The 69,166-nt window shown below is 47.3% G+C and overlaps 2 protein-coding genes and 1 non-coding gene across 6 annotated transcripts in view; 2 read left to right on the top strand and 1 right to left on the bottom strand.

Moving 5' to 3' along the window:
- Positions 1-6,423: 6,423 nt before the first annotated feature.
- On the top strand, positions 6,424-6,530 carry LOC129693226 (U6 spliceosomal RNA). Its single transcript, XR_008722849.1, has one exon. It is a non-coding gene; the product is annotated as a U6 spliceosomal RNA (small nuclear RNA).
- Positions 6,531-15,097: 8,567 nt separating this feature from the next.
- Esyt3 (extended synaptotagmin 3) lies at positions 15,098-58,710 on the top strand. Its single transcript, XM_055629737.1, has 23 exons — positions 15,098-15,568; positions 34,071-34,112; positions 36,140-36,274; positions 38,743-38,819; positions 39,781-39,847; positions 40,436-40,525; positions 41,393-41,448; positions 43,259-43,379; positions 45,935-46,105; positions 46,545-46,627; positions 48,185-48,233; positions 48,687-48,776; positions 49,266-49,328; positions 49,411-49,473; positions 49,949-50,017; positions 50,354-50,440; positions 51,088-51,237; positions 52,523-53,016; positions 53,626-53,724; positions 54,217-54,348; positions 55,730-55,835; positions 57,054-57,103; positions 57,414-58,710. The coding sequence occupies exons 1-23, from the start codon at positions 15,230-15,232 to the stop codon at positions 57,451-57,453; spliced, it is 2,673 nt and encodes an 890-aa protein (XP_055485712.1). The 5' UTR covers positions 15,098-15,229; the 3' UTR covers positions 57,454-58,710.
- A 9,879-nt stretch (positions 58,711-68,589) lies between these two features.
- Cep70 (centrosomal protein 70) overlaps positions 68,590-69,166 on the bottom strand; it is a 53,314-nt gene continuing 52,737 nt past the window's right edge. For all 4 annotated transcript variants that reach the window (XM_055629733.1, XM_055629734.1, XM_055629735.1 and 1 more), the window contains one exon: positions 68,590-69,166. This exon is cut by the window's right edge and continues 119 nt beyond it. The gene's annotated coding sequence lies outside the window, so the exon portion shown is untranslated.

The following is a 69,166-nucleotide window of genomic DNA, read 5'->3' as shown; positions in this document are numbered from 1 at the left end:
CACACACACACACACACACACACACACACACACACACACACACACACGTAGAAAACAAAATAATTGAAATATAATCTTTAAAAGCTCAGAAAATAATAGTAAAAGCTATATAAAAGCTCAGATACTAATAGTAGGATGCAGCGCCAACGAAGCTGGCGGTTTATAAGGATAAGAAGCTGCGGTGACGTAAAAAGTATTATGAGCAGCCTTTTCTCAGCGGAGACCCAATGGCAAGGTCGAGCACTCATCCCAAGAGAGACCCCGTTTCTCTGCCAGGCCACTGGAATTTCATGCCCCCATTTCAAGACCCTGGTAACATCTCTACCATCACAAACAACAAAGCGTGGTGCTGGGGTTCCCAGGCGTTGGGAGTCACGTGGCAGCACAGCACAAGACAGTGACACGCCCCGACACGGTCTTCCTGTCGCTGCCACAGGCGCCCCGCCATCACAGCCCCGCTGCTGGCACAGCCGCCCTCGTTCTCGGCTCCTCCGTCCTCCGCTATCTCCACGGCTGACCAGCTGGCTGGAGAAGGTGGCTGAATTGAATAACGTTCCTCCATATCCAGTAAATGTGGTGATGGCACAGTCGCCACGAAACAACTTGGCAGCTGTCGTGTGGTCACATGGTCAAAACCCAGCAGAGGCTGAATCGCAGGATATGATCTAGGAAGTAGATACTGATAAAGACGAACTTCTCAGCATTTCTTACGGTGATGGCTAGAACAGTGAAAGCTACGGAGAGAACGTCCTGGAGGCATATTCCGAGTTCCTGCCAGTGATGGAAATAGTTGTTTCCATGCAGCAGAACTGTTTCACATGGTGGTATGTGAGAGCAAAGATAATAAAATACGAAATCTTCAGAGACACAGATGGAGTTGATGGAGATGGCTGTCTACCATGAAGAGCTTACACAGGTGATGGTCATAAAGTGAAGATCAACGCATAAACAATGCCCCCTCCGTCCAGAAGGACGTAACTGAAGCCTTTTCGCCTCTATTGCATCAACAAGAAGGCTATGTATTCATTCTGCTTCAATTTAACAAAAGAGAATGTCAGAAGTGCCTTCTGCGAGTACTGGGGTTTAGTCCTGCTGTGGAAGACTAAGCCTTCTTGGATTTTATAATAGACACGCTTGTCCTCAGTGATAAAGGATTCTTAGTGGAATCCTTAAGATTCTATTTACGAATTCCAGCAAAACGGCTCAGTAGAGGAAAGCGCTTTTATTCAAGTCTAAGAGCCCACAGTGGAAGAAGAGAACTGACTCCCAAAGTTTGTCATTTCATTTCTTCTCGAGCACCGCACATGGCCCCACCACATCATTCACAAAGGGGGTGTGTGTGTGTGTGTGTGTGTGTGTGTGTGTGTGTGTGTTTTACAGTCCACTGCAACACAAAGGGTGTGTGTGTTGCAGGGTAATGCAGTCCACTGAAATCCAGGGAAAAACTGGAAATTATTTTGAAAATTTATACTCCAATAATTTGGAAAATCTGGTTGAGAGAAATATGTTTCCCGATGTGTATGATCTACCAAAATTGAATCAGGAGAGTGGAGAAAGCTTCAGTAGCTCAATAACAGGTTACGAGGCTAACGCAGTAATTAAAGGTCTCTCCCCAAGGAAAATCCTTGGATGGAAAGATTTACTGTTGAAATTTACTGGACCATTAAAGAAGAACTAATGCCCATGTGCCTCAAGCTTTCTATAAAATAGAAATGGAGTTGTTACTTCTAAACTTAGTCTGTGAAGCCAAGATCAACCTAATGCCAAAATGTGACAATAAAAGAAACTCTGACCAATGCACTTGATGAACATAGATGCAAAACTCTCCAACGAAATACAAACCAAGTTCAACAATACATTAGGAAGATCACAGTACACATATTAAACATTGTATTTTGTTAACATATCTATAAAACCTATTTTAGCATTTAAGAAAAACATCAAATATCAGGGCTGAAAGGATGATTCAACATATGTAAATCAATAAAAGTAAAACAGTGCACAATAAAAAACTCTACCTGGAGACTTGCGCACCACATCACAATGGATGGGCAAAATCTGAAAGCATTACGTTGAACATCAGGTTCTTTAAAGTCAGGACAAGACAGATGTCTGTGCCTCGTCACTAATATTCAGTCAGTACTTGAGATCTTAGTCACTGCAATAAAGCATGAGAAGGAAACAAAAGGGGTTGAAATAGGAAGGAAGAAATAAACATCTCTACTTAAGAGCTTTTTAGAAAACTCTAAAGATTCCACCAAAAGACTTTGAGACGCTATAAGGAAGTTTAGTAAACTAACAAAGGACAAAATTAACATACAAAAATCCAGTGGCCTTTAAACATGCCAATAACAAACCCACCGAGAACTAAGTTAGTAATACGATACCATTCAAAATAGCCTCACAAACAACAACAAAACAAACAAACAAAAAACAACCTGTAACCAATGTGGTGAAAGATTTCTATAATGAAAACTACAAAAATTGAAGAGGCTAGAAGAGACATAAGATGGAATGACATGAACCAACAGAATTAATCATGTGAAGTTGGCTATAAACTAAAAGTCATCTTAGCAGATTCGATGAAATGCCCATCAAAATCTCAATAGTTGGCAGAAGTAGGAAAACAATGTAAGATTTGCATGGAGGCACAAGGACCCCAAAGAGCCAAAGTAAATCTGAGCGAAAATAGCGATGCTGGAGGTATCGTAATGCCTGATTTCAAAGTACGCCACGCATGGCGCTGTAGTAGGAAAACCAGTGTCACATTGGCATATAGAAGGACACGGCACTGGTTAGTTGTTATTGTCAACTTGAAGCCACTGAAGAGTCACCTGGGAAGAGAGGATGTGAGCTGAAGCATTGCCTCAATTAGATTGCCCTGTGCTCATGTCCTTGAGGAATCGTGGCAATTCTTGTGACTGGTGATTTACGGTGGAGGGTCCACCGAGGGCGGCACCATCCCTGGCAGATAAACCCAAGCTGTATAAGAAATCTACCTGAGCAGGGCAGAGAGTGAGGCGGTGGGCAGCCTTCCTGCCTGGTTTCCCTCGGTGGTAGCTGGAGATGGACGTTAAAACAAACCCTTTCCTCCCCCAAGTCGCTTTTGGTTCAGGGTGTTTTATCATAGCAACAGAGAAACAAACAGAAACAGAAGCCGATGGAAAAGAACAGAGAACCCACAAGCAAATCCAATCATCTACCCGCGGTCGGCTGATTCTTAACAAAGCAGCTAAAACATATTAAAGAAAAGACAGCTTCTCTAAGAAATGGTGTTTGGAAAATTGAGTTCCCACATGTAAAAGACTGAATTGCGCCCATCTCACACTGTATAAAATCAACTCCAGGGGCTGGATACGGCGGCTCACTCCTGTAATTCCGACCCTCAGGAGGCTGAGTCAAAAAGACTACAAGCTTGAATCTGGCTTAGGTCAAATGGTATGACAAAGGCCAGCCTGAGCTATACGGGCTGACACCATTAAAAAAAAAAAAATCTATTCAAAATGGACCAAGGCCCGAAACCTGGAAACCACTGCAGGAACACTCAAGGGAAACACTTCAAAATATAGCCATAGGCAATGACTTCCTGAACAGGCCTTCAACAGCCGGGGAAATGATGGCAACCCGGCAGACGACATTGTGTGAACTTGAAAAAGGGTCTGCGTGGCACAGCAAAGGAAATAACAAACAGTGAAAGGAGAGCCTGTGGGGTGGGGGTGACCCTTGCCAGGGATTCTCACCAGGGCAGGTAAGGAATTTAAGAAGTGGGGACACCGAAGGGATAAGGGATCAAAGCAAGAAATGGGCAAAATGAACCAAGTAGACCTGGCTCATTTGTTTGTGGCAAGGTCTCTCCCCCGTAGCCTAGACTGATCTTTTTGCATTCTGATCCTCCTGCCTCGGCCTCCGGAGCGCTGAGGCGACAGACATGCATCATTATGCCATGAATGAACATGGTTTAAGGAAGGATATGCAAATGATAAGATGATGAATACAGGTCAACGTCTTTAAGGTTTTCATTATGTGTGTGTGTGGGGGGGGGGGGGGTATGAGTCCCTGTGAATGTCAGAGCACAACTTTCAACAGTGGTAATTTTCCCATTACCATTTGGGTCCCTGGGTTCAAATTCCAGTCAGCAGGTTTGGCAAAACGCACCTTTACCTACTCAGCCACTTTGCCAACCTGTGTTCAACATCTTCATATTTCTTACCAGGAAAATATCAACAACAACAAAATAAATCACAACCAGGGGCTGGCGAGATGGCCTAGTTAAGAGAACTGGCTGCTCTTCCAGAGGACCCAGATTCAATTCCCAGCACCCACACGGCAGCTCACAACTGTCTATTAACTCCAGTCCCAGGGGATCTGACACCCTCACACAGACATGCATACAGGCAAAACACCAATGTATCAGTGCACATGAGATAAAAATAAGTAATTTTTAAAAACCAAAACTATGTTGAGATTTCATCACACCCCAGTCAAAATGGCTATTGTTAGGAAGGCAAAACAGAACAAAAATGCTTTCAGATTGTGGAGGCAAAATGAGCCCTCAAACTCTGGTGGTGAGGATTTTAATTTGTCCAACCATTATGAAAATCAATTCGAGGAGTCCTTAAAATAAAAGTAGAACTACCATGTCACGCAGCTATACAACCAATGGTTTCCAAAGGAGTCAAAATCGGCCTATAATTTGACAGACCATGTTTATTGCAGCACCGTTTAGAGCCGCCGAGTTTTGGAGACACCTGAGCATCCATCAGCAGATGAATGAATGTGTACAAAATGGAGTATCGTTCAGCCATAAAGAAGGAAACTGCATTGCTTGCCAGTAAATGGAGGTCCTCATGTTAAGTGAAGTGAGTCTGAATCAGACAAATATTTCAAGTGTTCTTTCCTAGGAGGCACAAAAAGAAAGAAAAAAGGGATGAAATAAGAGGGGGATGGTTTTGGAAGAGGATCAAGGAATCAGGGGAAGAGATGGGCAGTGAATATTATCAAAGTACATCCTGTGCATCTAAGAAAGTGTCACAATGCAAATGATGATTTTGTGCAATTACTATGTATCTAAATAAGCACTACCAGAAACCAAGAGACTTCCTTCTGGAGAAGAAGAGAGGTCAGGAGGTCATTAGAAACTGTTGCCACCCACCACCTACTTCCAGCCTGACCCACTTCTCTTTCCTCTTCCAGTTAAGGAAGGAGGTCTTGAAGGGGCCTCTCAGGCAGAGGCCATAGGAAGCTGTCCTGACTGGAGAGGCTGCCTGGAGCCCCCTGGTGAACCAAGGAGTCACGATATTTGCATATTTCCTGTGGGCTGGAGGGGACCTCATAGAAGATAGGGGTATTTATGAGGGACTCCCCCGACCTTGGCAAGTAAAGCAGCAGGGAGGCAGAAAGCAAGCCTCTCCTGTGAATTGGAGAGGGCGTTGTCTGTAGGAGAGAGAGCCTGTTCTGGAGAGCCAGTGACCCCTGCTTGTAAGCACAATGCACCAATGGCACCGCAGCCCACCAAATCACCCTCCTCATCTCTGCTTTCTCCTCAGGGACCCTGCAGTGGTTCACTTGGGTAGCTTATAGGGTACGAAGACATTTGCCATAATTTTATGTCTGGGTATTTCTGTGAGGGGATTTGGGAAGGGATTAGACTGGGGTTGATGTGCTGACTAGAACAGATGTCCTTTGCCATGTGGGTGGCACCACCCAATCTGCTGATGTCCTGGACAGAACCAGCATTTGATGAAGGAGAACATGATCTTCCTTCACCACTGAGCTACAGTGTTTGGCTTCTATCCTCAGACTGAGAGTCACACACTCTAGCACCCAGGACATTAGACTCAAACTGAACTACACACCTGGCTTTCTTGGGTTCCTAGGTTGCAGACGGAAGATCAAAAGTCCTTTGGGTCTTTTGATCACACGGGCCAATTTCTGATCATGGATTTCTATACCCGATTGGTTCAGTTTCTCCAGAGAATCATGACTGATGCAGCCTCCAAAACAATACTTGGGAATGAGTTGAAGCCACTGTACCCATTGCATATTTCTGAGCTGATGGTAGTACAGGAGGAGAGAGAAAATTTAAATCAAATGGAAGTTATGAATTTTAAATTAGATTGAAAATAGGACTTCATTACTATCTTTATTATTGAAATGAAACTGTTCTTAAACCAGAAAAGTTTGTAGATCTCTGAAAGGTGGCCACAATTTCTTCCAGGGGAGAAGAGCACACACAGAGGTGGGCTTGAGGGGTAGTGGGGACAGTTGAGTTGCTCCCTGGTCCTCACTGGGAAGCCATCTGAGCCACAGATGGTTCTATAGGCATGCAAGTATGGCTTGCATTTTTTAAATCCTGGATTTATATACATAACGCTCAGGAGACTTATATTTAGGTATATGATGCTAACATAAAACCCTAGAAAAGTGCTCGCTTCGGCAGCACATATACTAAAATTGGAATGATACAGAGAAGATTAGCATGGCCCCTGCGCAAGGATGACTCGCAAATTCGTGAAGCGTCCCATATTTTTAAGAAGGGGAGTTAGTCTGATGAGGAAAGGATAGGAGCTCCACAAGGACCAAAGATATCTGGGCACAGGGTCTTTTCTGAGACTGACATGCAACCAAGGACCATGTATGAATGTAACCTAGAACCTCTGCTCAGATGTAGCCCGTGGTAGCTCAGTAACCAGTTGGTTTCCCATAGTGAGGGGAACAAGGACTGTTTCTAACAGGAACTCAATGACTGGCTCTTTGGCCTCCCCACCCCCCAAGGGAGGAGCAGTCCTGTTAGGCCACGGAGGAGGGCTTTGCAGCCAGTCCTGAAGATACCTGATAAAACAGGATCAGATGAATGGGGAGGAGGTCCCCCCTATTAGTGGACTTGGCAAGGGGCACGGTGGAGATGAGGGAGGGAGGGAGGGACTGGGAGGGAATGAGGGATCGGGACATGGCTGGGATACAGAGTTAATAAAATGTAACTGATAAGAAAAAAATAAAATTAAAAAAAATAATAAAAGCCATTATCTTTACAAAAATAAATAAATAAATAAAACCCTAGAAAAAAAAATAATAATAATAATAAAAAACCTGCTTACAAATTCAAAGACAAAGCTATCCCAAACCAACAATGTCACTTTTGTTTTTAAAATCCAGAGAAGCACAGAGAAGATGAAAAACTGATCATCTCTAACTGCTTAGATCAGTGCTTCTCAACCTTCCTTTAATACAGCTCCTCATGTTGCAGTGATTCCAACCAGAAAATTATTTTCACCGCTACTTCACAACTTTAATTTCATAGAGGAGTGGTGTCTCCGTTCCTAAGACAATCAGAGATACGTGTTTTCCAATGGTTGATAACTGCTGGCTAGATCGAAAACACCGGGATGGCTGACTGTTAAAGAACTATTATTCTGTATGTAATAAACACAGTTTTGTGACAATGTTTGTGAAACCTACACAAAAAAGATCTTGATACCATTAAAATTTGGCCCAAGAACATTTCAATTCAAACTAAAAAAAAAACCAAAACAGAATAAAAAAAAAAAAAAACAACAGAATTTGAAACGATAAACATCAGATGTAAGAATCAGTTGTTGAAAAGAGAGGACTGGAGAGATGGCTCAGTGGCTGCAAGCACTTGCTGCTCTCCCAGGGGACCTGTGTTCAGTTCCTAGCACCTACAAGGTGTCTCACGACTGTTTAACTCCACTTCTAGGAAGTCTGATTCCTTCTGAATTCTAAAGGCACAGGGCATGCATGTGTTGTACAGACACACATACTCATAAATTAACAGCTAGAAGGACAGAGACATATGCATGCATACACACGGTTTTAGTTAAATCTGCAACTATGTTCATTAGGAATATTGGTCTGTAGTATTCTCTTTTCCAGTAATATATTTATGTAGTCTTGACTTTAAGTTAATACTGCTCTTATGAAATGAGTTGGGAGTTGTTCTGAAAAAGCATATATGGGTTTTTCTTTTAAAAGACGCTCAGGAGTTAAGAGTGTAGGATGGACTCAGGTTTGATTCTCAGCACCCACATGGTGGCTCAGAACCACCTGTAACTCCAGTTCCAGGGCATCTAATGTCCTTCTCTGGTCTCCATGGGTACCAGGCACATATGTGATGCTCAGACATGCATGGAAGCTAACACTAATACATATAAAATAAAAACAAATTCTTAAAAAAAAATGTTTTGGAGACTACATGAATAAAACCTTCCAGGCCTACTGTTTCCTGTTTGAGAAGTTTCCAGTTACAAATTCAGTTTTTTTTTCTTTATTGTTCTCTTTTAATGTCAATATTAGTTTCAGCTTCTTTATATATCTGTGGAGGGAAGCAGTGGAGTCCAGGAAGTAAGCATGAGAAGAGCCCTCATGTAGTTGGAGAAGGGAGATAGTAAAATACACTTGATATGAAAGAAGGATGGAATATAGGGGGAGATTTAAAGTGGAATGGGGAAGGTGGATGGGGGAAGAGGGAATGGGAGGGAAGGGTAACTAAAGCCAAGGTTGTATGAGAACGTGGGAAAACTGCTTTATAGCTATACATACATGAGTGGAAGTACTCTATATAAATACATAATGCTGCTCCCAGAGGCCGAAAGTTAGTAACCTAAAATCCTCGTGCCATTTGTAAGATTTCTCTCTATGAGTCATTGCTCAAGAAGGGCTCAGAGGACCATAAGACAATGCAGGACGTTGGCACTGCTCTTTGTTGCCCACCAGGACCGGATGCTGAAGAAACCGCATGCTTTTGTAGCAGGGCACAGAGAAATCAAGCTGGGGCTGAACTGGAAATGTTCTCCCTAGTGACCAGCATTCACAGTTCCTGAAAGTGCTCTGCTGTTGTCAGGGGTGGAGGAAGTCACCTACATTCTTTACCCAACTGTGGACCCTGCGCTTTCCTTACCGGCCTGCTGGGAAAGCTGCCTCCATTGCTGCACACAAGGGCCACAACTGGGTGTGCTGTCACCCAGCATTTTCTGTTTGGAGTTGGGGGGGGCATTCATGCCCGGTGCAACCCCCTTACTGGTTTGCTCCGCTTGCTTTCTTATACAACCCAGGACCACCTGCCCGTGGGTGGCACCACCCACGGAGGGATGGATACTCCCATATCAACCAGCAATCAAGAGAATTCCCTCACAGGCATGCCCGCAGGCCGACCCGATGGAGTCAACTCGTCAAATGAAGTTCCCTCTTCCCAGGTGACTCTAGCTTGTATCAAGGGAATGAAACCCAGCAAAACCCCCACAGATATACATACATGCCAAACATGTCATAGTAATAATAAATACAATTTTAATTTTTTAAAAAGAATTCAGAAGAGTACTTACCTCTGAGCATGAGTTTTATGTGACTTGCTGAGTTGATTCATACGCCCTGTATCTAGATTTACATTTGGTGTGTGTATAGCTATTAAAACTGGTGAAAGTTCGAATCGGCAGCCTTCCTTCCTCACTCTCCTGTGCTGAGGCTTCCATCTGCCTTTACTCATCACTAATAAAGGCTTCACCACTGGAAAAAAAAACTGGTGAAAGTTGATCAGTGTATACTTTATTATTTGTGTATTTTATTATGAGCAAATTATATTTAATAATAGAATAAATAGGTAATAAATATACAGATAGAAAATGCTTATGTAACACTTCATACTTTTCTTTGATATAGGGTCCTCCTGCCTCGGCTCCCTGGGTACTGGGATTATGAGGATGGAATATAATACTGAGCTATACAATATAATATTAATAAATGTTGACAATATGTTGTGTTGGAATCTTGTAGGATGCAATTGTAGCTATGCTTAGCGGGAGATCTAGTGTTCTAAATGCAAATGTCTTAAGAGAAGATAGGTTAAAAATTATTTTAATTAGAAAAACACACACGGTATATACTCACTTATAAGTGGATATTAGACATATAATATAGGATAAACATCCTAAAATCTGTACACCTAAAGAAGGTAGGCAAGGAGGAGGGCCCTGGGTGAGATGATCAATCCTCACTCAGAAAGACAAAGAGGATGGACACTGGAAGAAGGAGACAACAGGAAACAGGACAGGAGCCTACCACAGAGGGTCTTTGAAAGACTCTACCTAGCAGGATATCAAAGCAGATGCTGACACTCATAACCAAACTTTGGGCAGAGTGCAGGGAATCTTATGAAAGAAGGTGGAGATAGTAAGACCTGGAGAGGACAGGAGCTACACAAGGAGAGCAACAGAACCAAAAAATCTGGGCACAGGGGTCTTTTCTGAGACTGATACTCCAACCTAGGACCATTCATGGATATAACCTAGAACCCCTGCACAGATGTAGCCCATGGCAGCTTAATCTCCAAGTGGGGTACCCTGGTAAGGGGAACAGGGTCTGTCTCTGACATGAACTCGGTGGCCGGCTCTTTGATCACCTCCCCCTGAAGGGGGAGCAGCCTTGCCAGGCCACAGAGGAGGACAATGCAGCCAGTCTCGAGGAGACCTGATAAGCTAGGGTCAGATGGAAGGGGAGGAGGACCTCCCCTATCAGTGAACTTGGAAAGGGGCATGGGAAGAGAGGAAGGAGGGAGGGAGGGTAAGATTGGAAGGGAATGAGGGAGGTGGCTACAGCTGGGATACAAAGTGAATAAACTGTAATTAATATAAAAAATAAAAATTTAATAAAAATTATTTTAATTTCTATCTCAACAACTAACAATGACACCTCAACCAGAGAAAGAAAATAAAATAGAAGCCAGTGTGATCAAACCATAAAGAGACATACAATGGGAAAGAGGAAACCAAAATTTTGTTACTTAACAGCCCTTAGTGAGCCTAATAAAGGAGACAAAGGAACAGATCACAATGAATCTACAACAAGACTGTAAAACAAATATTAGTACAGAGCCCACAGACCCGAAACAAGAACACTGTAACATCCATGCCAGCACAGGGTGAGACTCAGGCAGGTTTAAAACTTCCTTGAAAACAACTCCATAATTTATTTGGAAAGAATAACGAATTTTTTAAAAAAGAAAATCTTCACGTCCTATACATATCAAAACAGTTGAATGTGAGAGATAGGCTCAAATTCAAGTTGGATCCTGGGACCGGAAGTAGAACTTTCTGCCCATGTGGACATCTGCAGTGGGCACCTGCTAGCTGACAGGAGGGCAGCGAGAACAGAACTTCCCATTTCTTACCCCGCCCTTGTCCTGCAGAGGTGGTGTGCAGGTCTCCCAGTGCTAGCATTCAGAACTTGGTGATGGTAGAGACTGGGGCACCCAGGGAGAGAAGTTTCCGTGTCTGTGTGGATTACCTGAGGCCCAAAGGCCTTCCCCACTCGACGCAACTAATCCCGCTGCTGTCCACAGCCCTGGGAGGATCTATGGGACAGAACTGAGTATCCGAACAGCTATGCAGGGATCTGAGGAGCAATCTTCAGCTGTGTAGCAGGCTTCAACTGGCAAACACAAAGAAACCTAGACAGTGTGAAATGGAAAGACTCATCTCTGACACCCGTGTGTGAGAGGACCCCACACAAATTCGCCGCTGCTCACTGGGACTGCTGACTAAACTCTGGTTTGAGCCTAGCCACAGGAGAAACCTCAACAATTATTTTAGCCCCTGAATTGAAGAGACTAGAACAAATTTACATTCGCTAGGCACGTGGGGTGAGAAAGCTATAGTTAGTTTACTGAAACCATTAGCCTTCAGAAGGAAGGCCAGAACATAACAATAATAAGCCAAGAAGGGAGTGTAGTTGGGATTGCCTGGAGTCCCAGCTACTCTGGAAGCTGAGGTGGGAGGATGTCCTAAAGCCAGGAGTTTGAGGCCAGCCTGGGCTCTCTAGGCAAACCCGTCTCAGAACACAAAACAGGATATCAAGGATGTCTTAGCACGCAGTACTGTGTGAATGAACTCTGAGCTAGGCAGAGCAAGCCAGTCACAGAAGAGAGAGAGCCTTGCCTGGCTCCTCTTAGTACATGGCCCCTAGCCCAGTGAGAGGCCCAAAGACAGAAAGTAGTGTTACCCAGGAGCTGGGCAATGGGGTGGATGAGGATACGTTTTTGTAATGGGTATAAATTTTTAGGTTTGCAAGATAAAAACAGTTGTGGAGATTGGGTGCTGCTTATGATTATATCACAGCACACGTGTCTGGTACATCAGGTAAAGGCATTTAAAGGCTGAAGATGCAGGTCACAGGAAGGGCTAGGTTTGACCCCTACCCCTACCCCCTGGAGAGCACAGCATAAGCTCATTGCGGTGGTGCGCTCCTGTAATCCAGCCATCGGAGGCAGAAGCAGGAATTTGAGGTCATCTTTAGCCACAAGGAAAGTTCAAGGCCAGACAGAGCTTCAAGAGACTATCTCAAACAAAACAGATAAAAGTGGTTAAATTTTGTGCACTTTAACTCAATTTAAAAATTGTGAAAATTGTACACAAACCCGTTCCTGTTTTAAAAGTCAGACAATGCAGACAGAAGTACATTTTTCCCCTGCTGACATCCTCAGCTGGGCCAGTATGCCCAGTGTGCTTTAACATACAGTATGTCTTACTGTACACACACACACACACACACACACATACATACACCCTATGACTCAAGCATTATAATGATTTCCATCTTAAGGATGAGGAAGTAAAGCAGCTAAGAATCATGGGTCTTTTTCCATAATCCCAGAGTCCAGAAGTGCCTGAGATTTGATTTAACCCTTCGAGTGCAGGCTGCTCTTCTCCAGCCCGCTCCAGAGTCAAGCTGACACCCCAGTACTGAGACACAAAGGTGCGTCACTCACAGAGGCTGTCCTCAAGGAAGCCTGACAGTGAGGACACCACAAAGAAGCGGGCCCATGACACACGTAACAGTGGATGTTTTTCTTGTGTTCCAAAGGACAGACAATTTGACAAGGTACTGGGGGTTTTATAAATGGTGGAATCGTATATACACATTCACTTGTCTTTTGTTTTCAGTTCTGAACTCAAGGGCCAGCTCCAAGAGGAACCATTTTCAAGCCAAGCAGCCTGCTGCTGCTTCTCTATCTCACGCCATAGGCTTCGTTGTTCTTTTCCTTACTAACAGTTACTGTGTCCTCGGTGGAGACAGCATCTTCTCCATCCCGTCCATCCAGACTCTCTGGTGTGTGGGCCGGGCCTTTGCAGCTGGTAAGTGGCTGTGCACTTGGAAGAGGACAGTGCTGCAAAGTCACATGGTTTAGGCGCCTTAAATATTGTTTTAAGAACCTGGTAGCCTGAAACCAGAGTCTCCTTTGACTTATCTTATGCTGGCCTGCCACCACCCATTCCTTGGTTTGGAGCTGCATAACTCCATTTCCAACTTTAGTCTCCATGTGGCTTCCCTTTCATTATTTCCTCTGTGTCTGTATGAACAAATTTCCTTTGTGTGTGTGATGTGTTTAGTGTGTGGTATGTAGTTGTTTGTTTGTTTGTGTGTGTGTGTGTGTGTGCATGTGCTTGCCCATGCAGGTATGTGTCTGTATGCCTGTGAAAGCAAAATTTCCTTTTCAGTTGTCTTCCTTGATCATTTTGCACATTTATTTATTTGTTTGTTTATTTATTTATGTATTTTAGAGATAGGGTCTCACTATTTCTCCTTGCTGGTCTGGAACTCACTGTGTAAACCAGGCTGGCCTTGAACTCACAGACATTGGCCTGCTTCTGCCTCTGGAGGGCTGGGGTTAAAGGTATGTGCTACCTTTTCCTGCCCTCCCATCTTATTTTATTTTATTTCAGTGAGCCTGAAACTCAGGATTTCGGCTAGGCTGGCTGAGCTCCCAGAACCTACCTGTCTTGCCCAACCCCAGCTGTGCTGCTTGTGCCCAATTTTATACACAAAAGCTGAGACTCTAAACTCAGGCCCTCATGTCTGTGCAGTGGGCACTTCACAGACTGAATCTTTCCCCCAGCTCCAGATTCTTCTTTTATTAAGAGGGTACTGGTCATTGGACTTAGAGTTCATCATATTCTGGCCTGATGCTCATTTCTAAGAGAATTCTCCTTCCACAAGGGTTAGGACCTTAGCTCTCTGGAGGCTGCTCCTCAAATGTAACAGCAGCCAATCACCATTCAAGCTGTCATTTTCTGAGGAGCTGGTGTACGGCCTGATGAGCTCTCAAAGTGTAGGCACCAGGTCTGGAAGGCTTGGTTCTCCCTGTAGTGTGCTGTGATCAATTCCCAGAAAACCTTCATGGAACACTGTAACTAGATCCAAGTTAGATAATGTAATTACTCTGAACCAAGCCTTTATTGCCGTCAGCTGTCTCATCATCTGGTCATGGCCGTGAAATCTTGTATGAGCACCTACAATATATACGTGCTAGCCCCAGGGCGAGGCACTGTCTGAAGTTAGGGAGCTGCACTTCTCTCGGTCTGATTGTACAGCCAGCCAGGGTTACGGGGAAGCGGTGGGCTGCACCTCATGGCTTGCTTCCCCTTTCTTTTTTCCACTCACGGGTCACTTGCCCTCTCTGCGTGCACCAAGAGAGAGCAAATGACTTGTGAGTGAAGACAGCCAGGTTCCGGGAAGCTCCCAGTGTCATGGTGTGGGGAAGGGCGCTGACGGATCCCCCTGCAGAGAGGGTTTTGAAACTGGTGCTGAGGATGAGGAGTACAGAAGGGTTCCTAAGCTCAGCTCGGCTGTGCTAGAGGCTGGGTCCAGCCTTAACAGGTGGCTTAAGGGAGAACAGTATCGCACACTAAGGACCAGCTTGCGCTCCCAGGCTCAGGGTCGGGTGCACCCTGGTACTGGCCTGGTTTGTGATGGGCATGGAATTCCCTGGGAAAAGTCCAGGTAATACTGGAAGGAACAGGTTTTAGGTGATGTTTATCCAGGATAAGTCAGTTGGACCAAAGCGTAGAGCAGGGCATATCCCATCCCAATTGGCCACTGCATACCCGTCCTGCTGACAGCCGCGTCCGACACTGGGGTCTCAGGGTGCTCTCTAGGCAACGCCGAGCTGGCCCCGCCCCTTTTCACCTGGGCCCGCCCCTGGTGGCGGAGACTTCCGGATTTCCCTGCTTGCCAGAGCTCCACCCAGCTGGCCTTATTCCCAGTCTCCGAAGTCCAGGGCCGGGAGAACCCGAGCTCCAAGCGCCGAGAGGCTTGGTAGAACAGGAGCCGGCAGGCAGCGAAGTTCTCGTGCCCTGCAGACAGATGCGAGCAGGCATAGGGGGTGCTCCAACCTGAGCTGGGGTGAAGCTTCTGAAGAGGACAAGACGGCGACTGCGAGATGCAGGCGGAGGAGCCGCGCGCCCCGGGCGCGCCCCAGGATCCAGGCGCTCCGGAGAGAGGCCCGCGCCCCCGGTTCCCCGAGCCGCGCCTGTCGGGCCAGCTGCTGCCCGAACTCTACGGCTTCGTGGCGCGCGTGCTCTTCTACCTGGCGCCCGTCTACCTGGCGGGCTACCTGGGGCTCAGCATCACCTGGCTGCTGCTCGGCGCCCTGCTCTGGATGTGGTGGCGCCGGAACCGCCGCGGGAAGCTGGGGCGCCTGGAGGCCGCCTTCGAATTCCTGGAGCACGAGAGAGAGTTCATCAGCCGCGAGCTGCGGGGCCAGCACCTGCCGGCCTGGGTGAGCCGAGCCGGGCCGGGCCGGGCGGAGGGCTGTGGGCTTTTGATGGGGGAACTGGAGCGCACTCCCGGGCTTCGTGTAAGGGTCCGGCCTCAGAGAAAAGTCCGGGGCTGGACACACCGCGGAGAGAAACCGGGCGTCCTGGACTGCTCAGAGTTATTCCCGTGGGAAACAGAGGGCTCTTCTTCCACCCGCCTGTTGAGCTAGCGCAGGGAGCGAGCGACGCAGAGATGGATACACACAGCACTGACAGGAGCAGAGGGCTGGCAGGAATGCCCCGCCGGGCTGGAGGTGGCTGGTTGGGATGCTGCGTGGACAATTGTCCCCTCCCTCCTTACGCCACGGGGGATGCACAAATGCACACTCTCAGTCAAAGGACAAAAAAAAGCGTCCTGGTGGTGGCCGGCCTGGCTATGGTTTCTCTAATGCATCTGGTCCCGAGAACCCCACCTGGCTCACTTACAAGCAAGTTCTGTGTCCGTCCCTCCCCCCCCCCCCGCCCCAGCATAATTCCTCGGGTGGGGATCCAGGGACGCTGACAGTTCTTAGGATTGGACGTTTCACAAACATTGACCATTTCCGAGGGTTGGTGTATGACAGGCCTGCCCCTTCTGGTGCTGGGGGCTCCTGCTTCTCAGGGTCACGTGGGGAGATATGCAGAGGTGCCCAGACTCCTCATTTGCCCTGGCTTGCGTGTTTTGCATGTGGCCTGCTCTCTAAAACCCAGCTGCATTCAATGTATCACACCCGCCTGTGAGAGTAGCCTCTAAAGCGGGGTTTAAGAGAATGTTAGAATGGCCGATCGATCTTGCTTGGAAATGAAGTTTGCTGAGGCCACCACAGCAAAGTACCACATCCGTGGGGGCCTGAGTAACAGACACTTAGTGTCTCATAGTCTGTGGATGATGAGTTCAGGATCAAGGTATCTGTGGGTACATTTCTTCTGAGGCCACTGCGCTCTCTCTGCTTGCCTGTGGATGACTTCCTGCCTTCACGTGCTCCTCCATCTATGCGGCTGCGCCCAAGCGTTTCTTTTTCCCACAGGGACACCAGTTGCAGGGTTCAGGCCCATTCTAATGAGCTTGTTTTAACTTAATTAGATCTGTCAAGACTGCTTCTACATGCAGTCACGTGCTGAGGTCCTGGGAGATAGAACATGTGACTTTTGGGAGAGGAGGTTCAGCTTATCCCATAGCACTAAGGTGCTTGGTACAGAGGAGTACATGTCTTTGGGTGGATGGGGGAGCCGAATGCTTGCTGATAAGGGTACACGCTGTGAAACGTTAGTGAGTACATTCCTAGAGTAGAAGCGGTGGGAACAGGTGTGATCCGGCTGGCTGTGGACCACACTGAGAGGAAGGCGATGGTATCGCTCAGGGATGCCAGTCTCAAGAGGGAGATCGGTACACACAGGGGATTGTTATGGAGGTCTTGGAAAAGTTAGAAACAGGAAGTTGCATAGAGTCTAGTCAGGGGGTCAGAGGCCTACAACAGACACCTCACTGATTTTCACATTAGGTTGTCCCTAGACCACAGCCACCTGCCTTCTAGAGGGCTTGTGAATGCAGCCTAGAGGACTGGGCTGGGCGCCCTGAGGACCAGTGTGTGCTCGGCCTGTTGGACATGTGTGCGACAGAAGGCAGAAGGCAGGAGGCAGGCATGAAGGAGACGCAGCCAGACTCTGCAGGCTGTAGCCCTTGTGAGGTGCCAGTGCAAGATTTCAGAAGACACTGCAGAAAGAAAGGAAGGAAGGAAGGAAGGAATAAGCAGGGGGTAGAGAACGCATCTGGGGAAATTATTTGAACCTGGGCACAGCAGGCGGAGCTGAGAAGCATGAGGGAGAAAGGCTGTAGCTGCCTGTGGCCTCGAGAGGGAGGGTACTATCTGGGTGGTAATTACCACTCCTGGGGTCCCTGGGAAACAAGTTTAAAGAGGGTACGTTCCCATAAACACCTGGGAAGGATGCACAGCTTGGTGCAAACGTGGCCTTGTGCAGGACGAGGTAGGAAAGCTGGGGCCCTCGTGGTTGAATCTTCTGCCCTCTCTCTACCTCAGAATAGGAACACATGCTACTTAGAAGCCCAGTGACTGATGGAGCCCTGTCTGCAGTGTGGAGGATAACACGCAAACATTTAGAGAGACCTTGACACCATTGGCTTAACTCCCAAGAGCTCTTCTTCCATGTGCTGGTTGTAAAGAGGTGAATATTTGAAAACCCCAAGTTCAGAGCCAGGCACACCTATAAGACTCTGAAATAGAGGCCTCTAGAAGTAGAGGCAAGATGATCAGGAATTCAATTGCAAGTAGTAGTTGAGGCTAGCCTAGGACACTTTCTCAACAAAACAAAACAAAACAAAACAAAACAAAACGAAACGAAACGAAACGAAACGAAACGAAACAAAACGAAACAAAACAACCAAAGTACAGCACTTGCTGAGAGTCCAATAAAAGTTGTTGCTTTATGCTGCTCAGTCTTCTAAACCCCCTGAGGACCTTTTCCCTCGGTCAGGCTAATGAACAAGTCTCCCAGTAGCAAATGTGTCCTTTGGGAGCTGACTGGAGTGGAAGAAGTGGGAGGGTGCACAGAGAGCCTCCAGGGAAACCTCGTTCTGCCAGGCTCTTGCTGGGCCTGCTCTGTCGTTTCGGGCTTTCAGAGCTACAGTGAGTGTTCACCCACTGGCCTTCAGAGCTGGGCCGTCTTGCTCTGCGCTCAAGACTCTCCATGGGGTCAGCACGTGCTGCTTCCATGCCCCAGTCCCCTGTGTAGCACAGGAGTGGCCCTTCACTTCGACAACCCCTCTCCTCCCCAGGGCATTCACTGAGCCATTCATTGGCCTTATTTATCAGGTATTTACCTTGGCTCTGTCTTGTCAAAGAGTGAAGACTGGTGAACGCCTTCCCTGGCTCCAGTCTGATGGGTTGTGTGAGGGATGAGAGGCGGCTGGTTGGTAGGCAAACAGCCTGAGGCAGGGTAGAGAGTGGAAAGAATTGTGGGAAGTTTGTGGCAGTTTGTCCATCTCTGGTTTTGGGTCTAGCCCAGCTTGTTACTGCCAGCTGATAGCGATCAACCGATCAACCGATCAACCGGCAGCCTTTGTTGGGGACAGTTAAGCCTTGGGGAACTGCTGGCAGCTGATGCTGATGTGAAGAGGGAGAAGGTGTAGATGTGGGGGTCTCGGAGCGTTCACCAGGGCATAGCTGCCTCAGGACTTCCGAATCTCTCTGAAAACAATGGACTTGCAGGAGAGGCTCATTGGGAGAGTCCTTTCAGCCTTGAACCAACCCAAGTCAGCTTTTCTCTGGCTTCACACCTGCCACCCAGGATCTAGTCCCAAACCTTTCTTACCCTCCATGTGACTGGAGCCAGGGAAGGTGACCCACCCGCTCAAAGTGATAGACTCGTGGAGGCGGCAGCAGCAGCAGCAGCAGCAGCAGCAGCAGCAGCAGCAGCAACCCTGCCAGCCACTCAGGCAGCCGACTAGGGCCTGAGCACTGCCTTACCCTTCTAGAACCCATCACTCCCACTCTGTCCTCACTGACGGTTCTGTCAATTAGAGGAAGTTAATGCAGTGAGATTGGCCACCGTCAAATGAGCTCACACGTGGGACCAGGGAGAACTTCCTATCTTGAGGTGCCCATAGCTCTAAGACGTCATGAAACTCAGTTTAGAGTTGGACTCACCTCGGGAGAGAGGAGGAGGCATGGCAAAGTCATGTCCTTTGTATTCCTGTTCCATGTCTCGGTGATGTTTCATGGACTTACAGTGTGCTAGGCCAGGATTGGGCAATAAGTGTGTGTGACAGGGCGTGGGCGTCCTTTTCCTCCAAGCCCAGCACAGGGATTTTAGGCATCTGCGTGTTCATCCTCTGCCCAGTCACCAAACATTTACAGAGGGCTGGCAAGGTGTGCGGCACAGTTCTGTAGCATGAGCCACAGAGGTAGGTGTCTGTGGTCTCTGCCCTTGAGGAGACTTTGAGCAGAGTGGGGCCGTGGGCCCATGAGAACAGTCTATTCCAGGACACAGCAGACGCCCAGGATGTTTAGACAGGGAGGATATCTGAAGCAAGTGGGAACAGCCCAGGAAAGATTCCTGGAAGCAGAGCCTCTACAGCAGGTGGATGAGGACTGTGGTAAAGGACCAAAACCTCCCACAGGTTTGGTCACTTAAGATGCAGATTCTAGAGGCCGGAGAGTCGGCAGAGTGGGTTCAATTCCCAGCACCCACATGGAGGTTCACCATCTCCCAGGGCAACAGGCACACAATGTGGCATGTGGATGTACATTTGGACAAGAACATTCATGCACATGAAATTTAAAAAAAAAAAAAAATCTTAAAAAAGATGCAGACTCTAGGACAATATCTCACAAGATTCAAATTCACTTGAGATTGCCCATGGCTTCATTTAGAAATCCTGATTCCTGCTTGGACGGGAGTGTTCGGGACAAGCTCTGGTGCCCAAAGACTTGAGTGACCAGGAAGTCACTCGGGAAGTGGAGATTGGTCCCATGGGTGGGAACAGCCCCTGCCTTCCTGTGTCGCAGGCCTCTCCCCACTGGACAGAATGGAATGGAAGCCAATTGCCAGTTTCCTTTAGCACCTGTCACAGTACCTCAGAAGCAAGCAGGGGTAGCACTTCTGTGCGAATGTCCCAGTGACTTAGGGAGGTAGGAGTTCCCTCCTGAAGAATTCTGAGGGTCACAACATGAGGACGACAAACCAGCTGTATTGGTGAACGGGGGCTGGGGACCCTAGCCTGCCTTTCCGTGATAGTTTTATCGCTGCGACAAAAACCTTAAGAGAAACAATTATTAGACGAAGGCTTTATTTTGGCTCACTAACTCAGTGCTTTCTGGCCGAATCCATGGAATTCAGGCTAAAGGTTGGGGAGCACATCTTGGCAGTGGGAGCAAGTGCCCTAGGCTGCACAGTATACACCCTTTGGGCCTCCAGTCATCTGCTTCCTCCAGCCAGACCCCACCTCCTAATGGTTCCATCACCTTCCAGCAATGCTGTCCCTCTACCAGGGATTAATCCATTCAGGAGGTCAGAACCCTTAGGATCTAGTCACTTCCTCAAAGCTCCGCCTCTGAATGCTGCTGCAAGGGAGGCTGAGCCTTTCCAGGGACACTTCACATCCAGACTCTAGCATCCTCGTCTTCACCTTCTCCACGCACAGCAGCTTCTCTTGGCCACTGAGCCCCACGGTTCCCTAATCTCTGAGATAACAGGGTTTCAGTAGAGAGCTGCTCACAGGAACCCGAAGCGAGGATTAAGCTGTCCCATCTCCCAACCCCATGGAACCTATTACAGGGACAAAGCAATGTGGCTTGTTTGTTTGTTTGTTTTATGCACCCTGTACTCCAACTGAGGATATGAGGTTTGAACTCCTTGTCTCACAGGGACCCAGGGCCCAGGCCTCACACTTATCTCTGCAGCAAGTCAGGGCCAATCCTGTCCTACGTATACCTATGTGTCACGTGTCCTTGAAACCAAGGAACTCCTCTGGACCATTTCAGAATCCCATAATCGCCCACTCCATCCCTTTGCACATATATTTATTTTTAAGTAAAAAAAAAAAAAAAATCCCCTCTTCAAATTTTTACTTATTTTTCAAATTTTAAGGTTAGAATACATTGTGGCATTTTTATATATGGACGTCATGTACTTTATTCTCATCATTTCCCTTCCCCTCTGCCTTCCCGTGCCGTCCTTACTCCCGTCTCATTGGCTCATTACTTGTCCTGGCACCCCTGTCTTCATGTCATGTACACTCTATCAGCCATTCTTCCCCCCCCCCCCCCCCTTAAGACCTCTTCCTTCCCTCTCATGATCCCCTTTCTGGTTTCATGACCACATATACAAATATATACATTTACATATATCCCATGTCTAATTTTAAATCTAGGTTGCACATGCGAAAGGAGCTGTGGTGTTTGTCCGATTCTGGCTTATTTCACGTAACATCACGGTTCCCAATGCCGGCCTGCAAATACCTAGATTTTATCTCTCTATACGGCTGTATACACACATATGGACCACCTTTTCCTTCTCTGTTCTTCTTGCTGATTCCATTTTCCAGCTGTGGTGAGCAGTGTGCAAGGGTTTCTGTGATCTGCCAACTTAGAGTTCTTCCGGTATAGATCCGAGAGGTACAGCTGGCTCACAAGATAGTTGTTTTTGTTTGTTTTGTTTTTTTACCTAAGAAAGTTCCCTACTAATTCACAGAGTGGCTGCACGCGTCTACACTCCCACAGGCAGTGAATACGGTTCCTCTTTCCCCACGTCCTCACGTGCCAGCATTTGTCACTTGTTTTCTTGACGGTTGTCATTCTGAGTAACATAAAGTGGGACCCTGTAGTAGTTTTAATTCGCTTTTTCCAATGGCTAAAGGTGTCGAACGCTTTTTCAAGTATCCGCCCACCGTTTGTTATTCTTTTGTTATGAACTAGTTCAAAATCTGGCTTTCTGAGCTACAAAAGCAAATGTATTCGCCTTGTAAAACACATGGAAGGTACAAAAGACAAAACACACGGGTCCTTCACACATGGTTCTGCTTGTGCACACTTCTGCGCACGGACTGTATGTGAACGTTAAAAGCAGAATGAACTTCCACCTTCCCTTATTTTTTAAAATATTCTTTTAAAAGAAGATTTTGTTTTTACTTTAGTTTGCTTTTGTGTATGTGTGTGCACTGTGTAGGCCTGATGCCCTCGGAGACCAATGGGGTGTGTCCCCTGCAGCTGGAGTTGCAGTGGTTGTGAGCTGAGCTCAAGCCTAGCTTCTCTACAAGCACCACTATCTAGCATAGTCTCAGCCTATTATGAACATTCTCTAAGAGTACTGGAAATACTATGCTTTCCATGGTATGAATACACCATCAGCTCCTTAACCATTTCTTTAACGCTGATGCATTTTCACACAGATCCCCTCCCCTGTGTGGCCAGCATGAGTTTCCCCTTCTGATCTGAGTCTCCCACAACTTACCTCCAGCCCAGCTCGCTGCATCACCCTCCGGCTGGCTCCTTGGGCTGAGGCTCCCTCAACGCCCTCTTACCACTGTGGCTCACACTCTGGCTGGTACCTTCCAGTGTGTGTCTGACTCTCCTCCAGCCTGACTGCTCTCCTGAGGCAAGGCTGCTGCTCTTTCATTTCTGTTCCCTCAGCTCCTGGCTCAGGGCCCGGCCCACAGCAGCTCTCAGGTTTGCTGGGCTGGAGAGATGGCTCAGCGCTTAAGAGTACTGGCTGCTCTTTCACGGGACCTGGGTTCAATTCCCAGCATCCACATGGCGGCTCGCTCTTCTGAACTTTGAAGGCACCAGGCACTCATATGCTTGTGTGAAAAACACACATAAAAAATTTAAAAACTAGAAATAAAATTAGTAAATAAAAGTAAAAGCCCCTTGAGCTAATGATACCATAGGTACTTTATAGATCTTAGCAATTTTTCTAATTTCCTGGTATAGACTCACATCAAGGCTTATGAACACTTTAAACATATATTTTTATTTGCCTTTTTGAGAGTTTCATATCTATGTACAATATATTTTTATCATATACACGTCCCGCTTTTTCTTAACTCTTTCCAGACCAGATCCCCGAGCATGGACCCCTCCCAACTTGATGGGCCTTTTTCTTTCTAATCTGGGGATTTTATATATCACCACACCGTATTTGCCTCCCTTCCACCCGCTTCTCTTTTCCCTCCAGTTCCTCCCATGTCCTTCCCCCACCCCACCCCTCCTCTTGCATTCAGAACCTTTTTGTCTATACTTATTTTGCTACACACACATACAACCTACTGATTCCAGTTCTCGTTGTCCTCATTTGCACGTGTTTAAGGCTGGCACCTTAGGATTGGGGTCTCCTTGTTGAAAGAAGAAAAAAAAAAAGGAACAAACCCAACTGGCTCCCCTCCGTTGCCAGCCGTTGACTGCCGCTAGCCCTCTGTCTAGGTTTGCGGCTCTGTGAACTTTTCCCTTAGCCATGTTGGCTTATCGATTGGTGTGGCCTTTGCGGGTCTCGTGCGGGCAGCCGTATTTCTGAGAGGCGTGGGAGCGACACCCCTGTGCTGTCTGAAAGAAGCTGTCATGAGGCAGCCCTGGTCCCTGACTCTTACAGTCTTTCTGCCCCGCCCCCTTTACAATGTTCCCTGAGCCTTGGGTGTGGGGTTGTGTTACAGATGTCCCGTTTGAGCCTGGGCATCCCGTGATCACTTACCCTCTGCATCTTGACTAGCTGTGGGTCTCTCTTGTAGCCTCCGTCTGCTTCGAAAAGAAGGCTCTTTGATGAGGCGCACAGCCGTGGAACCCGGTTAGTGCCGCCTGTGTGCGCACGGTTGTAGGAGCATGGCACAGCATGGCCGTACCCCTGGAGAAAACTAACTCTGCCTATGCCAGCAGCTTGCAACTCCCTGTAGCTCCTCTGCTAGGGTTGGGATCTGTGACTCCCTTCCTCATCCACACGGGAGCTTGGACTGCCTTGGTCCTGTGCTGGCCTTATTCAGGTGGCCGCAGGCCCTGTCGCAGCAATTCTCCCCAGCTGCTGGCTCCGACAACCTTCCTGCCCCTTCTTCTGTGATGTTCTCCGAACCTTGGGGCTGAGGGGGTTTGCTATAGATGTCCGTCCCACTTATGGCTGAGCACCCCACCACCACTCCCTCTCAGCACTTGGACTGGTTGTGAGTCTGTGTTAACTGCTCTGTATTGCAGGACGTTTCTCTGATGAGGGCTGAGAGTTTTACTCACCTACGGGTACAAAGATAAACATGCAGAAGACAGATACTATGTCCACTTAAAGTTTATGAAGATTTTTAAAGAGACTTTTGCCCTCTTCACTGTTGTCTCATCAGCCTCAGTGACTATTATTTTAGCACCCTTTTTAGTCTGATGAGCAAGAAGATAATTTTTTCTTTTTTTAACCTCTAGGTATTGTCAATCACAGGTCTAGATCATTGACCTTTCTGGCAATTTACAGTATCACTGAGGCCTGGACTGCGTGCTCTGGGGCCCGGGAGATGGCTCAGTGGTTAAGAGTGCTTACTACTCTTGCGAAGGACCCTGGTTTAGTGACCAGCACACACATGGAGGCCGATAGCCATCTGTAACTCTAGTTCCAAGGAATTCAATGCCGCTTCTGTCCATTGGGGCCTGTATGCATACTTTGTACATGTATGCATTCAAGCACACACACACACACACACACACACACACACACACACACGTGCACATAAATTAAATACTAAAAATAATAAGTTTAAAAAGGCGAGGAAGACACCCAGTGTTGACCTCTGGTCCCCACACATATACACATATACCCGTGCGCACATGCATGCACAGACATAGCATGTACACATCACGTATGAGAAAGCCTACTTTGTGGACAGTTCTCAGTCCTTATTCTTAGCAGGCCGCTGGCCATCGGTCACTGATGGTCAGTATTGGGGTTCCAGCTGATTGGTCTTTCTGTTGCTGGGCCCAGCTGGTTTAGACCTGTTTGCTAGCTGGGTGTGTTATTAAGAGCTTGTGGATTGCAGGCTAGCGCCCGACAGGTTGGCAGAGCGATTATTTCCCTGAAAGCATGCTTCGCAGGGTAATTTAAAGCAGAAAGGGGGCAATTTAAAAGTCGTCGTCAGGCGGGCGTGTCACACACCTGTAATCTCTGGACTCAGGAGGGTGAGGCAGCAGGAGAGCAAGCTTGAGTCCAGCCTGGATTAGTCTCAAAACGGAAAGTAAAGATGGGAGTAGTTTTCATGGCTAAGTACTTGCCTCCTGACAACAAAAGGGTTCGGAAAGGCGGAAACTATGCTTCCTCGTGAGAAAAAAAAAAAAAAAAATGAGTGAAATCGAGGGGCTGCTTTCTTAGAAAAGCCACCGGATCAGCCCAGGCTGTATGGTCCAGACAGGGCAGCCTGAGGGCCACTGGCGAGCCTTTGCAGGGTCTCCCTGTATAGTATCCCTAAAATGTGTGGGTCTCGCCCCATCTGAGCATGAGATGTGGATAACAACATCAGTTTGGGCAGCAAGTATGAATGTGTGTGTGTGTGTGTGTGTGTGTGTGTGTGTGTGTGTGTGTGTGTCTGTGAGTGTGTGAGTCTGGGTGTGTCTGTGGGCCTTTCTCTCCCACCACCCCACATGTGTCGCTCATGTGCGCAAATGCCTGTATATACTGTTTCATAGGAAGAGTTACCGTGAGGAGGAGGATGCAGAATCTACCCAGAGACAGGAAGGCCCTGTAAGTGATGTCCTATCCAGCATCCTGCCTCCTGAGAGAGTTCAGTGGCCCAAAGCTTCATAGAGACATATACCCTCAAACCTAGACCCTTCACGATGGGATTTTACTGTCACTCTGGGCCCTGTTTCCCACTGCTTTGGAATCATTGTCCTTAAAGGCTTCATTAAGTAGGTTTCAGACATCTCTACCTAAACATGGAGATAGTGTCTAAGGTGGGCTCTGTCTGCTTGGGGATTTGACTTGAACCCGAGCTTGCTTTAGTTTCTCCCCTCCAGCTCTCATTACCGCTGGTCTCTGGCCAAAATGTCATCAGTAAAAATCATCAGCCTGTGGCCAGATGTATATTGCCAAGCTTGACGTAATGAGTTTGGTTCCCAGAACTCGTGTTGGAAGGGGAGAGCTAAGTTCCCCAAAGTGTCCTTTGACTTTCTGACTTCCACACTTACCCCGGCAGTGGTCCTGGTAGTTTGGGCCATGTGCCAGGCCAATTTTAGGGACACCTTCTTGCCTGCGATGCATCGTTTGAGATACTGTACAAGTTTCTTTGGGAGTGAAGCAGGCCAGGGCCCTAACCCGCTTAGAAATGGCTCACTTCCGGTGTCCCTAAATCATGTGTGTGGACGGAGCAGGAATCGTCAGCCTCACCCCCTAAGAAACCCGAGGCTGAAGATCAGGGCCGGAACCCTGCTCCTCTAGGTCCTTGGCTACACCTTCCATTGCCAAGGCAGTTCTGGGGGGAGGGGCAGCCCACCTTCCACAACATTAATCTCCAGGGTTTGCCTTCCAGCCCTTCCTGGACAAGCCCTGGTAAAAGAACCGAGGCCCAGAGGACAAGCGCTTAGTGACAGTAGGGTCACCCAGGAGAGCTGGAGATCCAGATGGTGAATTTGGAGTTGCAGGCAGAGGCAGAATAGGAGCTGCCTCCTATTCTGGGGTCTGAGCAGACTCCCCTCACAACCCCAATCAGGAGAACACCACCTTCTCATTCTTTTCCCGCCAGCCACCAAGATCAGAACCATGTCTGGGGACTCCTGATAAAGGTGCGGTGGCCAGAACCTCTGAGGGCCTAACAGAGATCCCCATAGGTTGAGATACCACCCAAGAAGTTTCCTGATTTGGTTTTATATCAATGTCTGAGAACCACTTCCAGAATGTTTCAAGAGCCTCAGCTTCCTGGGGCATGGGAACAGAAGCTCTGCGGCTGTGGGGCTCTGTCCTGTGTTCAGCTGCCATCTTTCTTTGCTGCCCTCTGTTCCTTGGTAAGGAAAGACAAGACAGAGGCTCTGATTGAGTTCCTTTGCCAGGCCTCACCTGGCACCTGCACTGGGCAGGGTCTTCTATGGCCCTTGAAGGCTCAGGCCCATCAGTGACTATGCATCTAGGGCACGGATGTTTCAGCCAATGGGCAGAGCCAGGAAAGCAGCCACCAACTTTGTCTCCTCCTCTGATAGAACTGTGTGCTTTCTCCTCTCTCCATCCTCTGTTCCCTTCTCAGTGGTGTTTCTCAAGGCAGAGGAAACAAGGAGATTCAGTTAGGTTCTGGGTGGGACAGGCAGGGACACACAATCCAGAAACTTTGTATGTACCAGAGATCAAAAGGGTCAGAGGGCTTTCATAAGTCCTGGTAACAGTTGCCACTTCTGGGGTACCTCTGGATCAGGAAGGGTCCTGAGTACCTTGTATGCACTGTCCCATTTCATCTACCTGGGACTCATGAAGGAGGCAGCATTGAACCCATATTGAAGATGAGAAAGTAGGGGCATAGGGAAGAAGAGTTATAGTTTTTACTGTTAGAAAACTAACTTAGGAACGTTACGTGACTATAATAGGAAGGCAATGTGTGCTACCATTTCTCTATGGTTTTAGAGATCTATGGGTACACACGCGTAGTCAGATAAGAACAAAAAAAAATAAAACACTGTGAGACCATCTCTTCAGAGCTCATCCTGGTGCTTCAGCAAGTTCAGGGAGATGCGAATGAAACGCTTGCTGTGAAAAGATGCTGGGAGAGATGTTTTCCTGTTGGGTTCTGCTGTCCCTAAACATGTCAAGAGCATGCTCAGTAGCTCTTGAGCTTGGCCTGTGGCTCCCTGTTCTCTGTTTCCATGGTGACCTAAGCACTCAGGCTGGTAGTGTTCCACTTCCTTACTAGCCTGCCTCCATCAGCTCTGTAGGCACCTTGGCATTGGATGCCTAGGAAAGCCAGCTTTCCAATGGCTCATCACAGCTGGGTTCAAAAGCTCATCCATTTCAGGAACTCTGATGCCTTTCCCCAGATTCTGGATAGTCCTGCTGACCCAGGCTTAGATCTCACTGTCCCATCTTTAGTCTAAAGTCTTCTTGGCAGGAGAGAGAGGGATGAGTCTGTCTCCTGGTGAAAGAACTCCACTTAGGAAAAACCAGATGGCCGTTAGCTCCAAGCACTGTCCTAAGCATGTACATGATGAAAACAAACATTCAGGCAACATACATGTAAAATAAAATGAATAAATCTAAAATTTATGAAAGAAAACATACACTGGGGAAAAAGGCAGTGTATTCAACAGGTGGTGTGAGGAAACTGAACAGCCACTCTGAGAAGAACGAACTTGGACGCACATCTCTCACTGTGCTCAAGAATCAACTGAGGACAGATCAGAGACTTTTTAAAAACCCCAAACTCTGAAGCTGCTTGAGGAAAACATAGGCAATACAAAGTTGTCGGTCTAGGCAAGAACTTTCTGAACGAGACTCCAACAGCACAGGAAAGTAGCCACAAGAATGAACAACTGGAACCACGTGAAGTTAAAATGTTTCTGCACAGCAAGAGAAAGTATCAGCAGGGGAAACCACCCACAGAATGGGTGAAATCTGTGCCTGCTCTACCCCAGACCAGTTTGATACCAATCATATGTAAAGAACTGCAAGACTTAAACAAAAAACACAAAACCGCTGATTAATGTGCAGGCTAATGAACAGACTAGTCTCGAACGAAGAAACACAAAAGGCCAATAGATATGTTCAGCATCCTTAGTCATGGGGGAAATGCAAATTAGAATCATTTTGAGATTCCATCTTACCCTAGTCAGAATGGCTATGATCATGGAAACAACAACAAATGCTGGCAAGCATGTGGGATATAGGCCCCCTTATCTGCTTACTGGCAGGTGTGTGCACTAGTGTAAGCACTATGAAATTAAAATTAAGAATAGAAGTACCATATGAACCAGCCATGCCACTCCTCGGCACAGACCCAAAGGACTCTGTGAACTACCGCAGAGATACTTGTACTTCCAGGTTGATTGCTACATTATTCATAATAGCAAAGAAATGGACCCAGCCTGGACATCTAGTTTATCAACAGCTGTTAAGAAAAAAAAATGGAATTATTAAAATTTCAGAAATGGATGGGACCAGAAGGTATTGAGGTGACCAAGTCTCAGAAAGACAAAACTCACATGTTCTCGCCTGAGTGGATGCCAATATTTAATGTTTGTATTTATGCAAATAAAGGCTGTGAGAATGGGTGTACACCATGGAACAGGAGACCATGAGAAGGAAACAGGAGAGTTAAGAAAGCGGAGTGTGCACAAAGGGCCCACATGGCATAAAGGTGGAAAGGAGGGTCCAGGGCTGGGAGCCCACGAGGGAAGGAAGGATGCGGAAGAACCAGGGGGAGAAACAGCAAAGACCATTTTTAAAACTGCCATGATGAGGGGCTGGAGAGATGGCTCAGTGGTTAAGAGCACTGGCTGCTCTTCCAGAGGACCCTGGCTCAACTCCTAGCACACACATGGCAGCTCACAACTAACCAGGGGATCTGACACCCTCACACAGACATACATGCTGGCAGAACACCAATGTACATAAAATACAAATAAAAAATTTAAATGCCATAATAAAAGCTAATTTTTAAAAGACTTTTAGTTATATTTTGATTTTATTGTCTTATTTTTGCTCTCTCTCTCTCTCTCTCACTGTGTGTGTGTAAATGTGTGGAGACAGTAGATAACTTGGGAGAGTTGGCTCTCTCCTCTATCCCCTAGTTTTAGGAATTGAATTCAGACCATCAGGCTTAGTGGCAGGTGTCTTTATTCATTGTCATCCCCAGCCAGCTCCAAACTTGATTTTTTTTTTTCAGATGCTCAAAACAGGAGAACTTAATTCCTCTGTTTTCCACAAAAATGTTGAGGGTAGGAGAGAGGGTTCCACAGTAGAGAAGTTACTGTTTATGCAAAGGCCCTGAGCGCAGTTCCCAGCATCCATGTTGGGTGGCCCGCAGCTGCCTGTAAGCCCAGCTCTCTTCTGGCCTCCTCAGACACTGCACTCGTGTACACATATTCCACACGCACACATATACATCTACACACATTCCACGTGCAAACGCACATACATGTATACACATTCCACATGTGCACCCACATACGTGTACACACATTCCACACATGTTCATGATTCAACATCTCTTTTTAAAATGTTGAAAATAATACAGAAAAACACAACTGAGCAATTTGGCAACAAAAGACTTGAATAGCAGTTGTCCTATTAGACAGAGCGGAGTTTAACGAGAGTCTGAAGGCAGGAAAGGACGAGGCATGCTCGGGAGGGCGCTAATTAGATGCATCACGGACAAATGGGTTTCGAAACACAAACCTGAAATGGAAGTTGGCCACTGACATGAGGAAGCAGATGGGCTTGGAAATCCCAGTCTACCCCTATCTGACAACATCTGATCAGGCAGAGAGTAAACGCAAGGCAAACGTGTTAGCCAGACATAACTAATAGGTCACCCTGGGAGCAGCCCCAGAAATTAATCGTGTACCAGCTCATAGAAGAATTATCAGTAGCTTCCATCTTGGTTCACACCATAGAGAAATAATAGAACACGGTAGTAGGGAGCCATCGAAATCTCAGGCCTATGTATTTAATTTTTACGAGGTTTATTCATTTGATTTCCCACGTGAATGTTTTGTCTACACATATCTATGTATACCATGTGTTGTGCTTGGCGCCCAGGGAAGTCAGAAGAGGGCATCAGGTTCCCTGGGACTGGAGTTAGGGATGGCTGTGAGCCACTGTCTGTTGGATATCCTAAATGCCCTTGCGTGATGAAAACACATCGATTAAGCCTTTCCCCAGACTCTGACATGTGCTGACCTGAGATCTACCATAGAGAGTGTTCTATAGAAAGACCGTAGGAGCTTCCCTTGAAGGCCAAACCCAGGCAGAGTCGCTGGCTCTCTCCCCTGCTGCTTATGCAGGCTCTGGCTGATAAGGCAGTGCACGGGAAATGAAGAGAAGGACAGCAAGGAAGAAAGATAAAGATTGTTACTTCACGGGAGAGAGCCTGCCCGGCTGTGTGTAACTGCTACAATGGCATGGAGGATGGAATTGGGAGGACTGATTACGTAGCAAGTCTGGGGCGTGAGGCCCTGTCTGAAAATAAGGCAAAAAATAAAAAACAATAAATAACCTAGCACAATCCAGTAACAATTAGAAATGGTTATGTCCAGCAAACTTTCTCACAAAGTAAAATACGTTTTTTTTTTTTTTTTTTTTTTTTTTCTTTTTTTTTTATTTTTTTTTTGTTTTTTTTTTTTTTTTTTTTTTTTTTTTTTTTTTTTTGTTTTTTTTTTTTGGTTTTTTTTTTTTTTTTTTTAATAACTACGAAACCCACAATGTTATCTGACAGGTGTTCTTACTGGAGAACAAATATCTGCTGCAGTGGATTGATCTGGAATCCCCTCCTCTCCCCTCCCCCCAAGCCCTGTGGCAAAGGCTTGGTCTCTATCAGGGTGCATTTGGAAGGTGATGGAGTCTGTTAAGGGTGGGGCTCAGCGGAGGGTGGGTGTCCTCAGGTGGGACACTGGGACTCCATGAGGTGAAACAAAGCTTTTTTGTTTTTTCTTATAAACTGATTGTCCCAGGCGTTTTATCACAGTAATGCAAAGCTGACTAACACATTACCACTATCTAAATAAGTTTGGGGAAGGGAGAATCACTCTGCCCCCGGGTCATTTTGAAAAGACGTAGTAACTGAGAGTGTCAACAGGCAAACAAACTAATGGGGTTGAAGATTGACTAGGAACAATTCAGATCACAGAGAAAGTGTGTGTTTGTGTGTGTCTATTAAAAAAAAAAAAATCCAGGCAGAGCTAAGATCTAAATACGGAAGCCACAGATAAAAACTTAGGACAGCCTTGAGAATTTGGCATGGGGAGAGGTTTCTTCAAAACATGAGAAAGACCAGTTATGATGGGGAAAGAGGCTGACTGGCCTTTCCACATCAGAGCTTGCTCGTGTCAGCCTTCTCTCTTCTGCTCACTGGGCACAGAGAATTGGTCCCTGTGTGCTGCTCACCAGCGTGAAAATAGGTGCTGAGATCTGGCTGAGGGAAGCCCCCCTAGGGAGCATGCGTCAAATTGGATGCCCTGGTGTTTTTGTTTGTTTGTTTGTTTTTTTCTTAGACGCACTTTCTGTCCTCAGCAAGGGATTCAAACCATCTGTGAGGAACCTCTTGGTAAAGAGCCTCCAAGGCAGGGCTGGTAAGCTGAGAGAGACCATGGCAACTTCAGGAACGTGGGCCTGATCGTTTTTTTGTCGCTCCCACGCTCTCTTGGGTCACCAGAACACAAGGCGTGGGCTGTTCATCGATACCTCACGGCCCGCCCTAACTGAGCTCTAGAGTCACGGCAGGAGCTTGTTAAAAATTGGTCAGAGGGCCCCACCCCAGTGCACTCTGATTCAGGCTGTGCCAGGCAGTTTAGAAATCGGCACCTGACTAGCTCCCGAGGGTGGCCAGCTTTGGACCTGCCGAGCTGGCTCGGCCTCCAGGGTCCAGAGGCAGAACAACTTGGTTCCCAAGGATGTAGAACTGCCCGGGCTGAGAATGTGGAAGGATCCACACCCGGACTGTTGCCAGAGCAGGAAGGACAGTGGCTTGGGATGGAGACTGAATGGTCCAGCAAAAAAGCAAGGGGCCTGACTGAAGCTGATCCCTCGTGGCCCCTTCGTGCGGTCTCTGTCCCGACCCCGTGCTCAGGTGGACTGTCCTCTACCTTTTTTCTTCAGCCTGAGCACGCCTTGAGAGCAAGACGCCTACCGTCATGCCAGCATGCATTTATTCAGTGTTCACCTGTGCACAGTGTTTGTTAGGACATTCCCGTGCTGGGGGCGGGCTGCCGCAGGGAGCTGCACCTTTCCAGGCTGGTGGGAGAGGGCTGTCAGAAAGTGTATCGAGTTCTGCAATGGAGAGCCATCAGACACCCCAGGGGAACATCTCTTCTCTACTTGGAAACCTGGAAGTATGGGATGGATAATGACAAATAACAACAGTTCCCGAGAACAGGGAGGGGTGGGGGACAGGGACTGTTTGACACCCCGGAAATCAGGATGTGCAGGACCTTGGGAGAGAGTTGAACTGAGAGGCCAGGGGCTATCAGAGGAGTTGAGGCAAATCATGTGGAGGTGAGCCCGCATCCTGGGATCCCCACTAGCCCTGCTGGTGGCCCCTTTTTGGCTCACCAGGGGCAGGAAGAGGGGTTGGGACATAGCAGAAGTTAAGTTGCTATGTGACAGGGCCTGAGGGTCCTGTGCTGGAGAAAGGGAGGCTTGGGTGGGACTCCTGAGAGTAAAGAAAGAAGAGAGGACAATAGGTACTTCATCTCTACACACACACACACACACACACACACACAGACACACACACACACACACACCTGTGCCAGTGGCTGTTGAAAATGGTACCCTAAGGTGGCTGTCACTGAGTGGTGACATTTCCTGATAAAATGATGAATTTCTTATTGCTTAGGCAAGTTTTGCCTTTGCTGGTATGTCTACAGTGTACCGCTTGCCTCCTCGGAATGGATAACCGCAATTTGTGAGGTGCAAATTTGCTTATTAACCTGAAGGTATCGGTGGTGTATAGAACTGGTGCAAAGTAGCAGCCTCAAGAGTCTTCCTGTACCCCTCAGCATAGCTGGACTGGTGAGCAAGGGAAGAGAGGAACTGTGGGGAGCCTTCCTCAGGCCACCACACAGGCCTCGAAGGCACTGTGGGGCCGGCTTCTCCCGTGAAATCAAAGCAGGCCTAGGAGAGCAAACTGGCCCTGAGTCGACAGAGCGAGGAGTCAAGGGCACCCCCGTCACCTAATGCAGAGGCAGGAGCCCAGACACAGGCAAGGGGTGCGGATTCTGCGAGCCGTCTCCAGGGAGCAGGACCAAGGTTCCCAGGACTCCTGCTGGGGGCGGGTGGCTCTTGCCTAAATTCCCCCTTTGGGTTTCTCTTTTCTAGATTCACTTCCCGGATGTGGAACGTGTGGAGTGGGCCAATAAGGTAAGGAGTGGGCGGGGCATTGGTGGTCAGGGCAGGCTGCATCCATTGCAGGCCTGGGCATCTCTGCTCCTTCCCGTAACCAAGGGAACTCTACTCACCGCTGGAGTCCCTGAGCAACCCCGATGAGAGCGTTGTGCAGACCCAAACCTCAGACTGTACTTCCCCTGCTAAGGAGGGCAGAGAGGCCCCTCCAACGCCAAGCTTGAGTGACAGGCTCCCCGGCTGGTTCATTCACAAAAGGGCTTTCTTCCCTTCAAGTTTTTTTTTTCCCCCTTTAGATAAGTTTTAAATTAATATCTGGGCCAAGGAGAAAAGTTAAAAAAAAAAACAAAAAACACAGAAAATTTATAGAGAAAAGTGCAACCCTTATTTCCTTCCTCTCAAGATCATTATGTAAGTCAAGGAACACACTAATTAGACACCACATCTGGATTCCTTATGGCTTCCAACCCAGCTACAAAGCCACTGCTGTGCAGCCTTGGGCAATTTGCCCAGCATCTCTGAGCTGGTTTCCTTATCTGTGCAATGGGACTGAATATGATCCGGGCCCAGGCCCATGGTGAGTACGGGTTCTCTGACACCAGGGGAGGAAAGTAGTTATGACTGGAGGAAGGTCACCTAGCGGAATGCCCCTCGTGCTGGCTAGCTGCTCCATGTCCTGCCTTCTGACCCGTCTGCATCAGGAACCCCGACTTTCCAGATGAGAAGCCTGAGTGCCCCACCCCCAGCCTGGAGACTCCTGATTCTCAGACTCTCCTTAAGCCTGGGACGAGGCTTGGTCTATAGCAGCACTCCTGGGTCCCATTCCTTCAGGCTCTGCTGTGGCTACTGGAAGGAGCAGAGTGGAAGGAGGGCTGCCTTCATAGGATAGACCGAAGCCCAGGGCCTCGACTACTTCTGCCCTCCAACCTGTCACTTTACACCTGCTACAATAGCAAATGCTCACTAGTGGTGAAAGGGAAACTGAACTAGTCTGTGGGTCAGTTAAGGATGTTGTGCCTTGCCAGAGCGATAGCCTAGCAGGTAAGGATGTTCCGTTCCCATGACGTACATGGTAGGGAAGAACACAGTCCTATGAGTTGTCCCCTGACCTCCACGTGCGTGCTATGGTGCAAAGTGTATACACACACAGACACACACACATATATTCACACTCGCTCACTAAATATGCGTGCGCGCGCGCGTGTGTGTGTGTGTGTGTGTGTGTGTGTGTGTGTATAATTTTGGAAATTTTTGATCGTTGTATAGCTGCATCTGCATGACATCAATTTTTATCAACAATGAACCAAAATACCATTGTGGTCCCATGGATTATGATGGAGCTGAGCACTTCCTGCCTACTGTTTCTCTCAGCCATGTCTTTTCTGGGCTTGGCTCTGTTTACAAACACTGCCCACTGTGTCATAGCTGCCTGCAACATTCATTCATCACAAAAACTTGCTGGGCAGGTTCACAGCCTAGGAGCCGTAAGCTGTACCAACCAGCTGGGTGTGTAGTAGGCTAGACCGTCTGGGTTTGTGTAAGGACTCAATATTTACGTAAGGAGAGAGCATGGGTACATGAGGTCCCAGTATCTGAAGGAACTGGGTCCCATCCTTGGCTTTCAGACCAGCCCTGTGACTCATCCTAGGGCAGAAATGGGCCAAAGGCTGCCTCTTCTGGCTTCTAGAAATTATACCCACAGGAAACAGTTCATCACTGTTTTTTCCTTAACCTGTTAGCACCTGTTACCCTGCATATAAGCTGCAATACAGAACGAGCATGTGTTTCGCAGAGACCTAATGGCTTTGTATGACTAAACATACAAGTGTGTATGACTAAACAGAAGTGTGTTTCCATGGTACCCTGCACAATGCACCCAAACCTCTTGGTGGCAGTGGGACCTGCTGCTGTCCTTGCGTATTTGCAGGATGGATTGATTGATAGGTGGGGGACAGCATGAGGACTGTGGGCTCCACCCATGGAGCCAGGCTGCAGAGGACTGGGGCACAGACCCGACCTCCAAGGGCCTCTGTCCCTATTTGCAGATCATCACGCAGATCTGGCCCTACCTAAGTATGATCATGGAGAACAAGGTTCGGGAGAAGCTGGAGCCCAAGATCCGGGAGAAGAGTGCCCACCTCAGGACCTTCACCTTCACCAAGCTCTACTTTGGACAGAAGGTTGGTGCTCCTCCATGAGGTCAGCCTGGATCTGCTGGGCAGTCTTTTCCCTGTCTTCTCTTCTTAGTTCCCCTCACCACCGTCAGTCACCTGATGATGAAGATCCCGCTGGGCCCCAGAGGGCCACAGCCCCTGCTGTGTTTCCCAGCATGTCAGGCTCAGTGCACAGGCCTCACCTCCTGTCCTCCTGCCCAGCTTTTCAGGTTCCAAGAAACCAAGGCCAGAGAACAGAAAGAAACTGAGGGAAATAGTTCCTTCTATTCTTAGAGAGTTTAGAAACATGCATGAAGGGAGCCAGATCCATACAAAGATGGACAGGTTGAGCTGGGCATGGTGGTGCACACCTGTAATCCCAGCACTCGGGGAGGCAGAGGCAGGTGGATCATTGGGAGTTCAAGGCCAGCCTGGCCTGCAAAGTGAGCCTACAAAGTGAAAGTGAGTCCAGGGCAGCCAAGGTTGCATAGAGAAACCCTATCTCGGGAAGAAGAAGAAAAGATGGACAGATTGTAACTGCTGACCTCAGGACCCAGCCGTGACCACCTGTCTGGTGGTTTGTGACAGTCCCACAAAGCAGTTCAGAGTATTAGGAGCTCACAGTAGCTCTGTGAAGACTACAGACACCCCAAAAGAAGTGCTGTCCGAGTTGCTTTTGAAGAACTCGGAAGGCAGAGCCACGAGGACTGTGGAGCTTAGAGCAGGGCCTGGCTTCCAGGCCACTCCTTTGGCAACCCAAGGAGGTTGATCAGATGTTCTAGCCCTGCAAGTGAATGGCCAGACTCTCCCTCCTGCCTTTTCAAGGCCTTCTGTTCCTGGCCTTGACCATCTCCTCTTTGTCCCTCATCCTCCCATTTTCCCTCCCTCCATTGACTGAGTAGAGTTCTCCCAGGACACAAGCTCTCCCCTGTGCATTTGTCCTATCTCCTTCTTTTACATCTGCCATTGTTTCTAGCATTCTCTGGGCTAGAGTGACCTTGGGCCACTTTACCTACCCTCCATAAGGGCCAGCAGCCTAACATATAAAAGGAATAGCCTGTTTCTAAGGCCTGCTCTGAGGCATGTGCAGGCCTGGCCTCAGGAGGCCTCTGCAGCTGTGTAAGCAACGTCCCACATGTTCTGGACTGCTGCCCTTGTCCAGCTGTGCGCATGGACCAGGACTAGCCTGCCTGGCATAGAGTGGGTCCCTAATATCTGTCACTGAGGTGAGGTATGAGGTAGCTGACCATTATTAGATTCCAGGCGGCCCTCTACTCCCAGCAGGTCCTGAGGTGACTGAGCACAGTGCCCTTCCCCGAGCCCACACTTCCAATGAGGCCAGGGCAGAGCCAGGCTCTCTGTGCCCTTTGCGCTTTTGCAATTTCGGGGACCCTCCCCCCCCCAAAAAAAATATAAAACTGAAAGTTGCCTAACATGGAAGAAGGTCTTGGATTCAATTTCAGATACCACAGAAAGTCTCAAATTAAAAATACCAGATAAATTGTAAATAGATGTAAGAAAACTAACCACAGTCGCAGAAAAACAACCACGACCACCACAAAACCGTTGTGTTCTTAATGAACTCCTGAACGTGTCCCTGTCATATTTATGCTCCATACTTTGATAACCTATTTAAAGGTTACTACATTTTCAGATTTTATTGTGTGTGCCTGAGCGAGTTTATATGTGCCACATGCATGCCAGAGGCTCTCAGGAGAGGGGAGGGCGAGAAGAAGGAAAGGGCAGCCACTGTGTAGGTTCTGGAAACCAAACCCTGGTCTCTCCAGCTCCGATAATCCATTTTAAAATGATACTTTCTGTGGCGTGAATAGAAATGTAATGGAATCCTTCCTCCTTGTGAAACTGGTTGAACTTTCCCCCAATAATTTACCGTGAAAAATTTCAAACATAAAATTTTTAATGAAGTAACCAGTGAACAGACTCACCATCATACAGATTAAGCTGGATTTATTATATTTCCGTGCCTCTGTCTCTTATACTCATCTCTCTCTAAAACGTACTGTAAACTGAATAGACGCAGGTCAGTGAACCTTTCCCCTCAGTGCTTTGACGTGCATGTTGCTGATTCAGGTACAAATGAAATTTAGGTTTTACTCTTGATTAGTCTTAGCCAGAGTACCCAAGAGAACAGTGAGCAGAGGGGGAGATGGAAACAGAAGGGATTGGATCTTCTGTTCCCCTGTGGGGCCAGCTTCTTCCCATCTGCCACACTCAGGCTAAACCTCAGGAGATGCTGCAACCCTCTCCCTAAGTCCCCTGGGGTAGTGGGGTACAGAGAGGCTTTTCCTTATTTGACTCTTCCCAGTCCACGGTCTCTGGGGCTGGGCTGGGACCATATGAAGCCAAGCTAGAACCCCACTGCCCCTTGGCTTCTGCAGGCCAAAGCTTCATAGCATGGATACTGGCAAGTAGCTGGCTGTGGCAGGAAGGAAAAGCGTGAAGGGGACCCATTGCCTTACTCTCATCTTTTCCAGTGCCCCAAGGTGAACGGTGTCAAGGCACACATTGACAAAAGCAACCGGAGGAAAGTGACCCTGGACCTGCAGATCTGGTGAGTCCTGGTGTCTGGGGAACAGGCCAGGTAGCTCTAGACAGTAGCTTGAAGATAGAGCAGATTGCATGAACATGAACTTGGGGTCTAAAAGCCTTCCTAGGACCACAGCCACCTCTGGGCTGGTGCCCAGGTTCTTTGTAAAAGGCAGAGTACAGAAGAGCGACTGTCCCCAAATAGCCAACCCTGGTTTACTCCGCAGCTTGAGCCTGGCTTCTTGGAACCCCCAGCAGCTCTGCACGACAGAGCCAGGCAGCAGAGCTTTCTTGCAAGCCACAGTTGGGCTACCTGGATAGTCGGAGCAGCCTCTTAGGAGCTGGTCTCCATTGTGCTCGGGTGGTGGCCCTGGCCCCAGGCGCTCTGCCATGAGATCCTCATATGAGTGGTTCAGCCTCCCAGGTGGTGCTTGGCACCGCTGCCACCCTGTTCTGCCTGACCCCGCTCACCGAGCATTCCTGTGGTCTGTGCCCATGTGTGCCAGTGTGTGACTGCCCACCTCCTCCCTCCCCTTAGTCTCCTTCAGGCCTTAACCAGTCTCTTGACCTTTGCCCTCAAAGGCACCCATCCTGGGCTCCTCAGGGCCCATCCCCTGATGGTCACCCGCGTGCCCTGTCTCCACCTCCAGCAATAACTAGTAGTGATGGCAGGATGAACCCGGGGACACTGCATCTGTGCCCTCTTGGTCAGGAACCCAGATGTGGCAGAAGGACCACGTGCTTACAAGTCCCTCCTTTTCCTCTCTGGATGCCGTGGGGCTAGGTAGTACCACAAGGCACTGCTTTCATAGACAGACGGGGTGCAGGAGTCGGGGAGGGGCCGAGAGAGGCTGAGGCCGTGGTATGAGTGACACTTTGAGTGACAACTGACCCTTGGTGGCCGGCAAGAAGGGCCAAAGCTGTGTGCTACCGGACGGGTTTCCTGCTTGCTCTTTCCTCTCCTCCCTTCACTCTCCCTGTTTTAGCTACATCGGGGACTGTGAGATCAGTGTGGAGCTTCAGAAGATCCGAGCAGGCGTCAATGGCATCCAGGTGAGTGTAGACACAATGACTGTTGCCCCATTCCCTGCAGTGGGCTCGGGGAAGTGGAAGCAGCTCACACTGGAACAGGCTATGAAAGACTTGATGTCACCATGGGCTGGTGACATCATGGGAGCAGCCATGAAGTCACACAGTCAGCAAGTGGTCCTGGGCTTCCCTAACCCTGCTTGGCCTTGGGGCTCTGGAGCCACTGGTGTGTCAAGTCTCCAGAGGCTTTGGCTGCGTAGGGAAGGGAGGGAGAGCCTTACCTTAAGACCCAGGTAGGCTGGGAGGCACAAATGCCCCTTGTCAGAAGCTGTATCCAGATGTGGGAATCTGGGTACCCCGGCCACCCCAGCTGCCCACAGTGTAGATAGTCCATGGCCTTTGTAGTTAGTTGGTGGCCAGCAGTGGGGTCACAGCCATGTACAGGCCCCAGAACATAAAGTATGGTCCCTTCAGTGAGAGCTGGAGGCCTAGTCAGGTCGTCTCGACAGTGGGGGCGGCATGCGTGATAATGAGGCCCCGAAGGGACTGAGCTGAGTGGCGGGTATGAGGAGAAAGGAGGTTCGGCCCCTCACGACTCTCTGTGCCCACCAGTTGCAGGGCACCCTACGTATCATTCTAGAGCCCCTGCTGGTGGACAAGCCCTTCGTGGGAGCCGTGACCGTGTTCTTCCTGCAGAAGCCGGTGAGCTCGAAGCCTAGGGACAGGCCTAGTGCTCCCCGTGAGCAGATATTTGGACCTCCCATATTGGCATCTAGCCTGAAAACAGATGTCGCCTCAACCCACCACAGCTGGACAGCTCTGCCCCAAAGCTAATTTGGTCCATAAGGCAATTTCAAGGAGTTAGAGTCGGCTCTGCCCGTGATAGGGAAGCTAAGCTCCAAAGTGGAGCTGAGACAAACATGGGCCGGCCTGGCTGGGTAGCACAGCCGGCTCCTTTCAGTGGTGGGCCTGGCATGAGCATCAGGCCTGACTGGCCTCAACGAAGGCCTGGAGTCCTGTAGTTTCTCTCTGCTATGCTGTTCAAACACCAATCAGAAGCAGCTTAGGAGAGAAATGGGTTAATCCCAGCATTCAGTTCCTCATTGAGGGAAGTCGGAGCAGGAATTCAAGCAGATGCTTAAAGCAGAAACCACAGAGGAAAACTGCTTGCTCGCTTTCTTATTCAGCCTAAGACCATCTCCTGCTCAGGGAATAGTGTCACCCACGGTGGGCCGGGCCCTTCTATGTCAATTAACAATCAAGACACACCCCTACCGCCTCACCCATAGGCTAGTATGATCTGGGCAACCCCTCAAATGAGGCTTCTCCACTGGCTCTTTGTTGTGTCCAGGTGACAACTAAAGCTAGCTAGGACACTCCTCCATATCGCAGGAGAGGTTTGGCAGGCTGAGACCTCTTCCCTACCTCACTCCTGCACAGGGTGCACCTCAGCATGTGGGGTTCTCCCTTGAGGGGGTGTGAGGAGTTGGGGAGAAGTTATGAGGCGTATGAGGAGTTAGTCCTGGGCTCCCAGATCCTTGAGCCTAACAGCCTCCCTTTGCCCTGCAGCACCTGCAGATCAACTGGACAGGCTTGACCAACCTGCTGGACATGCCGGGTATCAAGTGAGTGCCTGGGGTGCAGGGGGCTGTCTGGAATCCTAACAGTGCGTGCGATGAGCTGAAGAGGCTGGATCCTCCCCACACTCCGCATGAGAAGTGGGGAAAGGGGCAAGCACAGGGCACGTGTGTGTGCGTGCATGCATGCGCTCATGTGTGGTTAGAGGAGGCTAACCTGTGGACGAGTGCAAACAGTCCCGTAAGAGCTTTGCTCAGTGCTAGAATGAGGGGCCAGGTTTTTCCATCGCGAAGTCCCCAGACCGAGCCCATGCACACGCGTGTGGTGGAATCACACCGTGGTTATGTGTGTCATTGCTCTTCTTCACCCTTTCCTACCCCCAGTGTACTGGGAGGCCCGGTGGCCTCTGTAACCACGGGTAACATGCACAGAGGTGGGAAGGCACCTTTTCCCAGCAGAGGCCGGACAGATGGGGCAGGACTCGGAGACCTCCTCAGGCCAGGCGCAGGCGGCCTCTGACACCAGGCATCCTTCAAGGAGCAGAGGGGATGGGGTGTCAGCGTCATTGGAGCCGCCTCCCCAGGAGGCAGGGTCAGCTGGGCTGGGCAGGACGGCCCCAGAGAGGGACACCCAGATGCTCACTGGGGATGTCCCTCCTGATCTCACTGTTCCAAATGGAGAGAATCCAGCCAGGCACCTTTTCTCCCACTCTCTGAATATTTCATCCATGCATGCAATGAAATCTATCCATCATCTACTGCCCCGACTCTCCCCAGTCCCCCAATACATCCTCTTCCCAACTTCATCTCTTTCTATTTTTATTTGCAATAACCCATGGAGGCCAATTAATGGTGCGTATATGTGCATGAGTGTGGGCCCATCCACGGAAACCTACCTCTGCCCACACCCTCAGCAAAGAGCCTCCCTCTACCAGCAGCTGTCCACTGCCAATAGATCATCAGTTATCAGTGAGGCCTTGAGAGCGTCTCCCTACTTATGCTGGAATTCTGGCTGGTTTGTCCTGTGTGGGTATAGCTGCACTGAGTTCATGAGTGTGATGGCCATGTCATGTCTAGACGTTGACATTCAACTTCTTCCTATCCTCTGGCTATTGCATTCTTCCCACCTCCCCCTCCGCCATGATGGTGCCTGAACTTTGGCAATGGGTCTGATAAAGATGGCTAATTTAAGCAGCTATGTACTGTTATTGGAAAAAGACTTTTTTTTTTTGAGCACCTACCATGTGCCAGCCCTACTCCGGGTACTGCTCCCCCTGTTGGGGAAGGTGAGCCAAGGAGTAGAGAATGTCACCAGGGTCAAGGAAGAAAATGGCTTTGGTGGCCAGCTCTTAGGTCATGTTTTCTGTGGCCTCAGGGCTATCCTAGGTGATGTACCCACCATTTCCTTCAGGTCTAGTCATGGCACAGCCATTAGCAGCCCTGTGTTAGGTCACTGAGGTCAAGGGAGTAGGGACATCCATAGAGTCAGGGCAGCTAGGGAATATGAATGGGAATCTTGACCCAGGTCCTAAGACCTGTTCTTAAGGTGCTCTGTGTTGCCTGGAAATAAAGCAGGGCCGTGTGTGTGTGTGTGTGTGTGTGTGTGTGTGTGTGTGTGTGTGTGTGTGTGTTGTTTGGGGGGTATCGCAAGCAGCATGCTGCTCTTTGGGTCAGTATGTCTAGGTATCAGAAAGTATATCCACTTCACACCCAGCATCTGGGCAGGGGGAGTTCAGTGTTGCCTCTGGTGGAGCATTCTGCCAAGCCAGAGTCTCTGTGCCAAGCGCTGAGGATGGGTAGAGGGGCAGGTGGTATGGGGAGGCAATGCCACCCCTCCACAGCTTCATGGCTGTTTCAGTGACATATCAGACAGCCTGCTGGAGGACCTCATCGCTGCCCACCTGGTGCTGCCCAACCGTGTGACTGTGCCCGTGAAGAAGGGGATGGATGTAACCAACCTGCGCTTCCCTATGCCCTGTGTGAGTACCGGGAGCTGGCTCAGAGCATTGGGCCAGTGAGGATGGATGCTGGCCAGCTCGTTTTTTTTTTTTTTAGGACACAGCAACCCATTTCACAGGGTGCCACTGAACTAGGATGGGTATGTAACTTTCCCAAAGTCACCATCTGGGAAGGTATGTCCCCAGTATGGCTGGCAGTTGGTAGTACATGACACCTGAGGTCCCCTTCCTCCCTAGGAAGGCTCCTTTGGCTGTTCAGTGGAGGAAAGGACCTTTGCATCTACAGAGAAGGAAGGTTCTTGGAATTCTTTGGGTTCTGAGCCCATTTCACCAACTTGCTGGGGCCCGCTCATGAGGCCCCTGGAGGTTTCCCTGTGGCTGCCCTACAAAAAGTAGCAAAAAGTAACTCACTGCAGTTAGGGGCTCTGGAAGAGAAAAAACATACTCGTGTCACCGTCTGCCAGGAGAAAAGCGTTAGGCTTCCCGCTAATGCTCAGCCCGATACATACCACAGTGCACACACCAAGTTCAGAGCTGACTAGGCAGGGAGCATGGATGTCCAAGTCTTCCCACGGTCGCTTCGTGGCTTCAGCCACATGACATACGCAGCAGGACCATAACAACCTAAACATCGTCTTGCCCATGGGAGAATTCCTAAAAACATTTTATCCTCTGAGCATGCTCCATCGGGAACATACTGATGACTTGGCACACTTAAACCTCTTTGGGGGTAGCTTCTGTGTGAATATTCACATTGATTTCCTTCTGTCCGCTATCTTCAAGTTTTACTGTTTATTCTTTTTTGTACAATTACATAAAGGCCAATGCCAGAACTTTATCTTAAGGAGCTTCACTACCTCTTGCTCCTTTTTCTCAATCCCTGCCCCCCACCCTAAGGAACATTTTTTCCATTGTGTTGGAGCGTTAGTAAAGGGAACACATGCACATGGCCATATGTGTACCTCTCTGTTTATAGTCATAGTCCCCATTTCTTTTTATTTTTAGGTTTTTGATTAGTTCTTTGAGAATTCCATGCAGTGTATTTTGGAGAGGGGAGATGGACACAAAGGCCATGAAGGTCCACTTCTAGCTGAGAAGCTACTGGGAGCTGATCCCTGCTAGGAGAAGAATGAACTCACCGGGGTTTTAACCTTAAAGGGAACTGACGTTCCCCCTCCCTGGAATTTTGTCTGGCCTGAGCTTGCACGGGCCTTGTGTGTGCTGTCACAACTACCGGGTTCATCTACGCAGCTTGTATCCTTGTAGTCACCCACCCCCTCCGACTCTCGCAGCTTCCCGCTTCCCCTTCCACAACCATCCCTGAGGTTTGGGAGGAGGGCCTGTGACGTAGATAACCCACTTAGGGCTGAACAGGCTAGCCTCTCATCGTCTGCACCCCGCCAGGTTGTGGGTCTCCGTGTTAATCACCATCTGCTGCAAAAAGCTGCTTCTCTGGTGAGGGCTGAGAGATGCACTGACGTGGGTATAACAAAAAGTCATTGGGAGTCAGTTTAATACTATATTAGCAAGATGGTGGTATATTCTCCCCCGGGGTCACGGCCTGTCCAGCTATAGATTCTTGAAGCCTGTAATTTGGGCGGGGGGGGGGGCGCGGTCTGTGAGGCCAACGATTGCAATAGAGGTAACCCATTCCTGGCACTTGGATTTTTGTTAGCCTGTGAAGTCTAGCAGGAGCATTGCCATCCTTCTGTTGTAAGGTAATTTCATCACACACACAATCGGTGTGTTTTTGGAAGCCTCTACAGTAGAAAAGGCCTTAAGTGTTACTTAGCACAGATGTTAGCGTATTATTTCCCTTCCTTGCTCTTCTTGCTAACTTTGTCACAGAACCGTGCTGCCACAGTACAGATAGAGCCTTCCACATTCCTGCTGATGGCTGCAGAGTGTTGCACTGTGGAAGGTACTGTCACTGCCCCGCCAGCTCTGTTGATGGATAGTGACGTTGTGTCTGGACTTTTGCTGCTACAAGCAATAGTGCAAGGAGCAGCCCATGGGAAAGTCTTTTTTATCTTTTTGCCACTGTGCCATGGATAGATTCCCCAAAGTCATTTCGTAGATCAAAGGAAATGTGTATGCATTTACTGATATTTGAAAAAGCAATGCTCTAGGAAAGAGGCATACCCTAAGACCAATGAATTGTGACTTTCCAAGTTCAGGAGTGTGTGGGGAAAGGGTCTTCCCCGCGGTGAGTGATACAGAAGGAGGCATTTATGCATACAGGGTCCTACTGTCAATCAGGCCCACAGCATGCTGCCTGGAGAATCTCTAGCACTCAGTTGATGTACAAGTTGCACAGCGGTGCTGTGGCAAGGATAAGAAACATCCTCAGCTGACCCAGCTGTAACTCTCAGGTCTGGGGAAGAGTGTGTGGGAAGGCCAGGGCACTGGGCCCTCCCACCAGGCGCTGTGTGGCCCTGGCCAGGTCACTGGCTGCCATCTCTCTCCAGACCACATGGAAGGGGCAGCAGTGATCCCTGGTGCCTTCGGCCCTGGAATCCTGGACTTAAGGCATATCAAGAAGGCAGGTGTGACCTGGGGCCTGGGTTGTTTCTCAGGGTGTGATCAGAGTCCATTTGCTGGAGGCTGAGAAGCTGGTGCAGAAGGACAATTTCCTAGGGCTCGGAGGCAAGTCAGACCCCTACGCCAAAGTGAGCATTGGCCTGCAGCACTGCCGGAGCAGGACCATCTACAAGAACCTGAACCCCATCTGGAATGAAGTGTTTGAGGTGAGGTTCACTGCATAGGCAGTTACGCCCACAGCTTCAGCCTTCCCAGTTGCCGGGGGGTAGGGGTGGGACCCACAGCCTACCAGTCACATGTTTCAGGGCCACTTGCTTGCGGCCCCCTTCCTTAGAACATCATCTACACGCTTTGTTACATCTGGTCCCAGGCAATGAAAGCAGGCGAGGAAAGGGCAGCTTAGTTTCCTGGTGTCCCACAGCCCCCAGGTGAGGAGAATGTGACAGCCCAAGGCAGGGCAGATAGCAACCAGCGTCCTCTGGGCACCGTGCTATGGAGTGCTTGTGTTGTCTCTGGTTACCCACAGGGGAGGGGTATTGCTTCCTTATAGACAGGGCCCTCAGCTGGGCTTTGGCAGTCTGTGGGTTGCAGGGTCTGATTCAGCAGTCAAGACCTGCTGGGCAAGATGCTTCTCTGTCCTTGCAGTTCATGGTGTATGAAGTGCCTGGGCAGGACCTGGAGGTGGACCTGTATGACGAGGACACTGACAAGGATGACTTCCTGGGCAGGTGAGGAGTGGGGATGCGGGCTTTGGAGCATCTTCTCTGCTTGGGCTACAAGGCTGGGCCTTGGAGCATTTACAAGGCACAGGCCCTCACTGCTTAGTGACCTTCAGCCCCCTATGGCCACTGTGACAGAAGTGATGGTACCAGGCCATCTGCCCCGGCATTCTATAGTCCTGTTAGAAACCTCCCCAGGGCTCTCTAGCCCTGGCATGGGACCTGGAGGAGATCGGAAGTACAGAGAGGACCCAGGGCTCATGTCCCCACTGAGAATCTACCCAGAGTCCCATTTAGAACCGGGAGCAAAGTGACATGATGAGTAGGTACTCATCTCCAAGGAACCTTGTTCATTTCCCCATGTGCTAAAACCCAGAACTCAAGGCTATAGATGGATTGACGTGACCCCTGTGGGGCTGGTCAGCACAATCTCAAGACTTAAATAGTCTAGACAAGCCCCGCCTCCAGGAACTACCTATAAAGACACTAGCCCCTATGCTTACTGCCAAAGTCTCTGTGGCCTCATAACACCCTCCCACGGAAGGTACTAGCTGAACATTTGAAAAATCTACCTTTCTGTACAAAAACTTCGATGCAGAGCTTATGTAAGTGACTGGGGACATCACCGTGTTCTAGCAAGGAGGGGAGGAGAGCCACAGTGCAGCTGGATCCAGCCCCCCAGAAGAGGACGGAGGGTGCATTTGTGCCTGTGAGCAGAGGGGTGACATGGAGCAGGAGACAGGAGGAACAGCTTTCACGCTGTATGGCCCTGCAGTGTGCAGCTCGTTTCCCTGACTGTGGAGTTGTAACAAGCACAAACATGACCACGTAAATGGAAGACAGAGCGCAGTGCCAGGTGCCACCGCCGCCGCCGCTCATTTCTAGTTTCTCGGTGGTGAGGTTTGTGGTACTTGCCTTCCAGGGCTGAGCTCAGGTACATGCAGGAGGCATGCACACTTCTGAGTCACACGGGAACTGCACCCTCCCTCCCGCTGGCAGGACCTGCGGGTTGGGGTTTGGCTTGTGATAGGCTAGGGGGACACTGTGACGTGGGACCTCCCGGCTTTCTCACGTGCGTCATCTGTTGTTGTCACCTACATGACACTGGCACCAGTTACTGCTGCCTACCGGGCACTGGTACCAGTTTTCAAGTCACAGGGGCATCTGACTGTTAAAGTGCCTCTGACATTTAGAGGGCACAGGTCCAGCCAGGAAGCCAAATTCCTGTGATGCATGAGCAATTTTGCACAATGAAGAATTACCCCACTAAAAGCCAACAGCAGCATTGTTGAAAAAGCCCAGAGGTGATGTACCCAGACCTCCGCTTGCCCTCTCTGGGGCCAGGAGCCACGTCCTCCCCACAGCATAGGTCTGATGGAGCGATCCTGGAGGTTAGTCAGCCCTTCCTTCTCTTGAGCTGCAGTTGGTCTCCCACAGTTTACCACTGTCCCAGTGGCCTCATTCAGTCATTTGAGAACACAGTCCAGTGTGGGCCCCAGAGCCGCCTCTGCCACCGTTGTGCTCACTCTCTCTCTCTCTCTCTCTCTCTCTCTCTCTGTCTTCCAGCCTGCAGATCTGCCTCGGCGATGTCATGACGAACAGAGTGGTGGATGAGGTAGATGTGGCACACCCAGACCCCGGGGGTTTCTAGCGACACCCCTTTCGGTGCACGGCTCTAGCAGGTCACTTCAGCCATCTGGTCCTTTGCAACGGGTCTCCTCTGTGCTGGGCTGGCCACATGCCCATTCTCAGGGACAAGAGTTGGATGAGGCCCACATGGCTCTAGGGAGCCCACTATGGTTGGAGTTAGGAATTCCCTTGGAGAAATATCCAGCAAATAGGGAAACTCGGCAATGGAGTCACATTATAGAGGAACATAGGCTGGATCTGGGTTTTACTGTCCCGAAGTGTAGGACTTTTCTCCCCACATCTGCCAGTCCCACTGAGTCTGTGCTGTGCCCTCTTTGGGTTGGCTAACCTTTCCCCTAGTCTCAAGACTAAGCAGCCCCCAAATCGTCGGTAGCACACCTCTGCCCCTGAGCTTTCCCTTCCTTCTCTGGACCCACAGTGGTTTGTCCTGAATGACACAACCAGCGGGAGGCTGCACCTGCGGCTGGAGTGGCTTTCCCTGCTCACTGACCAGGAAGCGCTGATGGAGGTGAGAGGGAGGATTGTTGGGGTGAGGGTGGGGGACACTGGTTTCTACCTAATGTGTGCAAGTGGAGGAGAAGAGGAAGAGAGTCCATTTCTGCGTAATGGTTCAAATAAAGACAGGAAAGGAGATAACCCCACTCCTACCTGCTGTGTTCACGCAGAGGCACAGAAGGGGGAAGCCGCCATTTGCTGCGCTGTCTCCCAGAGAACATGTCACTCAGGCACTTCTCTCCACCGGGGCAGCTCATCTCAGTAAACAGCCTCCGAACTTCAGTCATTTTCAGGAGAGATGGGGTCCTTAGAGCTCTGAGTTTGGACCTGTCACCAAGTTTCATAGGGACACCTACCTTTGTCTAACTCGAACCTATCCTGCTGTGGATTTTCTCAGCCAATGTAAAGTTAGGTTGTTAGCATGAGGGCAGCCTGGCTTCCTTCTGCCCTGAGCAGATGTCTGATTCCGGGAGTGTCCAGTGAGGGCTGTGTCTGTTTGCAGGACCACAGTGGCCTCTCCACCGCCATCCTCGTGGTCTACTTAGAAAATGCCTGCAACCTGCCGGTGAGTCACGGTGCACCTCTGCCTTGCGCTCAGCACTGCCAAATGCCCATGTGTTGCTTTAACCCCAGTTCTTGTGCTGCAGAGAAACCCTTTTGACTACCTGAATGGTGAATATCGAGCCAAAAAACTCTCCAGGTTTGCCAAGGTTAGTGACCGTAGCTTGAGACCCTGACTCCTTTTCCCTGAAGCAACTACAGCCTGGGCCTGCCTGTCACACAGCCTGAGATCACTGGGTGTAGAGAGCCAGATACTAGGCTTAGCAATTTATTTTCAGCCACTGTCCTGGAGTCCTGGAGTGATATAGTCCAGGTTTTCTTACTATTTGGGGTGGGAGTGTTGCCATTCTATAAAAAGGATCCAGAAGGTGTAGGGCCTGTACATAGTGGAACAGAATTTGTTTCCAGTTTGGCCTCTGGTCTGCAGCTTGGGGTTCCACCCCAGGGGTAGTCCTGCACAGTGCTCATGCCATAGTGCCGCCTTGGACACCAGGCAGCTTTTTCCCCAACAGGAGGCACTGGCTACTCTACAACCCACTGATATATCTGGGGGAGGTACAAGAATGGGGAGGAGTGGTAGGCTGTCTTGGACCCACCCTGAAAATAGTACTTTCAACATTACAGAATAAGGCCAGCAGAGACCCTTCTTCATATGTGAAGCTATCTGTAGGCAAGAAGACCTTTACAAGTAAGGTAAGACAGTTAAGTGTGGGCCCGAAATAAGGAAATGGAGCTCCTACCCCTTTTAAGGAGAGACGGTGAAAGGAGCTCTCTCATGCTGATCACTTAGAAAGCCTTTGGAATCCCTTCCCTACGTGGCTTTATCATTCAAGACCTCAAAACTGTGGTGGTAAAGGGACTCCATCAAGAACTGGCCAGTAGAGTTAGGGTTTACCTTGGAGCACGGTCTGAAGCCATGCCTTTTCTGCCACGCTGACCGTCCCCAGCCTCCTCACAGCAGCTGGGGCCACACTGAGCAGAGCATGTCCAAGCTGACCTTCAGACCATCTCTCCCTTTTCTGTTCTCAGACCTGTCCCCACAGCAAGGACCCTGTGTGGAGCCAGGTGTTCCCCTTCTTCGTGCACAGTGTGGCAGCTGAGCAGCTCTGCCTGAAGGTTTGTTTGCTTGAAGCTGGGCCCTGGGGACAACTGGGAGAGAGTTTTCTGTGTAGCCCAGGCAGTTCCAGCAGTCAGCCTCCTTGGGTGTGGGAGCGAATGAGGCCCCACAAACCCTCAGCCCCTTAAGGCCGGTGCCCGAGGCCACCACATAGGAGACTGTGGGAAGACAAACCATTAAGTCCTTCAGACCCTACAGTCTTACAATTGATCTTTACAATTACACAAGGGTCCTGTGCTCGAGGCTAACCTTTACAAAAGCCCTGCAGACATACCACCTTTTCACATGAGCAAATAGAGGCCAAAGCAGCCATCTGCCCAAGAGCTCATAGTCAACAGGTGGTTAAGCTCGGTAAGATCTTTTTGGAGTCGGTAACTAAGCCTAAACGTCCTATCCTACAGTAGCACAATAGACCCACTGGCCCTGGGTGTATGCCAGCCTGGCCTCGCGCAGACCACAATCACCTCTACTCTCAGTCACTTTCTTCCCTAGGTTCTAGGCAGGCACAAGGTCTGGCCTGTTCCCATTCCCACTAGATGCTAACCGTTGCATACTTGTTGAGTAAGCCCACTCACCAGGACCAGAAGGCAGTGGTAGCATTGTGGGCCCAGCTCTCCCCTCATTCTGTGGCTGACCCACTTCCCAGGTGCTGGATGACGACCTGGAGTGTGCTCTGGGGGTGCTGGAGTTTCCCCTGTGCCAGATCCTCCCCTGTGCTGACCTCACCCTTGAGCAGCGCTTCCAGCTGGATCACTCAGGCCTGGACAGCCTCATCTCCATGAAGCTGGTGCTTCGGGTAAATACCTCCTGTCTCAGTGGGTGGGGCTGGGGTGCCCAGCACTGAGCACCTGCTGAATGTAAAAGCCAGGAGAGAGGCTTATGTCGTCATCTACTCATTGGGTCAATGTATCAAAGATAACCTCAGAGAGTTCCTTCCTTGATGTTGTATTAAGGAGTGAAAGCTTAAACAGGCTAAGTACACAGTAGGATAGCAGGTTAAGTACAGTCTTAAATGATCTCAAGGGATATTAACTTTGCTGTGAGGTCTGCCAAAAATTCAGTCTCTTTGGGGCCAAGAGATGTTTCCACAAAATTGTACCAGCCATCAACTCTTTGCTGGTCCAAACGCTGCCTCTCCCATTTGTTTAATCCTTCCTTCTAGAATTTCTATGCTAGCCTTTTTTTCTATCCTTGACCCATGCCAACACACTATCCCCTGGCTCTTTCATGCACCAGCTCCAGACCTTACCTTCAATTCCCAGCTAACCTCCTCAGAATCATCTTCCTAATCACTGCCTTTTTACTGTTTTTCAGTATGGTTTTTATTTCAATAGTGATTTTTTTTTTCATCTTTAATTTCATCCCTTCCAAATCCATGTGGTCTTTTTCATGTCTACATTACCATTCCATCTTTAGTCATTTGAAATGTTTACATTGTAATCTGTTAACTCTGTTCTGAAGATCTTGAGGGTTTAGGAGTAAATTTGTTTTTCCACATTAGATGTTGGGATATCATACAAAGCTTGAGGGAAGAGACATTTTACACCCGTGAGACACCCAGTCTTCACACTATGAGTCACAAGCAGCCCCTGGGAGTGAATTTTGCTGTTTAGCTTGTGTTTTCAGGGTGACTCTTCTGTGATTGTTGTAAATGTGTTCAGTGTTCCTTGATGGTACAGATCAAGGCTGCTCTCTGCTGGGGAGGTTTAGTTTTGCTCCAGTAGAGTACCACATGGCATTACAAACCTGGATCCATTGTCACATTAATTTTAACAGTTTTTAAAATCCATAGTAAGTCTGAGTATGAACCAGAAAGTCTTGAGGACAGGTCTCTCAGATGGCATGTTTCAGAAAGACTTTCCCCCAAACTAAACACAAGCTGAAAGACACGTTTCGTTGTTTTTGCTGCTTGGTGTAAGTTTTATTCTAGATTACTTTTATTACTAAAGAGATTTCAGTCCCGTGTTTAATTCTGGGAATGAATTCCCTAGGAAGGGGCTTATTGATTGACAACTGAGGAAAAAGGGGGAGGAGAGAGGTGGTAAGTCCGGGTTGTAAACAACCCTGTCATCTGCTTCCAGTTCTTACGAGTGGAGGAACGAGAGCTGGGAAGCCCATACACTGGACCCGAAGCTCTAAAGAAAGGGCCTCTGTTCATCAAGAAGGTGGCCACCAGCCAAGGTCACAAAGCTCCACCCCAGGAAAAAGGCCCTGAAGATGTGACCTGCGCCTCAGACCCTGCCTCTGACATCAAGGGAGCCTCCAAGGGCACTGATGCCGCCATTGTTGCCACCCCAGCCCCTGAGCCTCAGCCCCAAGAGACAGGCTTGGAGCCCAAAGGCAAGGACAGTGCCAAAGAGCCCTGTGAGCCCACGGGGAAGAAGAGGAGCTCAACTACCATCTTTCTGACTGTCCCAGGCCCCCACTCTCCAGGGCCTATCAAGTCACCCAGACCCATGAGCCGCCCTGCCCTCCCATTCGTATGGCCACCCACGAGGGTGGCTCCCAGCATGTCATCACTCAACTCCCTGGCCTCTTCCTGCTTTGACCTGGCAGATGTCAGCCTCGACATTGAGTATGCATCTCTCTGCTTGATCTTTTCTAAAATAACTTGCATGAAAAGTAGGTCCTTGCATGGAGAAGTAGATAGGAATTTGCCAACCTGATCAAGTTTAGGTTTCTCAGAAAATGTCTTTGCAAGAGGCAGCTTGGACCAATAGGAAGAATACAGAATACGGGGGATGAGAGGAGCCCTACTGTTGGCTTAAAACTCTGGCTACATACACTTCAGTTGCTAAGGTCCTTCCATAAAAACAGTTCCTGGATTCTTAGTGTGATAAATGAAAAGTTTAGAATGTGGATTTACATAAATGGCCACCATGTATTAAGTGCTTCCTATGGACTTAGCATGTCATCTGATCTAGCTCAGTCTTTGTCCCTACAAGACAGACAAGACCATTATAAAATCCCAGTTCCCTCAAGCCCTTCGAGCAACCATGACATAAGGACCAGGCCACTGCAGGGTGTGGCCATGCTTTCTACTGAGAATTAGGATAATTACACCGAGTGCCGGGTGGAACCCTGAAGAGAATTACTGACCCAGATGAGTCTGTTTTCATCACATTGGGCATTCTCTGAATTCAGATGAAGGAGTTCTTACAGTGACAGGCCCCTTTGCTTACAGAAACGGGGATCCCAGGCAGCGACGGCTGGGTGAGATTCAGCTTACGGTGCGCTATGTGTGTCTTCGACACTGTCTGAGGGTGCTAGTCAACGGCTGCAGGTAACGAGATTCTGGGAGCAGAGATGTCCTTTGGAAGGGTCAGGTGACCATAGAGCAGGGTGCTCAGGGGGAATGGCAGGAGCATGTACTCCTAAGTGACATTTGAGGACACACAGCCATGGGTGGCAAAAATCCTCAAAGGGACATGTTGAGTGGCCCTTCTTTGTTGGTGCTGACGGGCTCATGAGTCAAGGGCTTTGCTCAGATACTACTGAGCTACTGTTCCAGGGGTGGCCAATGGCAAGTAGGTCTTCCTAAGCAGAAAACACCAACTTCCTTCGGTATAGAATACTTGGCTCCATCGCAGACAGCACAAAAATGTTAAAAAACACAGCTGGCATCCTTTAATTCTGCAGGCTTTTGCCTTTGTTTGTCTAGAGTACAGAGGATTTAATCCTCCAGCCCATCTAATCCCTAGTGGCTGCTACAGCCTTCTCCTAAATGACTACTTTCAATGTGTAAAAACCAGGGACCTTTTTCTCTGCGCATCAGGAACCTGACACCATGTACCAGCAGCGGAGCTGACCCCTATGTTCGCATCTACCTGTTGCCAGAAAGGAGATGGGCAAGCCGAAAGAAGACCTCAATAAAGCGGAAGACCCTGGAGCCCCTGTTTGATGAGACGTGAGGAGGGTGGGGCTTAGCAAACCTCACTCATTCTCATAGTACTGACTATCAAGCACTGGTGATGTGCTGGAGCTTGCCCGATATGGGGGTGGGAGGGGAGGGTGCTGGGCTGAAGAGGACGATGTGATCTGACCTTTTTAGTGGGAAAAAGAGCTGCTAGGGCAATTTATCCAAAACTGTGATCAAGGCTACCCACACTTGCTGTCCTTAGAGGAGAAAATGTTCCCACTGGTGGAACAGCATATATTCTTTCTCTCAGCTCTCTGGCCTGTCCTTCCTTCTACAACAGGTGAGAGAGACCCTTTATCTTCGTCCATGTATTTGAGGATAACACGGATAGGAGGGCTGTAAGCACATTTCTTGCTTTTGATGATAGAATCCAGTAGTAGCAAGTCTTTTAAAAAGTTTTCTTATGTGCAGCAGTGCCTCCGGAGTCCAGAGAGGATGTTGGAGCCTCTGGAGCTGCAGTTACAGAGGGTCTTGAGCCGCTTGATGTGGGTGCTGGGAACTGGGCTCAAATCTTCTGCAAGACCAGCAGGTGCTCTTAACCACTGAGCTATTGTATCCTCCTCTGCTTTGCAGCCCTAAGAGAAGACATTTCTAGCTAAGTTGGGAACATGACTTTACTTTTCTTATTTTAACCAATCATAACTATTCTAAGAGGCTGGAACTGAGTCCTCTTTGGTCCACGTCTATCTTCATTGAAAAAGACTACAAGAAAGCTTATCCAGCATACACTGAACACCATCCCAGGCACGTCATCCTATAGTCACACAAGTGGGCTATTCTTTGAAGGAGAACACTGACACACTCATACAAAGATGTTAAAATGGCCACAGCAGAACACAGGAGGGAGTTTAACACCCAACTATCAAGACACTCTGTTAGTAATTCTTCGTGGGTTAGCTGAAGGCAAACTGAGCAGACCCCAGCCTAAAGAAAAACGTAGAAGTAAGGTTCCTGGGCCTCTGATGAGTCATGACAAAGCTGGTATACAGTCTTCTGAGGGAAGACAATCAGTCTTTTCTGTAAGCCTACTTTACGAGCATCCTGATCCACTGCTGTCAGAACAGAGAGGGGTGAGTTATTCTTCTGAGCAGGTGCAGATGAGGGGAGCAGCGAAGCTGCAGTCACTGTGGAGTTGGGACACAACTTGACACACTCCAAAAAGCAGCCATCTGAAAGCCCTGTCTCAGGCAGTCTCTTGACACTGCCTGGATCCTGCAAGAAAGCTCATCCAACATACATGAACATACATGTGATGAAGATGCATGGAGAGCTGAGGAGCCAGCTCTTGTAGCGGGGAAGTGGAAGAAAGACTGTTTTCAACAAAAGTAACTGCATGTAAATCTCATTTCTAATGTTTTGACTTTTAAAGGTTTGAATTTTTTGTTCCCATGGAAGAAGTACAGAAGAGGTCATTGGATGTAGCCGTGAAGAATAGTAGGCCTCTTGGCTCACATAGAAGGAAGGAGTTGGGAAAAGTGAGTAGTCTGCATTCCCTTATGTCCTAACACCTTATGGAATGGTGCAGGCTCTTACTAGAACTGACTGTAAGGAGGGGCAGCCTTCTTGAAAGGATGTTTTGTTTTTATCTTCTTCAGACCGAATATAGAAATATAAATGAGTGTATAGACATTATTTTAACCTTGAAAATAGCCAAATTCAATATTCCATAAGTACATAGCATCTACTCTGGTATTACATATTGGTTATTTATTTTTTTTAATAAACAAACAGATCATTTGGATAGCATTAGGTCAAGGTTTCTGTGTTAACAGAATTTTATCTAAAAGTAGAGGAAACATAATCCCAGGAGTGTGCCAAGACTCCTGCATGGCATTCATACAGTACCGTAGTTTTATTTTTAATAACTACCTTCTGTACGCACCTCTGTAATGCCTACTTCTACGAAACTGACAGTATTTTATGCCCATGAAGCAGATGTTATTATGCTTACTTTTAAGGTTAAGTTTTCTTTTTTAATAACATTCATAAGGCAACTTGAAAGTTAAAATGTCTATTATTCTTGAAGATAGTCTTTGAATATCTCAAGTTCATGTTCCAAACATGAACTGCTTTTGTTCTGTTTTGAAAACAGGGTCTTACTATGCAGCTCTGGCTGGCCTAGAACTCAGTGTGTAGACCAGGCTGGCCTTAAACTCAGTTCCACCTGCCACCCAGTACTGCCTCCTGAGTGCAGGATAGGAATAGTTATTTCTAAAATGCTGGGGTCAGTGTTTGCATTCTCTCTGGAAAGGGAAGAAAAATGGATGGGTTGTATAGGGGTTCAGAGAGCCCCAGCCACAGCTGAGGAGCTATTGGCAGTTAATAGAAGCTGAGAGAGGGACAGTCAATCTTCTGTTGGGGCCTGGCCACTGGTAGGTTGCCATACTATGCACAAATGAACAGCACTAATTAATTAGATTTACTGGATCATTAAAAAAAAAAAAAGGACATGAGGTTGGGAAGTGGGCATATGTAGTGCTCTGCTGGGAGCTGGAGGAGGAAAATGGGGCATGTGGAACACAATTGTATTTAACTGTATGTATGTATGTATGTATGAGACTCTCAAGAATAAATTGTTTTAAAAAGGAGAATCTCCTGCTGGAAATGGAGAGCCTTTATGCTCAGCCCAACTTACCCGAGAGTGTTCCCACTGAACCCAGCTTGGAAAAGCACTAACTATGTGTGTTGTTTAGGTGCTGATTGACTTATCAAAAGAAGATCTGATTAAGGGCTTTTCACAGTGGTGAGTGTGCTTTTCCTTTGTTAACTATGTAAGACACCATATCTTACACGGCTGCTCTGGTCCCCAGAATTCTTTCCCTCTTAGTATTATTTCAAATGCTTTGGTTACCAAAAAAGGAGACAAAGTAACCCCCTTTTCTTAGGTGTTACTGACTGTAGGTCTGCCTGAAGCCCTCTGTAACTGTAGCATTAACCCTGGCCAGCAACTCCCGGAAAGCGGGGTCTGGTGTCTCCACAGAGACCATGCTGCCTGTCTTGTTGCAGCCCACATTCTCATTACTAACACAAGTCAAAACCCAACTGTCTTCCAGGTATGAACTGACTCGAGATGGACAGCCCAGAAGCCAATGATGGATGAGCTGTTATCACCAATATGTTAGAAAGAGTAATATGTGCATTTTGTCATTTAAATCAGAACACACATTTGATGGGAGTGTGAACTGTATGAGCTCTGCATGACTGGATAGTAGAGCAAGAGCTATTTCTGTTAATTTGATTAATTCAAATCCACAAAGAGACTGTGGTATTTGTATTTAATGAGGCACCAAGACCTCAGTAGTGACTTTTCACTTTGGTGATTGTTTAGGCCTTGCCTGAAAGTATGCAAGAGAAAATGCCCTGTCCCCAACACGGGGTTGGTGGGGCTCTGTTTAGAGCAGCTACCAGCATTCTTGGGCAGTTTCTGACCAAAGGAAGGTATTCTTTTGTGGAAATAAAAAGTGGCCAAAATTAAAACCAGAGCTAACACTGCTGGAGACCTTCTAGGTGCTGCCTGATGCTTGGAAGCCTAGCATTTGCCCTAGTTCTGATCTGGAGCTACAGTGTATTTCCCACTGTGTTAGAGTGTTAGAGTGATATCCTTAAGTATACCGAGTTAAATGCTCTGGGAAAGCCTAGGGACAAACCTCTGGCATGTGACATTATTTCCACAGGAAGAATTAAGCCCAGTCCCAAGTCTACGTCTGAACTCTGGGTGCTTGAGGCTGCAGAACAGTCACTTCCTAGGAGGAAGGGGCTTTCTGTATTTCTCTTAGACAAGTTTGGGACTTAGTCCTGCTGTTCCGACAAAAAGATGGGTCACCCAAATACACATGTTAAAAGGAAAATATGTAAATTGTATATTTAAACAAGTGCCTTTTACACATTTCAGTTTGTAAGACCAAATAGACTTTTTGTTCTCTGATGTTTCTAGGGTGATTGTCAAGGTCATATCCTCCTCACCTTTTACCCATTCAGACAACATTCCGTTTTCTTCATGTTCCTGTTGTCTTCAGTGATGCTGTTGTTTTTATTTCTTCTTCGTAGGGTATGAGCAGGGGAGAACATGTGTCATGGCACACATGTGGTTGGAGGACAACCTTGTGACAGAGTTAGCTCTAACCCTTTCCATAGGTTCTGGGCAGGCTGCCCCAGCAAAGCACTTTTACCGAGTGAGCTCCCTTCTCCCAGACCCTTCTCTGATACTCTTCTAAAGAATGCAATAGAGTTGAGTATGGTTGCGAATGTCTTTAGTCCTAGCACTGGGAGACAGAGGCAGGTGGACTCTGTGAGTTCCAGGCCAACCAAGGCTACAAAGTGTGATTGAATCTCAAAAAAAAAAAAAAAAAAAAGAGCAACATTCCATCTGGGCTTGGTGGCTCAACACCTATAATCCCAACCCCTGGGATGCCAAAGCTAGCCTGCCTAAACAAAAGATAACCTACAAGTTAGAGTAAACAGTATTGTTATTTGTTATTTATTATAGATTTATGTAATATATATTCATAGCTCTAACTCACCCATCAAATGTGAGATAGCCTGGTCTTTGGTTTCTGCTATTTACTCAGGTACAGATGTGTGTTCATTCAGCAGCATCCTGAGGACACAGAATAGTCCAGGTACTGTGCCACCTTTTCCAATGGCAGTCCGTACTGAAATGGCCTCTTCCTGTATAGCACCTCCCATTTAAACCATTCTCATTGTGGCTGGGAACATGCCTTTAATCCTAGCACTCAAGAGACAGAGCCAGGTGGATCTCTAAGTTTGAAGCCAGCCTGGTCTAGAGAGCGAGTCCCAGGACAGTCAGGGGTAAACAGAGAAACCCTATTTTGGAAAAAAACAATTATTAGTGTTATAATATTATTTTTAATGTTTACAAACTCTCTACTAGGTCATATACTAAACAACTACAATATCTTGTTTGATGATGTTTTAATTCATATCCCAATTGAACCACAGGCTACTTGATGTATAATAAAACATTTACAGATATTTCTATTTGTGTATGTTTCTATTTTTTGTGTGTGGAGAGAGAGACTAGGGGATGCCCCTTCCCCTTTTTCCTTTGGGATAGGATCTCACTGTCCAGGCTAGACTGGCTGGCCAGTGAACCCTAGGAATCCAAATCTCCAAGCTCCCCAGGGCTGGGAGCACAGATGCACAACCGTACCTGCTGTTGTTGTTATTGTTTTGTTTATTAATGCAAGTTCTGAGGCTCAAACTCAGATCCTTGTATTTGCAAGACATACTTTTCTGAGCCAACTCCTTAAACTGATATTTCTATTTTAAATAACAAAGTGTCACAATAAAGTATGGCGGTTTAATCCTACGTTACCTCATGATGACACTCACTGCAATTTCTCTCCAAATAGACAAGTATCATGAAAATGGAAAAACACTAACGAGAAAGGAATATATCATAAACATATTAGCCACCCTAAAGCTGGTGGCAGCAGATAGGAAAAAACACGTAAGAACTGGTATGTTACTTACTTTTTTTGTTGCTGTCGTAAAACACCATGGCTGGGGCTGGAGAGATGGCTCAGAGGTTAAGAGCACTGGCTGTTCTTCCAAAGGCCCTGAGTTCAATTCCCAGTGATCACCTGGTGGCTCACAACCATCTATAATGAGATCTGGCACATGCAGAATGTTGTATAAATAATAACTAAATAAATCTTTAAAAAAAAACTTGGTTAAAAAATAAAAAACACCATTGCCAAGTAACTTATAGAGTTCATTTTAGTTCATGGTTCTAGAGCATTCCATAATGACAGGGAGCAGCGTGGACGCAGACAGCAGGTATGGTGGCAGGAACGAGCAGCTGAAAGTTCATATCTTAGACTGAGAGCACAAACCAGAAACCACGAACTACAAGTACACTGAGGCTTTCAGCTCTCAAAGCTGGATCCCAGTGACGTAACTTCCTTCAGCAAGGCCCTCAAACTGGTGACCAAGCATTTAAACATCTAGGCCTGTGGGGGACATTCTTATTCAGACAGTTAAACCTACCTAACCAATGCACATGGTCGATTTAAAAGTATCATAGGTGAAATTTCTAGTGATGTAAAGAGAAAAACTGAAGCAGTGTTCACGAGTTAAAGGAGGTTATAGCCTGGAAACCAAATTTTAGCATGCACCAGAGGACAGGCATCACATGAGGACAAGGACCAGTTAGCAACAGCATACAGAATAGCTACTCTCTGCTATTGTGTAGGGTCTGACAGTCTACACAAGCTGGTGTAAAAAACACCCTCAAACTTGAAAAAAAAAAAAAGATTTAGAACCTGAAATCCTGTGGAGCCTTAATAGCCAATCACAAAACTCACAGTTATGGTTGCTAGTAGACATGAAGCTTAGGGAACTGAATGATGGTCACAAGGTATCAGCAAGGAGAGCATGAAAATTGACATCTTAAAGTATTCAAGTCTTCATGGAAAAACTATAGATACAGTAAAACTAAAAATATATCCAGACATGATGGCACAGACCTTTACTCCCAGAACTTGGAAGACAGACAGGCAGATCTCTGAGTGGAAGGACAGTCTTGTCTACAAAGCAAGTTCCAGGACAGCCAGGGCTACACAGAGAAACCTTGTCTCAAAAAGAAAAACCAAACAAAAATATACAACTAGGGCTGTAGAAATGGCTCAGCAGCAAGAGCATGCATTGCTCTTACAGAGACCAGAGTTCAGTTCCCAGCGCCCCTGCTGAGTGGCTTACAACCACCTATAAGCTCGAGAGCAGCAGTTCTCAACCTGGGGATCAACCTTTGGGGACAATGACCCTTTCACAGGGTCATCCAAGACCACCAGAAATCACAGATATTCACATTCTAATTCATCACAACAGCAAAAATAGTTATGAAGTAGCAATGAAGAAATTGTATGGAAGGGGTCACCACAACACGAGCAACTGTGTATTATAAAGAGTACCAGCATTACAAAGGTTGCGAACCATGGTACTAGATGATCTGACACCCTCTGCTGGACTCCATGAGCACCTGCACTCACACATGCACATACTCCTTCCCCCCACATATATACAATTAGACATGCATCTTAAAATAGTCTTTTCACCTGTCCATTGGGGTAGCATCATAAAAATTACCATTATTCCTCTTCCTTAAGCATCTTCCTTCACCATTTCCCCTTTTAATAGTCAACCACTTTTTATTAGATCACCTACTCTAACATGTGTCTGAAAATTTGATCATGAAATAACCTCTGAGTCTGATTCCTTTCTCCCAACAGCATGCTTTTTGATGTCAGTCTCTGCTGTTGTAATTATTGACTATATTTTCCTTATTTTGGGAGTAGTATTCATAGATATCGACACTAAAATTGTCATTTCTTTTCCTGTTTGTGTCATTTAGACTGTTCATAGTGTGTCCTTATTGCTAATAAAGCTGCTATACACAAAAATATACATGGATGTATGGCAGGCTGTTGCTGACACAGGGCATGGCCGTGGTAACAGAGCCTGAGAACATGAGCTCTCAATGCGAGGATGGTCCGTTACTTTTACCTTTGAGCTTCAAATCAGCATCTCTGAGGTGGGCTTTTTGATGCTGGGCTCTAACAACAGAGTGATGGAGGGCTTTTGCAAGGAGAGAGAAGACAATGGTGAGCTTTTCTGTGATGAGAAGTTTTATTTAGCTGAATGGTTTGTGGGCACAGCTCATGCTCTCAGTCTCTGCCAGCACAGCCATGGCCCTCAGTGTTAGCAGCGGCTACATGGATTGAGTAGTCCTGAGGCAGCTGCACCTGAGGTCTGCGTCAGCCCTGCAGAGGTGCCTTGCTGTGGTTCTGAGCTCATTTTTCGTCTGCTGTCCCTTAGCTCTGGGAGTGTCAGCGTTCTCAACTTGCTGCTCAGGAACCTTAAGCATCTTCCTGCACCATTTCCCCTTTTAATAGTCAACCACCTTTTATTAGTTAGTAATGCTCATGTTTAGTTGCTTGTACAGTGTGGCTTCTGTCTACTGGATGACAAAGTATATATCCAAAATTTATGACGACCAGCAAAATAAAGCAATAAAAAAAAATCACAAGGCATGAAACTTTCAAATCAGTAATATAGAAGACCTTGTAAAGAAATAATAATCACTTTCCAGTAAGGAGAGAGGGTGCACAGAAAAACACAATACAAAATGCAAAGAGGATGATCAAAAGACCCCACTTATAACACAATAAAGTACACTGTGGAAAAATCTAGAATAGTTTAAAGTTAAGTGCAGCTATGCATGCTGCTTCAAAGAGAACTACTTAAAACATAGACAATAAAAATAAAAAGGATACTCTCGATTTTGCTTATATAAACAGTGGCAAACATCATGTTATGAAAAGGTTGCTTCTATTCAACCCCATGTCATAGCCCATGCTGTGAGGCAAGAAAGAAGCAAGCGTGTCTAACACAAACCACTTTTATATATAATGTGGCTAACTCAAAAACCACTAAGAAGTCTCTATTCACATTGTTATTAGCCACAAAAATTGCACTGCCTCAAGTTGCACAGTATGTAGCTCAAATGTTTATACACAGCACCTTCCCCCTACAACCTGGACATTTTAATTCTGGATATGTATGTATATATGTATGTATGTATATATATATATATTAGAAAATTTGTACACAAGTGCAGAGTATATCATATGTAAAATCTAAAATAATCTAAAGTTCACTTGCTTGAATTAACCTGAATGCTTTTAGTAAGACTGATGAACACAAATGGATTTTTAAATCAGTTGTAGCTGTGACCTATTAGGAAATGAAATCAAAATTGAAAAGATAATTTCTAAGTGAAGGAAGGCAGAGCCAAGGGAGCTACTTATATAGCCCCTGGCTTCAGGCTCAAGTGCATGATAGGGTGGAGTTAACCACCTCTACTCAACATCCAAACTTGTATCTGTGACATAAAAGCTACAAGAAGCACTGCCTTAGAGTTCCTATTGATGTGATGAAACACCATGACCAAAGAGCAAGCTGGGGGAAAAAAGAGTTTATTACAAGTTTATACTTGCTGTTCATCATTGAAGGAAGTTGAGCCAGGAACTCAGACAGCAAAGGAACCTGGAGGCAGGAGCTGATGCCAAGACCATGGAGGGTGCTGCCTTACAAAGGCTTGTCAGCCTGCTTTCTGATAGATGCCATGACCACCAGCCCAGGGATGGCACAACCCACAATGAACTGGGCCTCCTACCATCGGTCACGAATTGAGAAAACGCCTTACAGCTGGATCTCAAGGAGGCATTTCCTCAACCGAGTTTCCTTCCTCTCTGATGACTCTAGCTTGTGTCAAGTTGACACAAAATCAGTCAGTACAAGCATCCTTCTAGGAAGAGGCACATCAGGGCCTTTTATTTTAGTACTCGGACTAGGCATAGACTGCTTCTAACAGGACTCAATGCCTCACAGAGCACACCAGTCAAAGTACATCCAGACCCAAGACCACGCAGAGCTGAGAATGCTGCTCAGAGTGAGGTAACTTAGCAGATAAAAGTCATCCTGCACTGAGGAGGTTGACAAGATTTTGTGGGCAGCTTGGGACACTGTCAGCTACTTGAAAGGCAGAAAGAATGAGATGAATGGTAGAGAGTGTCCTGGAATGGTCAGTGGATGGATTACTGTACAAGGTGTAGGAGAAGCTCAAAAAGGTAGCTATGATGCACAGCTGTTATCAAGGACGACTTCAGAGGTTTAAATGCACTTATGAGTGCTGGACACTGTGCCAAGCCTAAGAGATTACACCCTGCGAAGGAAGGAGACTGGTGTAGTAAAGCATGTTGGGTCTCAATATCACCTACTCTGATGATGGATGGAAGTCTATGACATCAGAGTGGGATAGATTCCAGCATGAGAATCTCCCCAGACACTCAGCATTCCATATCACATCGCAATTGGTTCTGGGTTGCCAGGGACCAGTGGTCAGAAGAGAGCAGTCCCAGATGTGTCTCCTGCTGATCTTCAGATTTCTTGAGTCCCGTTTTTCATTTAGCCCCTGGCCAGATGTCCACTGGGAACTTCTATGCTGTTCTTCAGCCTGGCATGGGATCACTGAAGCCTCCAAGACCAACAAGAGAGAAGCCAGATCATAGCTGTGGAAGAAAGTGAGGAGACCCTCCACTGCTGGCATCCCTTCTCTTCCTTCCTCAGAATGCTAGGGTGAGTCAAGAGGGTTGGGTACCACACAGTACTGCTGGTGTACTTAAAAAAAAAAAAAAAAAAAAAAAAAGCAACTTATTTACATTTTTTTAATCTCTTTCTCCCTACTCCACCCCAATCCCTTCCAACACCCCAACACCAGATAGGAGAAAGAAAGGGTTAGTTGGAGAGGGGTCACAGTTCTCTTAGCTGCTTCCTGATGGTTAGGGTCATTGGGTTCCTTGGAGCCAGTCCAATCCTTGTTACAGGAAATCTCCAACTTCTTGTCTCACTGCATCAACAGCAACAGGAACCACAGGGGGGAAGTAGCAGCAGCCTTGTTATTTCTTGGAGCTACTGCATACTCTTGGAGCTCTGGATTTATTCTCTCCCTAGAGTCCTCAGATTTAAACTATCTGCAGCTTGCAAAGAGCTCCTCTCAGAGCCCACATGAGGCACTTTGTTGCTGTGGACCATCTGAATCAGTCCCACAGCCCACACCTGGGATTAAAACAAAAACATATTTATATCCACAACACAGTACAGTACTTGGTTTGTCTCCAAGATTTTCCCAAGGGAATTTTAAAACCTAAACCATTCACTCAGTGCTCACAGGAAGCTCCCAAACCACTCTCTCTCCCTCCTCCTTGGCACTCAAAAACTGAATTTTGTCAGTGGCTGGCTAGTCCCAAGGGCATACATAGGGCATGGGCCTAAGAAGACCAGCATATTCCTTTATGGCAAAGGGACTAAACATTTCTCTAGGTATTTGTGCCTGTCTTACCATTAGCTTTGAAAGAAAATGACACATATCCCTCTCCATTTAAACTGAGTGTATCTCACTGATTAAACCAGTTCAGGGAGTTCCCCTTTTCACACTGACAAGAATGAGAAAATGGAACAAGAAAGCATGTAGTCCTGACTCTGGAGCTATATAGGGTTCAGAGCAGACACTGAAATTTTTCTATGTACATAGAAGCAATTGCCCCTGAGATCCAGCAGCCTAGGTTTGGGATACATATGCTAGCACACTTTCACACGTGCATAAGGGCAGGAGCTAACAGCAGTGCAGTTCACCATGGCCAAGACCTGGGAACCACTCAAATGCCGATCCTCAGCATGGCAGCAAGGTGGATACTCTAGAGCCCTGAGAACAAATTGCTTAGATCAAGCACAGATGGGCACATAGCACAGCCTTAACACTGAACAAAAGAAATGTTAGACATATGGATACCATAATTACATTTTTGTAAAAACAGGTAAATATATTGATTCAGGCATGCTCATGAAAATCCCACAATTTTTAAAACTATGGAGGAAGTGATTGACATTAAAGTTAGGATGACAGTGACCTATGAAGCTTAGGAGGTATGAGATAGCTCTAGTTCTTGGATGGGTGTTTACTTTATAACCATTTAATTACACTTGGTATTTATAATTTCCACATATTTTAAAAGTTAGTATAATAAATAAATAAATAGTTGCTATTAAGATAAAATCAGGCTGGCAACATGGCTCAGTTGGTAAAGGCTAAATTTCGGTCCCTAGAACCCACAGGGTGGAAGGAGAGAACAAAGCCAGGAAGGGTAGTGCACACCTTTAATCCCAGTATTCAAGAGACAGATGCAGGTGGATGCCTATGAGTTCCTAATGACTTCCTGTCTTAAACAAAACTGTGATGATGACGATAATGATAAATAAAAATGACAAAAATTACATTCAAGGCAGTGAACATCAGTAGCAATAAAAGAATATTAAGATAATAAATCAATTACAATTTCTATGAACTTAGAAAATGAACTCAAATACATAGAATAAAATTTGGTCAATTTATATAGATTTTTAACATCTCCTAGAGACTGACAAAGCAAGCAGATAAAAAATGGTAGGAATACAGGTATCAACAACACGATAGCAAATGTACCCATAATAGAGGTTCAACTTTTAAAATAATATTTTAAAATATATTAAAGCTTTTAATATATATATATATATATAACATTAAAACGCATCTAAAATCACAAAGTCTGAACAAACTCTACTAAAGTCTCAATAGCAAAATACCATATTCTGTTGCTGTGATACACACATGGCCAAGGCAACCTATAGAAGAAATTTTACATTTACTTGGGCTTACAGTTGTAGCAGAATAAGAGCCCATCCTGGCGGCAAGCACAGCAGCAAGCAGCAGGCATGCTAGCAGGAAGCAAGCTGTTTTGAGTCATAAAATGCAAGCACAAGCAGAGAATGAACGGGGAGTGGAAAAAGCCTGCTAGTGATGTACTTCACGTAAGGCTCCACCTCCCAAAGGCTCCACAACTTCCACAGCCACACCAACTGGGGGTCAATTATTCAGATGGCTAAGGCTATGGCAGATGTCCTCGCAAACCACCACACCATTGCAGGCACACATACACACCAGAACTTACCGAATATTACACTTCATGTATACTTTCTGTTAATTATACATCAAAATTGCTTTCAAACAAATGTGTTTTAAATGCTTGTATTTACATAGTTCTATAGATAAAACTAGAAACGACTGTAGAACTTTTAAACAACTAAAATAGGAAAAGGTAGACATGATAGCAAGAACCTAAAACTATTCCTATCAAGGTGACTGTCCTTAATGGCCCTTGAAGCACCTCTAAAACCCTCCTGTCCTCTGAAAAAGGATTTAAGAACTTCTGCTTTAAAACAAGTGTTAACTGTGAGATTAAAACTAGCTGCCAAAATCTAGATTATTATACCCTTTCAAAGATTTTATTATGTGAGTACAGGCACCTATGGTGGTCTGAGGCAGGAGGCACTGGATCCCCTTAGACCTAGAGGCACAGGCAGCAGGGGGTCACCCAACATGGGTGCTAGGCACCAAACTATGATCCTCTGCAAAAATAATCACTCTTAACTGCTGAGCTGTCTCTCTAGCCAACCCCATCATAATCTTTCCACTGCATTTTTTTTTCTTTTGTTTTCAGATGTTGTTAAGGCCAGGTCTGGTGGTACATGCCTATAATGTTATCACTTGGAGGTGGTGGAAAGAAGCTCAGGAGTTCAAAGTTAGCTTTGGCTATAGTGAGTTCAAAGCCAACCTGGAATACAGGACAACCTGTCTCAAATGTGTCCATGCACATGAACATATTACAAGTGCAAGCACACACATTATACACATGGGCTAGAGAGATGGCTCAGTGGCTAAGAGTGCTCTTGCAGAGGACTGGAGTTCAGTTCCTAGTACCCAAATTGGTTTGTTCACAACCACAGGAAACTCCAGGGGATCCAGCACCCTTTTCCTGAACTCCGTGTGCACCTGCAAACACACATAATGTACACACACACACACACACACACACACACACTTTTAAAAATTAATAAAAGTAAATCCTTTTAAAAACTTTTTAAAGGACTTCCAATCCTCACAAAAACTTCTTGAGAGTAACTTAATCAATTCAGAATGAATAAGCAAATGCTGTTTCTAAACAACCTCATCATTCTACAGATTATGGACTAGTTACAGTGGTTTTTCAACCTTGTGAGTCACAACCATTTTGGTAGTCCCAATGACCCTTTCATAGAGATCACCTAAAATCATCGGAGAACACAAATATTCCATTATGGTTCATAACAGCAAAATTATGGTTATGAAGTAGCAGTGAAAATAATTTTATGGTTAGGGGTCACCACAACAGGAGGAAGTGAAATAAAGGGTTACAGCATTTGGAAAGTTGAGAACTACTGGGTTAGTTTTCAGAAATTTAACTATTGGTTAACAAAGCAAAGAATTTTAAAGTAAGAAGAATCCTAAGGTGGTATTCTATGTCATCAACAATTCATCTATCAAGCAGTATAAATGGCATTTATAAAAAGGAGGATATGGGTAGCCTAAAGTAGCTGGTACTCAAGGATGTGATGCAGAACCCTGCCCCCAAACCCCAAAATCAGCCAGGATGTTGAGAACAGACAGTAAGTAGAAGACATTAACAACAGGACTCTTTTGTAAAATGCAGTAAGCAGTGTCAGCCTGGGGAGAAAATATGGCTTGTTATTTGTGAGGCTTACAAATGAGCCACTAAGGAGGCTTACATTTGGAAATTCTTTACAAAAGCTTTATTTCTGGTCTTCTTTATAAAAGGACATTACATAGTACTGCAAATAAATACACAGAAAGACGTGTACCTAATCATCTATTTGACTTCATGATTAACTTCCTCTCTTAATACAAAGACAAAAAAAAACCTCTTCTCTCTTGGCTTCTTGCTTTGAAAGGGCAACAGCTGTAAGAGTATCTTAACAGAATATGCCCCTTAGTTCTTGCCTGGGGAGCAATGGCTTCCTATTGGTTGCGCTTAGAAAGCAACTGGGATTCTTTTTTCTCTGACCAAAAGGCCATTAAACCTTGAATTTAAATACAACTTTCTATAATTTGCAATCTCTCGCTCAGTCTTCTGTTACACACAATCGCTTCCTTAAAACCATTACATTTTAGAGCACCCAAGCATATAAATGATTATGGGATCTAAAGTTAATTTACTATTTTAATAACTTAATAGCTAATTTCTATTAAATAATAAAAAAATAAATATTATATGGATTGAGAATGACCCACTGGTAAGAGGATGAATTCTGAGAGCTGATCCATTTTAGAACCTTGTCTCAGGATTAGTCCTTT

Source organism: Psammomys obesus, unplaced genomic scaffold (genome assembly GCF_907164565.1).
Source record: "Psammomys obesus unplaced genomic scaffold, mPsaObe1.curated_primary_1811, whole genome shotgun sequence".
Taxonomy (NCBI): domain Eukaryota; kingdom Metazoa; phylum Chordata; class Mammalia; order Rodentia; family Muridae; genus Psammomys; species Psammomys obesus.
The sequence above is the reverse complement of the archived record's forward strand: the minus strand, read 5'-3'. Positions and strand labels throughout refer to the sequence as shown.

Excerpts from the sequence above, each read along its gene's own strand:
- Esyt3 (XM_055629737.1), top strand. The coding sequence starts at position 15,230 with ATGCAGGCGGAGGAGCCGCGCGCCCCGGGCGCGCCCCAGGATCCAGGC. Across the intron at positions 39,848-40,435 it reads CAGGCGTCAATGGCATCCAG|TTGCAGGGCACCCTACGTAT; the intron begins GTGAGTGTAGAC and ends TGTGCCCACCAG. Across the intron at positions 54,349-55,729 it reads GAGCCCCTGTTTGATGAGAC|GTTTGAATTTTTTGTTCCCA; the intron begins GTGAGGAGGGTG and ends TGACTTTTAAAG.